The following is a 71,311-nucleotide window of genomic DNA, read 5'->3' as shown; positions in this document are numbered from 1 at the left end:
AGTTTGATTAGAGTCCTAGCCTGAAGATATCCTACATGCTCTCATATTTGGTTATAGTTATAGGTGCCACCTACTGACAACAGGAAGTAACATGTTTAAATACTTTTTATACTGCACTATTATTAGCAACACGTAAAATATGCCATTGTGTGCTAATCATGCTAGAAATATTCCTCAAACATGCTAGCAAAACTTACTTTGTTCTAAAAGGATGCTATTATTACTATGAAACAGGAAGTTATTGTAACTCTTGGTACAATGCCCAATCTGCCCCCAAACTTCACCACCGTTTTATAAAAAGAGTCCTGGCCTGAACTCATCTTTAGGCCAATATTTATTTATAGGCTGTAGTGCCACTGCCTGCTGGCAACATTCGCCTAACTTTTACTAGCAAACATGCAATGTATCTGATCTGCCCGAAACTTTGCATGTTTGGTAAAAATCCTGGTCTGAAGAACATTTACATGCAGATATTCAGTTATGATCCATGGCGCCACCTTTTGGCAGCAGGAAATGTGGCACAGATATTTGCCATTTAAACGCATATGGTCCAGCGTTGGCTGATCTCCTATATGGCCACGGGTGGTGTGGTGAGCCGAGATGCGAGGGCCCTTTCATGTCGCTGCTTGCAGCTTTTAATTAGAGCCCGAGCCAATGGTAGCAGAGGCCCTATTGATTCCCTAAGGTTATTAGGGCCGAGCTTCAATGGCCTTAGGGCCCTATTGATTCCCCCTAAGGATTATTATTATTATTTTTTTTTATTTTTTCTTTACCATTCCTTGGTCATTTTTGGGGGTATACTTGTCTCAAAAACTCTTGAAAATTGGCACATTGGAATCTACGGTCATTAGGGGGCGCGCAGAGACTAGGACGCCCAGTGGCACATGGGCTCTTCAAGCCCCCTGGAACACAGTCAAGAAGTCTTGCGAACCATAGCTCACACACATACTTGCATGTATTTATATAAAACTCAGTACACTTATAGATCTCGGTAGGCGAACAGCTTTGGCGCTCTATGTCATGAAGCTCCGCCCAACAGGAGTGACTATTCTAGGGCTGTTTCAAAAAAGCATGCTCTGGAATTTGATATATACTCACTCTGAGTTTTCCACAGTTCTCCGACTCTGTAGACATGATCTCAAGACATTGAGGATGAGAAAAAAATTGCCAGGGATTTTTGATATCTCGAGCAGTTTGTCATTAAGTAGTTGATAGGGTAAAAAATGAGAAACAAATGTCTAATAACATCCACATACATCGCCTGATTTAGATCAAACTTCTAGCCAGTTATTCAGAGTGCTGTGATGCGATAGCATCTATGTTACTAATGAGGAGTCAAAGTTATAGCGCCACCACCAGCGCTACAGCAGGGAAGTGTAATGTCAAAATGCTTTAATTCAGCATCTTATTTTCACTGTTGATTTTTCAAACTTCATCAGAATAATGACAAAACCTACGGCCGATGTAAATCTGTTGTGTGGGGATATTGATATCTAATATATATTTGCCATGCTTAGCGCTTTCAAAAACAGATATTCTATTCTGGTGATTTTTAGAGGGCAGATAAAAATGCTAAAATTACATAAGAAATTTCATAAACACATATCAGTATTAATGATACCTGGAGCAATGGAAAAAGCACATGAAAGAGGCGTGGAGGGAGGCACTCCTGCATGCGCCACCTTTTTATCAAAGAGTCGGGGGAGTTAGTTTTAGCTACAGACACTGCAAACTGGGGTACATATATTGTTCTTAGCAAGACGGACAACTTTCTAATTTACAGTCATCAGCTTATGACCAACTGAGGAAATTAGGCTATTTTGGTTTAAATGTGCCTTTTGCAGAAAAATATTGCTGTGAATTAATGCATACTCAGAGGAAAATTACATATACATAAACTTTGTCTACATGATGACAAAGTGAGGAACCTAAATTGCGAATGGTTTGGATAGCTTGAACGGTTTTGCCGTGGTGATTTTTGAAGTAGCAACAGTAAAAGGGAAACATTACTTGTCTTGTATTTTTTAAATTGCAACTTGCAAACACTTCAAAACCATTTTTCATACAGAGTAGAAGTCATTCTGGGGAAATATGCATAGTTTCACGACTTTACAACCCTGTATGGATAACAGAAAATTAAAAACTGTCTGACGTCTGATCTCACTCTGTGTGGCGAGGGGAAGGGAGGGAAAGGGAGGTGGGGGCGTTGGTGTTGAGGGCCTTGGTGAGAGAGAGAGAGACAGAGAGAGAGTTAACATTTCTTTAATCACCAGGAAAAAAAATCAGTAATTGTGTGTTGTTGTTGTTGTTTTTCATCATTAAAGCTCGAGAAATCTCTTAGGCCTTATCCTTTTCTCATGCAGTTTTAGGGACAAAAAACCTAGTACAATTTGTAGGGCACAGAACAACATGATTTTTAAATAATTAGGTTAAGAATTATGTTAATTTACAGCATAAAAAAGATATAAAAAACAAAACGACTTAGCTGTAATGCAGGCCAAAATAATATTTTGCAAATGCTTATAAATCAATAAAAAATCATTAAAATGCTTTTTAGTTGAGTGCATAATAATTAGTCACATTGTCTTCTTATATTTTTTCCAAGCACATTTTACCAATTCCAAATCATCAAATCTTAATAAATGCCATTTGGTATTTAATGTAAACTTTATGAGTGATATAGGCCATGTCCTTGAAGACTGGAAGTAGAAAAAACCTCCTTATATATTCAGGGCACTTGAATTAGCTTCAGGCATATCTTTCTTACGCTCATGTGTGCATTGGTCATAGTAGGCATCATTGTAGCGGTGCCTCGTGTTGAAATAGATTTTTTTACATTATACAGGTTCCCCACGGACTCCGGTCTGTAGTCATTATACAGATATGCCGTTATGCGGTGCAGAAACAGCCAGCAGGCGAGTGTATTATGCCGAGAAAGCCACATTAAAGAATAATAGTAATGCCTGTGTGAATCTATCCGATTCGCGCACAGATTTCCTTTTCTTTGTCACAAAAACGAGACCGCGTGCGTATGCATGCTGGCTCTCATTTCAGGAAGAAGCGCACATAAAAGCCAGCGTCTCATCTGCTCAAAATGCCATCACCAGAGAACTCTGCAGCTCTCTCTATGCTCATGGGCCAGATAAGTGTGTTCTTGCTTTAACCTTTCTATTTCTAGCCTTTTTTTGTTCAGCATCCTTTACCGTGTGCAGTGCAAGGCGCTCTGATCCATTAACATGCGGGCATGGGAAAAAATCACCGCGTAGCATTAATAACAGAAGTAGCGTCGTGACCTAGATTTGCGAAGGCATATGTTCTGTTCTCAGCGCTCCATTTGAGGCGCCCGCAGAACTTCCTGACTAGTTCTCGATAGCACACCAAACGGTGCAGTGTGTGTAATACCAATCATCGATACACCACTAGATGGCACACTATAGGATTGCTTTTTTAAATACTTGAGTGTTGAAGCGTGTATGTAGAGCATTTAAATAATTTATAAAAATCTTTCCAAGAAAAGTAAGTTAATATATATTTTTAAAAAGCTAATGATTTGGCTACTGCGCATAATATGGTTTTATATAATCATTTTCACAAATGGCTTTATAGGTCATTCAAAGGATTTTTAAAAATGGTTATAGATCATGCAAAGTGTTGGCAACATTTTTATAATAAATGCTCTTTGGTTTACATAGTTAATGCATTAACATGAACATGAACTAACAAATGAACAATCTATTTTTCAGATCATTTTATTAATCTTTTATGTTAGTTAATCCTATCAATTAAAAATATTAATGTTAAATGTTATTCACAGTACATAATACTATCTTTAAAAATAAAACCTATAAATAAAAAAAAGAAATGTATTAGCAAATAAATAATGTATTAAAATAATACTTTTAACTAAACTTTAATTAACTACATATGTGTGCTATTATATTAAAATGATATAGGTTAAATAATATAATAGCTCTTTCAACATTGTTATTTACAAGCTAAGTATTGGCAAGTCATATTTTTACCTAGCATTTGTTTGTGTGTAGTAAAAAAATCGAAAATATGTTAATTCATGGTACAGTAACTGCAATGTACATTAACTAATAAATGTTTTAATAATAATGTAGTATCCATTTTTTTAACATAATATTAACTAAGATTCCATTAGAATGATATATAAATGCTGTACATGTTAATGCTTATATAATGTTAAAAATACTAAATCACTATTGAAAGAGTGCTTAGAATAATTTTAGAATAATATATATATATATATTCTATATGTGTCTGTGCTAGTAGTTGTGTGTGTGTCGTGTGTGAGAGAGAGAGAGCAAGACAGTGATAGCAGCAGAGAACTACTATATAAATGCCATTACATTGTTGTTAGAGTAATTTTAATAATAAGTATCTAATAACTGAAAACCTTATTAGGAGTGTTACTACTACGATTTATATGGTTGCTGGTGTGTGTCTCATTGAATGAAGACGTTCGGATTATACCCTTTCAGGCTGTATGGCCTTAATTCAAACTGAGCTAATCACGTGGGAGTGTGACCCAATCTGTATCCTAGCTGATCGACCTGTCCTGAAAAGTCGCTCCAACGCGTACGTGCAGTCTCACACTCTATCTAATTTTCAAGCAATCCTGAGACATAATTAGTTGTCCAGGTGTGTTGAGTAGGCTAAACTTTACCGGACTAGTGATCGCCAATATACAGAGTTGGGACACCCCTGAGACTAGCACGTGATTACTGTGTATGCTGCCTGAAAACTGGGCACCAGCGTCAGACCTGGTGAATAATTTACGTCTCGATATAGGTCTTCAGAACGGGTGTTGGCAACATACTCGACAGTCAAGCTGAGGCCTACACCGTAAAAAAATCACAGGGCCCTCTGAGCTGTGTTTCAGCTACTGCACGAAATTGTCACACATATGTAAAGCAAAAAAACATAGATACCAGTACAAAAAAGACTCTTGGAGCGTGTGAGGACCCCTGTATCATGCTTGTTTATTATTATTAATTCTCATTTGTCGTTCGTACTTATTCTTCTTCTTCTCTCAATTGAAACGCATTTTTGAGGGCGCTAACACATGCTCGAAAAGTCCTGAACTAGTTGAGCACCGCGTCAGCCCTGAGATGCATTATAGTGAGACAATTGTAACAGTGGGTGCTGAATATAGGTTCAGGGAAGAGGCGGTTTATTGTGTCCCCCCCCAACAGATTGATATGCCCATATTCAGTTATAGTCATAGCGCCACCTACTGGCAACAAGGGAAGTGACATATTTTTACACTGTAACAAACTACCCGCGAAATTTTATGACATAAATTTTTTTTTCAGTCACTGTCACAAAGTTCGATGTCTCGCCATGGGAATAAAAGTTATTGTAACTCAGGCATAAAATGTCGATCTTGCCCAAACTTCGCATGTTCGATAGAGTCCTGGCCTGAACACATCTGAAGAGGCCAATATTCCATCGGGTGTGGCAAAATGCCTCGATAAGCGCACCTATATACATTTTCAGCAGTGCGCCTGAAGCTACGTTTCACGACGTGCCTTGTATTTACGAACTCCTCCTAGACAGAGTTTGTGTCAGATTCAACCACGCTAATAATTTGTGTACTGCTGTGTAATCTATATACGGCCTTGCCGCACGTCTACACTGGACCGAGGAGTCTTGAGTGTTCGTTGTGAAGGCTTTCTTTGCCTTGATTGTTAACATTGCGAAGGTTAGCGTCAGAGCCGACAGAAGTGATCGAGAGTGATTTCGCCATGAAATGAACTGAAGTTAGCGACGTAATCAACTCGCGACATACATCGATGTCCAATCGGCCACTAAATTCACACTGTTTGATACGATCTTCCTGCAACGGAGAACAGATTGATAATTGACCCTAGTTCATGTTATAGTTCATAGCGCCACCTTACTGGCAAACAGGAATTGGTGACATAGTTGTACACTGCTAACAAAGTACCCGAGGAAGAAATTTTATGAACATAAATGTTTTTTTTTCAGTCCCACTATTTCAAAGGCGCTGTGCGCAATGGTGTATTGAAAAATTGTGAAGATACTATGAGTTCCTTCGTTAAAGCCGAGTTGTCCATGGCTGCTGCACAAAAGTTCGATGCGTTCTACGCGCCCAAGGGAATAGAGAAGTTGTTGTCACTAAGGCATAAGCCAGGGCCCGATCTTCCCCAAACTTCACTATAGTTCCGAAGACGAGTATAGGCTAGGAACACAATCTGAAGGGCAAGATAGTCCACTATAATCATAGCGACACCTAGCGGACAACAGAAATGCGACTGTTTTACACTAACTTAAACCATAGCAAGGTCCAATCTGCACCAAACTTCCAAATATTTGATAAGGAAGTCATGGCCTGAAGATATCTAAAGGCCCATGTTCAGTATAATCATAGCGCCCACCTGTTAGGCAACTAGGGACCCAACATGCTTTATACTAACGCAAAAAGGGCCATAAGTCAATCTGCACTAAATTTCAATTGCTTGATTCAAAATTGCTGGACTGACGCAATCTACATGGACGAAATTCCAGTTATGAGACAAAGCAGGCCACCAGCTGGCAGCAGGAAGATTGGCACATATAAATGACTTTTGACCATATTCCTCTATATTGTACCATAAACACATTAAACGCATATTTCGCGCCGCTCCGTTCCGCTTTTTATAAAGCCACCCGGTGGTGTGGTGAGCCCGGGTGCGATGCCCGTTCATCGCTGCTTGCAGCTTTAATTAGGGCCCGAAGCACCGATGGTGTGCGGCCCCTCTTGTATCTGCTTCGTTTTATTCGTCTTCTTCTTCTTCTTCTTCCTTTCTTCTTCTTCTTCTTCTTCTTCTTCTCCAAAATGAATGCATTTTTGAGGGCCTAAGCATGCTCGAAAAGTCCTGAAACTTTGCAGCACGCGTCAGACCTGGTGAAAATTACGGATGATATCGGTTTCAAGAAGAGGTTGTGGCAAAATGGCTCGACAGCGACACCTATCGTAAAAAAAATCAAGCCCTCGAGCGTGTTTTCACGTACATGCACGAAAATTGGACCTATGTAAAGCATCAGTACCTACAAAAAAGACTCCTTCGGATCAATATCCGAACACCAACCCGAAGTCGTTGTTATTTTTAATGTTATGAGCAAATTTTTATGCATCATTTTTTGGTCATTTGCCATGCCTTGTATTTTAACGAACTCCTCCTAGAGACGTGTCTTCCGAGTACACACACCTAACTCTGTTTGCAGTGAGTGAGCGGCCCTAATCTCCGTCCCTCTGAGGCTTTGCGTATGTTAATTCCGAAGATCTTGAGTTTGTTTCCGTTACAGGGCGTATATTCCCGTGGCGGGCCCGACGAATTTTCGATGATTTGCCATGAACAATGAAGTTGCTATGAACTCAGACATACAATTCCCAATCTGCGTGGCCATACTTCACAGTGTTTGATGAGAGCTCCCTGACCTGAACAGATCTGTATGCCAATATTCGAAGATTCGCGAGGGTAGGCGCCACCTAAGCGGCAACGACGAGTAACATGATTTTTACGCTGTAACACAACTACCTCCGTAGAAATTGTATGACATTTTATATTTTTTTTTTTTTGGTCAATCTATTCTACAGCCAGTGCGATGTTTCATTGTGAACATCTTGAAGGTTTCATTAAAGGGTGTGTACCATCGCGCCGTCACAAAGTATTGCATTGTTAACTCCATGGGAATAACAGTTAATGTAATCTCAGGCATAAAAGTGTCCGAATCTTGCCCCAACGTGCACATGTTTCGAAGAGAGTCTTGCCTGAACACATCTGAAGGCCAATATTCCACTGGGTAATCGGCAAAAATGCCACCTTTCTGCGCAAACTGGAGAAATTTCAACGGGTACACCTCGGCTACGTTCCGTACGGTACACAACCAGGTACACCATTCCAATCGGCACCACACTTCAAATATATCAAAAAAGGACCTATTGGTACGAATTCGAGTCCCAACAGAGTCAGTTTTTGGAATTTTCTCTGCAAATTTGGTGTCTTTTTTGGCCAGTCCATGAAACTTTGCCACACACCTCAGAAACTGGCGTAACAATTTACGTCTCTATACGGGTTTCAGAAGTGGGTGTGGTTAAAATGCTCGACAGCTCCTGACCCTATACACTTTCAAAACGGAGTGCTTGCTCGAGCTAGCGTTTCACTTACATGTACAAAAATTGGTACACACATGTAACCCACCAATACCTACAAAAAAGTCTCTTGGTACGAAATTCGAATCCCAACAGGAAGTCGGTTATTTTGAATTTTCTCTGCAAATTTTGTGTTGTTTTTGCCATTTTCAGGGGTTGTACTTCAACAAACTCCTCCTAGAGATTTATTCAGATCAACACCAAACTTTGTCAGTGTAATCTAAAGGCCTTTGCGATGTTAAATTGCTTAGATCTTGAGTTTTTGTTAAAGGGTGCACTGCAGTGCGAGGACCCTATTGGAATTGCTCCGTTTATTCTTCTTCTTCTTCTTCTCTGCAATGAGTCGCATTTTTGAGGGCCTAAACATGCTCCAAAACTCACGAAACTTTGCACACGCATCAGAACTGGCGAAAATTTACATCTGATATAGGTTTCAGAAGTGGGTGTGGCAAAATGGCTCGATAGCGCCACCTATTAAATTTCAACGGAGTGCGCCTCGAGCTACGTTTCAAGTACATTCATGAAAATTGGTACACATATGTAGCACACCATTATCTACAAAAAAGTCTCTTGGTACAAAATCCAAAACCCAACAAGAAGTAAGTTATTTTGAATTTCCTGTAGGATTTTTGTGCAGTTTTAGCCGTATCCATGCCTCGTACTTTGATGAACTCCTCCTACAGTTTTAATCGGATTGTCTTCAAATTTGGTGAGGGTCATCATAAGACCTTTATGATGGTAAATTGCGAAGGTTTTGAGTTTTCGTCAAGGGGTGTGTCCCTGGCAGCCTGACAAAATTTGATGTTTCGCCGTGAAACAGGAAGTTGCTGTAACTCAGGCAAGCAAGGTCCGATCTGCCCCAAACTTCACATGTGTGATAGGTGTACTGTCCTGAACAAACACTCATGACCAAATTAAGTTATAGTCATAGCGCCACCTGCTGGCAACAGGAAGTGACATGGTTAAAACTGTTATGGACTCCTAGGAACATATTAAAAAGTGTCAACAAGTGTTAAATAGGCTGGAAACATGCTAGAAACATACTAAAACATGCTAGCAACACTTAGCTAAGTGCTCAAGCATGCTACTAATGCAGTGAAAAAAGAAGTTGCTGTAACTCAGGCCAGCAATGTCCGATCTGCCCCAAACTTCAAACGTTTGACAAGAGTCCTGTCCTGAACACATCAACATGCCCGTATTCGGTTATAGTCATGGTGCCACCTATTGGCAACAGGAAGTGTCTTGTTTAACACTGTTATGGACTACTTGCAAAATAATAAAAAGCATCAACATGTGTTAAATAGGCTGGCAAAATTCTAGAAGCATGCTTAAACATGCTAGCAACACTTAGCTCAGTGTTAAAGCATGCTATTAATGCAGTGAAATAGAACATTACTGTAACTCAAGCATACAATGTCCAATCTGCCACAAACTTCACAAGTTTGATTAGAGTCCTGACCTGAAGACATCTACATCTTCATATTTGGTTATAGCTATAGCGCCACCTACTGGCAACAGGAAGTGACATGTTTTTCACTGATATGCACTATTAGCAAACAAAAAAATATGCCATTGTGTGCTAAACATGCTAGAAATATTCCCAAACGTGCTAACAACATTAACTAAGTGCTAAAGCATGCTATAAATACTATGAAACAGGAAGTTGTTGTAACTCAGGCAAGCAATGTCCGATCTGCCCCAAACTTCATACCTTTGATAGGTGTTATGCCCTGAACAAACACCCATTCCCAAATTCAGTTATAGACATAGCGCTACCTGCTTGTAACAGGAAGTGACATGGTTAACACTGTAATGGACTCCTAGAAACATATTAAAAAGTGTCAACAAGTGTTAAATAGTCTGGCAACATGCTAGAAACATACTTATACATGCTAGTAGCACTTAGCTAAGTGCTAAAGCATGCTACTAATGCCGTAAAAAAGGAAATTGCTGTAACTCAGGCAAGCAATGTCCGATCTGCCCCAAACTTCGCATGTGTGATAGGTGTTCTGTCCTGAACAAGCATTCATGACCAAATTCAGTTATAGTCATAGCGCCAACTGCTGGCAACAGGAAGTGACATGTTTAAAACTGTTAATGTGTCATAGGTATTTATTAAAAAGTGTCAACAAGTGTTAAATAGGCTGGAAACATGCTAGAAACATACTAAAAACATGCTAGCAACAACACTTAGCTAAGTGCTAAGCATGCTACTAATGCAGTGAAAAGGGAAGTTGCTGTAACTCAGGCTAGCAATATCCGATCTGCCCCAAACTTCACACGTTTCACAAGAGTCCTGTCCTGAACACATCAACATGCCTGTATTTGATTATAGTCATAGCGCCACCTGATGGCAACAGGAAGTGGCATGTTTAACACTGTTATGGACAAAATAATAAAAAGCATCAACATGTGTTAAATAGGCTGGCAAAATTCTAGAAGCATGCTTAAACATGCTAGCAACACTTAGCTCAGTGTTAAAGCATGCTATTAATGCAGTGAAGTAGAACATTACTGTAACTTGTGCATACTATGTCCAATCTGCCTCAAGCTTCACAAGTTTGATTAGAGTCCTGGCCTGAAGATATCTACATGCTCATATTTGGTTATAGTTATTGTGCCACCTACTGACAATAGGAAGTGACATGTTTTAATACTTTTATGCACTATTAGCAACACCGTAAAATATGCCATTGTGTGCTAATCATGCTTGAAATATTCTCAAACATGCTAGCAACACTTACTATGTGCTAAAGGTTGCTATTAATACTATGAAAGAGGAAGTTGTTGTAACTCTTGCATACAATGCCCAATATGCCCCAAATTTCACACGTTTTATAAGAGTCCTGGCCTGAACACACCTAAAGGCCAATATTCAATTATAATTATAGCGCCACCTGCTGGCAACAGGAAATGACTTATTTTAAACTAACTTAAACATGCAATGTCTGATCTGCCCTAAACTTTGCATGTTTGGTAAGAGTCCTGGGCTGAAGACATTTACATGCCGATATTAAGTTATAATCATAGTGCCACCAGTTGGCAGCAGGAAATGTGGTATAAATATTTACCTTTTTATAAGCATATGGCCCAACGTTCGCTGTTCTCCTATGGCCACCGGTTGGTGGTGAGCCCGGGTGCGAGGGCCCTTTCATCGCTGCTTGCAGCTTTAATTATATACTGCAATTTTATTTATCCATTAGAATTATATATTTGTAATTATTGTTCTGTTCTGTTCTGATAAATTTAAAGGATTTGTTGTAAAGTGAAGAGAACTAAAAATATCCTGTTGGCACATTATAACATTATTAGGCCAGCCGTTATTATTTCTTAATGTAATAAAATGCAACTTATACATGACTTATATATTTTTTTCCTCTCACAAACTTAATTTATTTTTAGCCTGTTTAAAAAAAATAAAAAATAAAAATAAAATAACATGCAGCAAACGAAAATAGGCGATTAATCGGTTAAAATTTGTTACTGTGGGGTAATTATATATTATATACTTAGGAACAGAGTCTGGGCCTAATCTAGGCTATCCAGGGTTTTTTATGACAAAATGACTTTGTGCAGCACATTCACTTCGCACGCTCAACCTGCCTCGCGCGTTGCTCAGCTGTGGACAATTTAAAAATGTTTGCTATAAAGGTTGCTGTCCCATTTTATACAGGAATTGTTCATTAAAAAAAAATTGAATTATATTGTTAGTTCTAATTATATTGTTAACACAAGTTCATTTAGGCTATTTAACATGCACTGTGACATTTTTACCCTTTTTTAACTTATAAACTCCTTGAGATTTTAAAGTCAGTTTAATAGTATTGAAGTTCAAGTTTTTTAAAAAAGGTTTTTTAAATGCTTAAATTATTTCTATGAATTAATAATATGTTATCAGGTTTTAATTGCTTAAATTATTTATATGAATTAATAATATGTTATCATGTTTATTCTTGTAGAAAATAAGTGTTTATTCTTTAAGAAAATATGGGAAAAAATAAGGGACGATCCAAATATTATTCATATTTGGTTTTGCTTCACCTATTTATGTAAGCTACAATTATTCTAAAAAAAAACAAAAAAACAATGTAATTAAAAGTGCCATCGGCCTGAGTAAATTTTACCATTTTAGAATTGTGACTTTTTATAGGTTAGTGATTTAGGAGGTGAAAATACTGTGAAATTACAAATGGTATGGGATTTTAAAGCATAACAACTGAACGTCTATGAAACGTTAGCCAATAAGGCATTTTTTTTAAACAATGGCACTTAAAGTTTTGAACTAAAATATTATTTCAACCATATAGCCTGTGAATAAACAAAATGCATACTTTTCAATGAAAGAACACTGAGAGTTTGCTTCTGGTGTTTGGATTTGTACTTCAATATAATGAGCTCCAAGTTTAGGAATAGCCAACACGGTTTTTTTTTTATTTCTCTCTCTCTCTCTCTATCTCTCTCTCTCTCTCTCTCTCAATTTAACTCTCTATATAACAGCATTAACTTACAATGAAATACATCTTCCTTCAGGTAGACTGAATGTTTTTCTGTCTTGCTAAATGTTGGGCTCATGATCAGTAAGTTGTATTCGCTCAAACTGATTTAGTTAAATCAAAACTTGCGGACTTTGAAGCTGGGTGCAGTTAGCGGAGCCCCGCGCGCTGTGAAGCGGGAGCAGCTGATCGAGGACTCCGTTTGGTCTTAAAGCCTTCCGCAAACGCTACGTTCACAAATAACAATGATTTTCGTAAAATAATGATTAATTATCAATTGATAATTTGTTATTATTATGGTCTTGTGAAAACAATAATATGGGCTGCGGGAAAATAATGAATAAAAAGAGTAGGGCTGCTGTGAGTGCAGGCATGTTTCAACTCAGTAACATGAGAACACACCGTTCCTCAGCCCAAAAACAGACCGAATTCAGTTCAGCTGGAGGGGGTTGGGGTAGTTATGTATAGCTTGTGTGGGTCGAGATAAAGGTGTGAATCTCTTGGTCTTTCATATGGACAGTATGAGGGTATCAAACTTGCAGAACAGGTTTAGATAGGACTCGTCATTTTGGTTTTAGGGCAACTTTGAAGAAAGGTTTTGATCCACTTCAAATGTTGACTACTGTATAGCGCAATATAGTTTATAAGTTATTATAACTTCAGAGGAAGTTGCCTTAACTCAAAAAAAAATAAAATAAATTCGCAAACTGTTGCGTTAATTTTATTTTGTTTCGTCTAAACAATATTTTTTTTAGACTATGAAATATAAATTCTCACAGAATGTAGCCTTTTCATAACCATATATTGAACCATCTCTTTGTGTTTTTCTAAATCCCAAACAGAGTCCAGACATCAGTATGATCTGTCTATGATGTTTTATAGGCTTTTTTAGATTTGGGAATACACATGCGTTACAGACATGACAAAAAAAATAAAAAAAACATTTTGGAGTTTTTGGAGACATTATTATTATTATTATTAATTAATTAATTTATTTATTTTTTGTAGCCTATTTACAATGCACAAACCAGAAGCAACAATATCTGCAGAGAAGGGTTGGCCATTCTCAAAAAAAAAAAAAATCAATTTTATTTCAATTTTCGTTTTTGTTTTTGTTTCAGAGGAAAAATCAGTGTTAAGGTATCTCTCCATTACAGACCGTTCTGAAAGAAGAATTTATGCAAACGCTTATATAATGCTTTAAAAACTTTAACAGAGATGTCTAGAGGGTATTTAATAGGTCTGCCTCCCATGTAAGATTTTTCTAGTTACTAGTCGTTCATTTGTCATTATTCAATTAATCGCAGGTTTATATTACATTTACATCTATAATCCATAATGAGCCTTAATATATTCCTCGCTCAAGCACATGCATTAAGTTTGCCCCAAAGCACAGGCAGAAGTAGCCTAATAATTGTAAAAAAAGGAGACATTTTAATTATTTATTAATAAACAAATGTTTTCTTGTCGGCTGCAAGATGAAATTCACAGTGCTAACTCTCTCCACATGGACGCGCCTTTAAAGAGAAATACAATCTTCACAGATTACATAATGCTTTCGTTCTGAATTGATTCGTTTTAAAAGATATTTCAAGCTTTCTGTAGATATATTTCTCATGTATGTGAGACACCACAATTTTAAGTTAATTCATTATCAGGAAAAAATTCAAGTGATCTAGAGGGCGCCTCCCTGTCCTGCATGCGCATTAATAATTTTCGCACAAACACTTAAATATGAATAATTATTCACATTTTGCATATGCGTTACAATGTAAATTTTTTACATGCAATTATCCAAAATAAAACCAAACAATATTTGTAATGAAGATAAAACAAATGAGAATAAATGCTGCGCCTGAACTCAGCATCACTCGCGCCGCGCAAATCTTGCACGCAGACATTTTACACATATTGTGTTAAACTGCCGATCTTGTTGTTGTTGTAGTTTATGGTGTTTTCAGTTTATGTTGTATGCTGTCAAATCGCTCCAATCACCACATCTCTCCTATTAGATACGGGACATATATATACGTGGCACTACGGCTCGGTAAGTATGCTCAAAAACGGCTCCCAACATTGCGATACAGTTTAAACAGCATGAGAGTTAAGCTTATGTCATTCTTTTCACTTCTTACTTGCTGCTTCCTGGTCATGGATACTTCGGACATTTTGCTACAAATCCTTTTCGAAGAATCTCCTGACGAAATCCCAGATCATGGCACGGAAGACATCGATCCAACCCTGCTAGTAAGACGCAGCTCTAGGATTGCAGCGAGGAATCCTTTTTCCATCACCGAATGGCCCATAGAAAGGATTTTGTCCACCTTATACACTCTGAACGTTCAAGTGCCTCCGAATCTGGATCACGATCAGCTCTTGACTCTATTACAAGAAGTCAATCAAGACCCACAGCCCCCATCCACCAACGCAGCATCTTCTCTTCCCCGATCTACCGGCCGTAAAGCCACGGAGAAAAGGAAAAATATCTCCACCGATCAAGCAGGCCTAACTCCAAAGAAAGCAAAAACAGCAAGTGCCTCTTTAGCTCCAGTACAAGGAGAAGACAAGATTCTCTCAGCGCTGCTCTCAATTCAAGGAACCCTTTCCGCCATGGATAACAGGATCCAGGCGCTGGAGTCACAGCGCTCTTCTCATGCACCTCAGGTGGGGGTCGATGGACAGACTTCCAGCTCAACATCTAACCGCGCTATTACCCCCGACTTAGCGCTTCCTAGTAGATCTCTCGGATCAGCACTACCTGCCGCTTCCACTGGACCTGCCCTTTTTCCCTCCAGCAGCTGCTGTCTCTCCTCATCTGCGTGCGCTCAAATCCTGTCAGGTAACGACATTAACTTGGTTAAAATATTGCTATGTGCAGAAACTAACAAAAGAAGGATCGTGGATTGTGGAGATATATCTGTCATTCTAAAAGATAACGATCCAAGACTTACCAAAAGTTTAACCATGGCAGAATTTAATGTTGCTTTCGGAGTGTTCAGAGACATTATCTGTGAAGAGTATCCAGACAGGAGGCAGGAATTAGACACCTATTTAGCTATCATTTCGGATCTCGCTATGTCTTACGGAGGCACACTATTCTATGAATATCACAAATCTTTCTCATCCAAAGCAGCTATGTACATACACCGTTTCAATCAGAAACTGGACTGGTCCGTGGTCGATCTAGCACTCATTAGCAGACACTTTACAGGCCATCGAGCATTGTCATGCTCTCTCTGTAGTTCGTTTTCCCACTCAGCTTCTCTCCTGCCCTAAGACTGCGTCAACTTACGACACTAGCGCTTCGGCGCCAGAACAGGTGAAGCCTGGAAGACAAACCCCTATTTGTTATAATTTCAATGAGAATGTTTGTACTCGTTATAATTGCAAATTTTTTCATGCTTGCAACTATTGCGGGAACAGTCACCCAAGGTTTTCTTGTCCACGCCGCACAAAATTCCCAAAAAAGAAATAAACACTCCGGTGAACACTAAGGAGCTATCCAAAGCTCTGGGGAAGCATCCAAATCGCTGTTTCGTGTCTTACCTCATTTTTGGGCTCATGCACGGGTTTTTAGTCGGTCTTTCCAATATGCCAACCTTCTCATTTACCTGCAAAAATCTCCAGTCAGCTATCAAAGATCCCCAGGCTGTAGACGATAGTAGTGTAATCATATCCTAAGTGTCAGATTGGAGATTTATTACCCTGATTTATGGCTTGATTTGTGGAGGGTCCAGTCAGCGTTGATTGACAGGTTGTGATATGTCCAATGTGTACATGGTCAGATTTATGTGTTGATTTATTGCTATATGGCCTGTCTGTCACAGTGGTTGCCATGTCACTGGGTGCTGTCACCCTTGATTGACATGACAGAGGTGTGTGTAAAATCAAAAGATCAAAACAGATCTCAGATTTGACTTGTGTTGCATTTATTACTGGATATATGATGGTTGTATCTGTAACCAGAGCTGTGGGGGTTTCTGTGGACTTCCTTCCTGAGCAGTTACTCACTTCCAGTCAGGAGGAGGTGTTTGGGTTCTTCCTGGAATAAAATGGCTGAGCAAAAGTGAGTGTATGTACACCTTGACAGGATCAATGTTTGTTTGATCAATACGGTATATGTTAATACCTAGACACCTACAGACCGCATGCTCCCCGTCTACATCCACCTCTGAAAAGGAGGAGGATGTCTTGAGTCTTTCCAGGTGAGAATTTTATTTATATTTTTAGGAAATGCCAACATGAAAAAAAGGAAGTACCGACTTAACATCTTAGAAACATCAATGTTGTCTTTTATGTAGGACACTAGGTTTTATGACTTGTATGACAAGTCAAAGAGAGAGAGAGAGAGACAATTATTTAAATCAGCAACTAACCAAGCCAATGAAGAGATAAATAATTTAATGTTATCTGAAATTAATAAAATCAAACAGGCATTCATTAATGTTAAGAAAATACTATCCATAATATGTGATGTGTAAAAGGAGTTGAAATCTCATGTTAACTTTAAAACACACACACACACACACACACACACGTTGGGTTTCTATGTTTTATGGGACATCCCTTTTATACTGTATAAATTGTATTTTCAATCACCAAACACCAACCTTACACATAAACCTACCCCTTATACAAAACTTTCTTCATTTTAAGATTTTCAAAAATACTTCATTCTGTATGATTTATAAGCTTGTTTCTTCACGGGGACAAAAGAAAAAATCCACAAGGACAAGGATTTTGGATATTGCCATCATTGTCCATATAACGTAGGATATACCTGAACCACACACACACACACACACACACACACACACACACAGACACACACACCTCTGAGTATACTGAATTTAAAGTATGACCAAAATCATATTTGTTGTTTTTATTTGTTGTTGTTGTTTAAGAAATGTTTTCATTTTAATCTAATTGCTTAAACTCGGTAAAATAATTACACCTACAATTTTAAACATATTTAAAAGGTTAAACACATTGTGTGTCACTAAAGCAAGGCACACTGTCTATTGTCTATTTTTTTTTTTTTTTTTTTTTTTTTTTAAATAACCTGATGACCAGCATTGTTTCTTTAGAGTCATTTATGCACCCAAGTGCTTTTCTCACACGAGTAGAAAACTCTTTGGATGTGTTTTGTGAAACAAATAATTTTTACTTCAGAAAACTTTTTAAATGTATGACTGAACTTTTCTCATTCAACAGAACTAATTTTTTCAAATTATTTACCTGGCCTATAACACTTGGTGTAAATGTTCTTACCTAGAACAGAAAACACTATTTTGTAGGCATCATGTTATTTTTTAAATTATTCACTAAAAGATTTTTTTTTGGAGTATCTGTTATTTTCTAGATGAGAGAAATGTATTTTGTAGGGATGTTTCATCTATTATCATCATTTCCTTTTGACCCCGATAAACTGGTAATGAATTTTCTATGCAAGTGCCACGATATACAGTTCTCATACTATGTGTGTAAATAGCTGTGCTAAAACATTTATTATTGCATGCCAACAGATTGTCAAGGATGTATCACATCGAGTAGAAAACTCTTTGGCTGTGTTTGACAAACACATAATTTTTACATCAGAAAACTTTTTAAATGTATGACTGAACTTTTCTCATTTGACAGACCTACGTTTCAGATTATTTACCCGGGGTGTTTAACAGCCACAGGGAATACATGCTGTTTTCTAAAGTTTATGACGCCTTTATTGGTGTAAATTTCTCACCTAGAACACAAAAGTTGTACATTTTGACTATTTAACTATTTTGTAGGTATCATGTAATGTTAAATTATTCCATAAAAAATTAAAGCACTTGGTGTAAATGTTCTTACCTAGAACAGAAAACACTATTTTGTAGGCATCATGTTATTTTTTAAATTATTCACTAAAAGATTAAACACACTAGAATCTGTGATTGAATTTGCTAGAATTTACTAGAATTTGCTCGATTAAATTAAGTATTTAACACACACATTACCCAAAATTGTGTTAAATACTTAATTTAATCGAGCAAATTCAAGGAATACTGATGTATATGAACAAAGCGAAGCCGAGAACACAAAGAGCTCGCTAACATTATAGCAGTACTGTTTGCAAATAAATAAACAAACAAAAAAAAAAAAACAGACACTCACATAAAAAATTTTTTACAATCACACATGACAATACAATACGAACTGTATGGTAAAAATGAAACAGTGGTTCAGAACAACACAAGCAAATCATGGAAAGATAAAACACAATGATTTTCATACTGCTACAACTAAGGCTCAAGCTAATTTTTGTTTGGTCTGGTTTCAGAGTTACCTTCAGGCCTACTACAGTGAAAAAAATTTGTGATATATACTGTACGTGTCTTCACAATGGAGTAATGCGGTGTTAAACATGTGGAACAGTAACAAACACTATTCAACATAGGGTTAAAGGCCAGTGGCATCAGTGAATAGGTGTGCTTTAAGGTGTTTTTGAACATGCACAGACAGGGAGCACTATGTTTGTGTAGTGGGAGGTTATTCCATGGAGTGGGACCAGAAATACAAAAGGCTCTATCCCCAAAGGTCCGCAGTCTGGTACGATGGATGGCAAGCTGGTCATTTTCAGAGGATCACAGGGACCGTGACTGGATTTGGGGGTGATGGTGACCAGTAAGATACTGGGGTGCAAGTGTATGGAGGGATTTATAAGTGAGGATTTTTAAAGGTAATGTGGGATTGGCAGCCAGTGAAGTTGCATGACGATGGATGGGTGTGATATACAGCTAGGGTTTTGTGCATGTTAGGATCCTGGCAGTTAAATTCTGGACTGTCCAGGGCTTTGCTGGGCAGAGCAGATAGGACATCATTGCAATATAGGCCAGACAGGAGCTGATGAAAGAGTGGATGTGAATTTCAGTTTCAGAGTGCTCTTGAGAGGTTTTTTAGGTGGTAGAAGGCAGATTTGGGTGATGTTTTTGTTATGTGACTGGACCGATGACACCCAGTTATTCCAACTTCAGGGGACTTACTGCCTGGTTTTAGGTGCAAGTATCTTTTAAACAACATCCTGTTTTGTATTAACGCAGTTGTTTAGTTGTAATTATATTATTGGAATCATGAAATCCATGATGATAACATAAACCGGCAGCCTTTTGTAGCAGTCTTCCCTCCACTGGAATGTTGGTGTTTCAATTTGTAATTACAGCATAATTGAGTAGCCTTAACAATGCAAATAGAAACCGAATCAGTCTTCATTCAGAACATTGACCAATTACACTTCACAAACAGTTTATTATAACCAAAGAAGTATTGCCTTATTCTGGTGAGGTAAATTAAGTCCATTATTTGAGGAAATGCAGTATTACTTTATTTGGATTCATGCTCCGTACAGGTCGCTACAACCTTTCAATGCCAGTGGTGAGTTGCACAAGCTGTTGTGTCACATGGTCCCCCTCCATCAAGGACATCCAGCGTGATGGATACTGGCCAAGCAGTGGCACTGCAAACTTCTGCACGCTATAAGCCACTGATATCTTTCAGTAATTTTATGACTTGAAGATGGCAGCACCAGGGGTCTCTCTGAAGGCATACCTAAGAATGCTTGATGCAAGGACAGTGCGCTTCGGAAGAGTGAGTGTTCATTTTACAAAAAAACATAGTTACATGCATTCAATTTATCAACATTTATGTTGAGTTACAACACAACCTGCACAAATATTATATCCGTAATTTTGTTTGTGTTAAGACTGGCAAGATATCACCAGACACATTTTACAAAAGCTTCTCGGAATGGGTAGCTTTAAAATATGAAGTAAAAAAGCTGTGCATGAAGCAGTTCTTCAATTGCCCCGCCTGCAATCCAGAGATGCTTGCAGTATCAGTGGATGGTAATTACAAGCTTTATCGCTTCAAATCAAATTCACGGTACATTACATTGTGAATGACATGTCAGTTAACCAGTAGATTGTATGAACAGCACATGTAAAATAGAGAGATTATATAATGAAAACAAAATCATCTGTTTTTCAGCACTCCAGAGCCAGGACACTTTGATGTTTTTATCCAAAATGACGAGGAGGTAGCCAAGTTTGTTCAATACATCTACACACAAACAAAACATTTAAGTTCAAATATTAGTTTTTTGTCTCATTGCCGACGTTAATTGCTGGCACTACATTGTTCATTAATATTTGCTGTTAACTAACACTGTAACATCACTGGCAGTATTGTAGCCAGATGTAGCCTGTAAATTTTTTCCTTATTTGGCTAAGGTGGTTCAGCAGTGTCCTGAGCTCGGGAATCTGCTGTCCATGCACCCCTTTCTTTCAATTATGCATGCCAAGGCACACTCTAGGAAATGTGAGGTACATTTCAGTTTTACTGACTAATTTAGTACGTGTACAATAGTTCATTTATAAACAACTTCTAATGTATTAACTTATTAGATCAAATGGGGAGGCGCGTTCCAGGACAGTGCGGGTTCAACTATCGGAGAAGAGGTGGAACAGGTAAACAGTTTCCTGTCCAGGGCAGCCATCACCACTAAGTACATGTCTAAAGCAGGTATGTGGGAGTGGCTAGATATGTGTGTGTCTGTGTACTGTTCATAAGTACAATGGAATAGTTTCTTTTCAGAAAAAAAGCTGGAAAGATGATCTGTAATCTGCTTTTCTTGAAATCAGGACAAAAAAAGACATGCTTACCCTCTTAGCTTTAGGGTGGAATGAAAGGAAGTTGGAAAACCTGAGTCACACTTTAAGCCAGAGATACTTAAAGGTTAATTTTTCAACAATTTTATTATCATAATGAACTCAAACAACATTCATAGAAATGGGATTGATTGATTGTTTTTGTAGTAGTAGTAGTTGTTGTTGTTGTTGTTTTTACTAATATTAGACAGTAAGGATACTCAAAGAACATCAGGACAGCCTGAATGCTGCAAAAAAGGAGCTTGGCATTGATGATGACACTGTGCAGCTGTGGGTGGCTGATGTGCAGAAGTGGGCAGAGGGTAAGATTGCCTATTTAAAAACTTTCAAGTCAAGTCACCTTTATTTATGTAGCGCTTTAAACAAAAAGATTGCGTCAAAGCAACTGAACAACATTAATTAGGAAGACAGTGTGTCAATAATGCAAAATGACAGTTAAAGGCAGTTCATCATTGAATTCAATGATGTCAGATTGTGCAGAAGAATCATCTGTTTCCTGTGGTCTTGTCCCAGTGGTCGTCTGAGACAAGGTCTTTCCAGGGGATCGGTCTGTGGGGCTCTAGTTGTCCTGGTCTCCGCTGTCTTTCAAGGCTGTAGAGGTCCTTTCTAGGTGCTGATCCACCATCTGGGGTGGATACGTACTGGATCCGGGTGACTGCAGTGACCCTATGACTTGGATACAGACTGGATCTAGTGGCTATGGTGACCTCGGAATAAGAGAGAAACAGACTAATATTAGCGTAGGTGGCATTCTTCTAATTATGTAGAAAGTACATCGGGTGTTATGGGAAGTGTTCCCGGTTCCGGTTTACCTAATTAATGCAGCCTAAAAACCCTTTCACGGATTTGGATATTAGAAGTGTATTAGTGTGCTATGTGTAAGCCAGGTTAAAGAGATGGGCCTTTAATCTAGATTTAAACTGCAAGAGTGTGTCTGCCTCCCGAACCATTTTAGGTAGGTTATTCCAGAGTTTGGGCGCTAAATAGGAAAAGGAACTGCCGCCCACGGTTGACTTTTGTATCCTAGGTATTATCAAATTGCCAGAGTTTTGAGAACGGAGCAGACGTGAAGGACTATAATGTAACAAGAGCTCATCCAAATACTGAGATGCTAAACCATTCAGGGCTTTATAAGTAATAAGCAAGATTTTAAAATCTATACGATGTTTGATAGGTAGCCAGTGCAGTGTTGACAGAACCCGGGCTAATATGGTCATACTTCCTGGTTCTAGTAAGAATTCTAGCTGCTGCATTTTGGACTAACTGGAGTTTGTTTACTAAGTGTGCAGAACAACCACCCAATAAAGCATTACAATAATCTAACCTTGAGGTCATAAACACATGGATTAACATTTCTGCATTTGACATTGAGAGTATAGGCCGTAATTTAGATGTATTTTTGAGATGGAAAAATGCAGTTTTACAAATGCTAGAAACGTGGCTTTCTAAGGAAAGGTTGCTATCAAATAGCAGACCGAGGTTCCTAACTGATGACGAAGAATTGACAGAGCAACCATCAAGTCTTAGTGTTCTAGGTTATTACATGCAGAGCTTTTAGGTCCTATAATTAACACCTCTGTTTTTTCAGAATTTAGCAGTAAGAAATTACTCGTAATCCGGTTTTTTATATCAACTATGCATTCCGTTAGTTTTTCAAATTATTCGGTAGTTTTTCCGTTAGTTTATACAAGTTATTCCAAGATGGCGGCGTATCCACACGCAGCGCTTCTCTCTGTCCCGACAGAACGTTGTTTTCGTGTTTTTTGTCTTGTGAGTCGCAGTGTTTTTGTACGTCGTCATCGCGTCTACCTGTCTTTAAGCGCGCATACAGTCGTGAGTTTCTGCTGGATGTCGGCAGAACCACATTTTTAGAGTTAAACTCCGCGCACGCAGAACAGCTGCGAGATCTCTGACTGCTCCGGAGGCCTACATCATCACCGACCTCCACTGGCTAACGTACGCTCTTTGGACAATAAACTGGACTTCATCCGATTACTACATTCAACTCAAAGGACTGTAAGAGACTGTTGTGTCTTTGTGTTCATGGAAACATGGCTTAGCAACAGCATTCCGGACTGCGCCATTCAGCTCGACCAGCTGACGTGCTATTGAGCGGACAGAGCTCTCGTCGCGGGAGGAAAAAACCGCGGCGGCGGGCTTTGTGTTTACATCAGTGATGCATGGTGCTGCAACGCTGTTGTGATTTGCAAACACTGCTCACCCCTGGTGGAGTTTATGATTATTAAGTGCCGGCCATTCTATCTGCCGAGGGAATATACTGCCATACTGCTCGATTCGGTTTACATTACCCCGAACAACAGCAACAGGAACGATGCACTAAATGAACTGCACCAGCACATCAGTGAGCAGCAGACAGCACACCCTGATGCTTTTCTTATCATAGCTGGGGATTTCAACCATGCTGACTTAAAGAGTGTGTTTCCAAAAATACACCAACACATTAATTTTCCAACAAGAGGTGAAAACATTTTAGACTTTGTTTATACCACACAGAGAGGAGCTTACAAAGCCATCCCCCTCCCCCACCTTGGTGCCTCAGACCACATCACTGTCATGCTAATGCCTGCATACAGACCGCTCATTAAAGTCGCCAAACCAGTTTAGAAACAGATTCAAGTGTGGCCGGAAGGGTCGTCAGACGCTCTTCAAGACTGCTTTGATACAACTGACTGGAATATGTTTAACCCTCTGGAGTCTAAGGGTATTTTTGGGGCCTGGAGAAATTTTGTCATGCCCTGACATTTGTGCTTTTTTCAGTTTCTTATAAATATCTAAATGGCTAAAGTCTAATCTCACTGTAATCAGCACAAACTGGGCTATAATAATATGTGAGCAGCATGTATGTACATGATTGTGTTTTTGAGAAAAAAAAATGTTATGCGTGGTTAGTGAAAAACTAAAAATGTTAAATCACTTGTATAAGGCACTAAAACACATACAGAACATTGGTTCCTGGGACTTTTGAGAACTGGAGCTTGTAGCCTAGAATTTTTCTTTCTAAATTATGTGAAAATCATCTTGTTTACTCACTTACAGAAAACAATATATTGATTTAAATTTTCTAATACACTTTTTGTTGGTAAAAGTCATATGCGAGTAGGCTCAACTATCATGAATTCACACCTGAGAAGACAAAGGCCTGCATAGTGAGCTGCATAATGAGCCATTCAGTCAGCTGTGTCACTGAGAGGGATGAGTTACAAGAAAGAATGTGAGGACAAAATAAATGTATATAATTTTGTTTGTAGTTTATTTACAATATATTTAATTATCCCACAACATAATTTAATATTCACTTGTGATTGCAATTAAACAGTTTATTAGGAACAATCAAAGCTGACTTTCAAACTGAATTTTTTGCATCATTACTCCAGTCAAACAATCCTTCAGAGATCATTTTAACAATCTTATTTTCTACAAAAAAAAATTATTGTTATTATTATCATCATCATTATTATTATTATTATTATTATTATTAATGTTGAAAAGAGCTGAGAATATTTTTTTCAGGTTTTTTAGGGGGGATAAATTGAAAGATTCAGCATTGTTTGTTACATTTGTTACAGTTACATTTATTGGTACATTTATATTATTTACATCAAGCTTTTGAATGGTATAGTAGTATATATTGTTATTGAAACTTCATAATATTTCACTTGATTATACATTTAGTCAGGAATTATAGTTTGGAAAAAGTCTTTGGACTAGTCAAATGTTTACACGTTATGTGAAAACTAGTACAAGTATATAAATAAATAAAAAGAGACTTACTCATGTTTATGATCTCTGCTGAATAAAGTGCTTCATTCTTTTTTTTTCTGAGGAAATCCAAATCTCAAATCCTCAACCACATCACATCTTTTTGGGGTGAGTTATGTCTTATTCCTCTCATCGCGAAGCAAACAGTAAAATAAAAAAATCTTGAAGAACAATCTCGCTGCGTTGTCTTCTGTTGTGTGGGCGTATTCAAGCCGCGCGCTTCGGTGAAACATTATCATCTCAAAAGCGCATTCAGCGCGGGGGCGTGGTCGCATTAGAAGATAATGAAGGGAGACGTGAAAAACGGACATTGCGTTGTTTTCATTTGGATTACTTTATCACAGAATATTTGTTTTCGGCAGCACTTGTTTAGTTTAAAAGTAGACATGTCAGGCTTTCTATAGATATATCTCTCATGTCTCTTCGTTGAGTATTCACTGAGTTACAGTTCATTTTAATGACGCGTTTGTAAATGAAGATAAGCGCAGACAAAGGCTGCAGACAGCAATCCTTGTTTGTTATCTTTATTTTATAAGTGCACAAAGTTTTGTTGTTATTATGTCTGTACTGTATACAAAAAAAGTAGACCCTTTACAGATTCAATTGATGCATTGCTCTTATCTGTACGATCAAAACTGAAAGTGTAATTTGAGTTCTTTTCGTGGTTATCAGGAGAAAATACCCCAAAATGCGTATACGTGTTAATCGACTTCAGAGGGTTAAGCAGGCTGCCACTTACAGTAACACCACTGACCTCCAGGAGTACTGAGAGACTGTCACTGCCTACATCAACAAGTGCATTGAGGATGTAACAGTCACAAAAACCATCACTGTCCGGGCCAACCAGAAGCTGTGGATGACAGGTTCATGGTTCATGTTTATAACAGTAATCTTGGGGTGCAGACTCATTAAAAATAATGTAATCATCAGGTTTTAGCCAGATTTCTGTCAAACAGAGTGCATCTAGATTATGATCAGTGATCATATTATTTACAAAATGTGCTTTCGTAGAAGGGGACCTGATATTCAATAAGCCAAGCGTTATCATTTGTTTATACGTATTGCATCTGTTTTTTATTTATTGAACCTCAATTAAATTGTTGCTCTTAAATTGGTTTGGACGTTTTTTGTATTTTCTAGCCTGGGGAACAGACACAGTCTCTATAGTGTGATATCTAGGTGAAAGAGTCGCTATGTGCTGAGAATTAACTGACTTCTGTGACATGAGGCGGCTAGCAGATGGTCGGTTTAGCCAGTCTGTCTGCTTCCTGACCTGGGACCCAGTTAGTCAAGTACAAACTCTAAAACTATGTCACCCAGTTGCCCTGCCGCAGAGGCGCTGTTACCTGAACCGAACAATGTACAGGACTCCCTGAGCTAGATGCATCCAAAGCTGTATCTAGAGCCCTCACATTCTTACTGTCCTCAATTAAAGTTTGGATGCGTGTCTCTAATTCTGAAATCTTCTCTGTCAGCCTAACTATTTCCCTGCATTTATCACATGTGGAATTGAACTGCTGGTTTAGTCTGGTCAGAGGAGAACTGGCCCCCCAACTGAGCCTGGTTTCTCCCAAGGTTTTTTTCTCCATTCTGTCACTGATGGAGTTTTGGTTCCTTGCCGCTGTCGCCTCTGGCTTGCTTAGTTGGGGACACTTCATTTACAGCGATATCGTTGACTTGATTGCAAAATTATTGCACAGATACTATTTAAACTGAACTGAGCTGCATGATGACATCACTGAATTCAATGATGAACTGCCTTTAACTGTCATTTTGCATTATTGACACTGTTTTCCTAATTATTGTTGTTCAGTTGCTTTGACGCAATCTTTTTTGTTTAAAGCGCTATATAAATAAAGATGACTTGACTTGACTTGACTTGACATGTGAATCCCTCCTCACCGACAGAGATAGATAAACTATACATGTGGCAAGCAGTGCAAATAACAATAGCAGGAGAAGCCATTACTCACCGTGCTTGATGAAATCATGAAATCTTTCATCATAGAACCCTGCACATTGACAACTAATTATGCTAAATTTCAGCATTGTAGCACACACTGTATATCAATGTGCTTATCAACATTCCTGGAGTTGCATTGCTGAACCAACTGCAACAATGTGTTTGTTGTATTATTTCATTGATTATTGCTCACCTTCTAAAGTGGGCAATGTGTGTTGAAAATTACTTGCTTAGTTAAATTACTTGCTACTTGATAAATTGAAGGAGAAATATGGCCGATTCTTACATGGATCTTGATCGCTAGATGTCCCTGAGTACTGTCAATAGGGGAAGAAAAAAAACTACCAAAATCGATGCTGCCGAACTGGAATAGCTGCAGCTAATGGCCAGTACCATTGGAACCATGGGCCAGTACCAGTGAGCTACAATGCTAGGTCTGGGGGCATCACCTAAACATGCCTTTTTGCTTCTTAACAGACTCGAAATGTCATTAAAACGTCTGTGCAACATGAATAGGGCCCTTACGTAACAAAACAGTGTGTTTTTAACACATTAATTGTGGAGTCTGTTAAGAGGCAAAAAGGCACGTTTAGATGATTCCCCCAGTCCTAGCATTGTAGCTTACTGGGAGCACTGGCCATTAGCTACAGCTTCTCAAGTTCAATAGCACCGATTTTGGTCGTGTATTTCCTATCAACAGATGGTGACATCTAGCGATCAAAGATCCATGTAGAAATCGGCCAGATTTCTCCTTTAAATTACTTGCTAATTGTATTTGAGTGATTGGAATTTCATGCATATACTGAGTAATATAATTCTAATTTAGAAACTGATCAAAGTGATGGTGTCACGCTGTCTAGTCTCTGTTTCCCTGGGTGTCCACTAGTGGGATCACTTCCCCTTAGACACTTCACCGTAGGCACTAGAATTCCTCTAGTCTGGTCCTGTCTTCACAGTAATTGCACTCCTGTTAATTGCACCAGGTGCAGGCAATTTATTGTCATTAGCCTCCCTATATATTCCTGTCTTTTCCTGTTGTTTATGGAGTCCTTACCTTTCGTGTATGCAGCATTCTCGTCATCCGGGATTCCCCTTCGTCTTCTCGTATTCTGAGTTTCTCCTTAATCTTCTCGTCCTCCGAGTTCCCGTTCCTTTCTTTTCCAGTTCCCTCCTTTTTTTCCTTTGTTTGTTTTTTTTTGGACTGATTATTTGGTTTTGACCCTGGCTTGTTTGATAACGATTTTGGATTACCCTTATTGGAATAAATACCTGCAACTGAATCTCTCGCTCTCCCTGTGCCTCTCTGGTACACGAATAGTCACAGAAGGACTCCAACTAAACAGAGATCCAGCGGTATGTCCATTCATATTTCCTCCCCAGTCACCGAGCGGGTGAGGAATGGGTTCGAGGGTACTCGCCTGGTCGTGTTTCGTGGGACCAGGGGAGGTCGCTCAGGAGTGAGTGGTCGAGAGGAGGTCCGGCATCACTCTCCAATATGGCCCCCCGTTGACCTTGAGTTCGGAGGGGAGCTGCCGTCTCTCCATTGTGGACGGAGAGGGGAAAGGAGGCGCAAGTCTGCCGAGCCAGCGCCGCTGCACAAGATGGCCGCTAGTCCAGTGCCGCTGCACTAGATGGCCGCCAGCCCAGCGCCGCTGCGCAGAATGACTGCCGACCCAGCACCATTGCACAGGATGGCCGCCAATCCAGCACCACGAGGCAAGATGGAAGCCAGCCCAACACCACAGCACAAGATGGCCGCCAGCTCAGCGCCACGAGGCAAGATGGACGCCAGGTCAGCGCCTCAGCACAAGATGGCCGCCAGCCCAGAGCCACTGCGCAGAATGGCCGCCGGCCCAGCACCACTGCCCATGATGGCCGCAGGTCCAGCGCCACTGCACAAGATGGCCGTCAGCCCAGCGCCACTGCACAAGATGGCGTTGGGGACGGTGGAGTTGTGGGAGTTGGTGGTCTGCCTGGAGTTTCAGCACAAGGTGGTCACCGGCCCAGCGCCACGGTGCAAGATGACTGCCAGCTCAGCGCCAACGCCCAAGATGGGCGCTGAGGCGTTTTTGGATTATTTCTCCATGCTGTCTAAGATCCTAGAGATTCCCAGGAGTGTTCACGTCATGTCTGCTGAGCCAGCACCACAGTACAAGATGGCCACCAACCCAGCGCCACTGCACAAGGTGGCCGCCAGCCCGGAGCCACTGCAGAGGATGGCAGCTACAGTGGGCTTTCCTGAGTTGAGTCAGGTGCCCGTTGACCCTCCAGAGTCGAGTCAGGTGCCCGTTGACCCTCCAGAGTCGAGTCAGGTGCCCGTGGACCCTCCAGAGTCGAGTCAGGTGCCCGTTGACCCTCCAGAGTCGAGTCAGGTGCCCGTGGACCCTCCGGAGTCAGGGTTAGTCACCGTCGACCTTCCGGAGTCAGGGTTAGTCACCATCGACCTTCCGGAGTCAGGGTTAGTCACCATCGACCTTTCAGAGTCAAGTCAAGTCACTGGTGATCTTCGAGGACCGAGTCAAGTCACCGGTGATCTTCAAGGACAGAGTCAAGTCACCGGGGTTCTTTATGGGAGAATTCAAGTCACCAGTGATCTTCATGAACAAAGGCAAGTCAACAGTGATCTTCATGAACAAAGGCAAGTCACAAGTGATCTTCATGAACAAAGGCAAGTCACCACTGATCTTCATGAACAAAGGCAAGTCACCACTGATCTTCATGAACAAAGGCAAGTCACCACTGATCTTCATGAACAAAGGCAAGTCACCACTGATCTTCATGAACAAATGCAAGTCACCAATGATCTTCATGAGCAGAGACAAGTCAGCATCGATCTTCTGGAATCCAGTATAAACACCATGGGATTACCAGAGTCTCGTCACTCCTCTGTGGAACTACCAGAGCCTCTCCACGTCTCTGATGAACTACCAGAACCGTTCCACGTCTCTGCTGAACTACCAGAGTCTCTCCTCGCCTCTGCGGAACTTCAAGAGACTCGTCATGTCTCAGTAGATCTCTCTGAGCACCCGACTGTTCCTGTTGTGGCCACGGAGACTACCCTTAACATGTTCATGTTCTATGTTTCAGACTTGTCCAACCAGACTTGTCCTCCTGTTGGTCCGGCCGCACGGATGTGGTGGTCTTCTGCTCCGCCCTGGGGGCTTTCTGCCTCGACCACAAGGGAGTGGTGGTCGTCTGCTCCGCCCTGGGGGGCGTCTGTTTCGACCACATGGACGTGGTGGTCTTCTGTTCCGCCCTGGGGGGCTTCCGCCCTGACCACACGGTTGTAGTGGTCTTCTGCTCCGCCCTGGGGGGCGTCCATCCTGACCAGACGGTTGTGGTGGTCTTCTGCTCTGCCATGGGGGGCGTCTGGTTCGGCCGCACAGTTGTGGTGGTCTTCTGCTCCGCCCTGGGGGTCTTCTGTTTCGACCACACGGACGTGGTGGTCTTCTGCTCCGCCCTGGGGGGGGTTTCCGCCCTGACCACATGGTTGTGGTGGTCTTCTGCTCCGCCCTGGGGGGCGTCACGTGATGTCCTTCTTGGACTTGTGTTTTTGTGTTTATTTTTTGTTGTTTTTTTTTGGTCTGTGTCTTTCTTTCTGTTTCCTCCTATGGACCTGGCCCTCCGTCCCTCCCCCTGATCCTCCTGCCGGTCCACCTCCCTCCTGGGTTTCTTGTCTGTGTCTTTCGTTCCGTTTCCCTCTAAGGACCTGGCCCTCCGTCCCTCCCCCTGATCATCCGCCGGTCCACCACCCTCCTGGACTCCTTGTTTTGTGTTGCACTTCTCTTGTCTCTGTTTCCCCATTTTACCTGGTTGTCTTGTCTCTGTTTCCCCATTCTACCTGATCCTCTTGTCTCTGTTTTACCATTTTATCTGTTTCCCTGGGTGTCCACTAGTGGGATCACTTCCCCTTAGACACTTCACCGTAGGCACTAGAATTCCTCTAGTCTGGTCCTGTCTTCACAGTAATTGCACTCCTGTTAATTGCACCAGGTGCAGGCAATTTATTGTCATTAGCCTCCCTATATATTCCTGTCTTTTCCTGTTGTTTGTATGGAGTCCTTACCCTTCGTGTATGCAGCATTCTCGTCATCGGAGATTCCCCTTCGTCTTCTCGTATTCTGAGTTTCTCCTTAATCTTCTCGTCCTCCGCGTTCCCGTTCCTTTCTTTTCCAGTTCCCTCCTTTGTTTCCTTTGTTTGTTTTGTTTCGGACTGATTATTTGGTTTTGACCCTGGCTTGTTTGATAACGATTTTGGATTACCCTTATTGGAATAAATACCTGCAATTGGATCTCTCGCTCTCCCTGTGTCTCTCTGGTACACGAATCGTCACAGATGGTAGCCTTGGTGCAATACAGGCACGGATAGAGGAGCTGGCTGTCCTCGTCAAAGTACGCAGCCTAAACCTTTACAAACAAACAGGTATTTCAGAGTTACATACACCTATATTTAGGTTCTTATTAATTCTACTCAATTCCAATGTTTCAGTTCTTAACCATACACACTGTGACCCTTTAGAAAATGTCCATTGTACCTATGCAGCTAATGGAGCCTTGTCCCGACAGTTTATCTATAGCAATAAGCATGAAATCTGAATCAACTATAAGAAATTAATACTCTGTGACATTTTTTTTTTCAGATAGCAACAAGAGGCGACATAAGATACGAAGAGTCATTTTAAATGACAAACGCCTGGCAGCAGGTGTTGCCGAGTGCAATCATCTGGCTGAACCGTCTGGACAAATTGTGTCACGTGGCCTTGGCAAAATGAAAGTAAGTTCTTTTTTTTTTCTCTCTTTTTTTTAATAGAAAAACATTAACGTTCTGTCTCATTATGCAATATTGGTTTCTATCAGGGTTTCCATGCTCATGTAAACTTTATACCTATGTCGCAGAAATGTCAAAATCCAATCTTGATATTGTCTATCTAGACATCAATCACATTGCACAGGGATCCCTTGAATAGTAGATGTAATATCTCAATGGGACTCTCCTGGAAAAATTAATGATAAATAAAAACATGTTCTATACATAAAAACTCCACTTTCACCTTTTGCAGACCTTCACACCAAAAGGATGGTGCAACGCCTGAAGGAGGAAGAAGTAATCCTCTGTAAGGAAATGCTGCAACACTGGACAGCACTAAAGACACAATACTTGACACTGGGAGCCCTTTCTTCAAACTGTAAGCACATCTATGTCTGTGTCACTGTTTATTTGGTTAGAAGTGTCTGCAATATTTTACTACACTTTCACCTTAAATACAGTTTTGCTGGAGTGAGTATGTTTGGTGTAGATCCCCATTTCCGTGATTACAGCAATTAGCCTTTCGCCGGCCCCTCCCCAAAAATGGCCATTGTCCAATCACACATCATAGTAACCGTTACTATGTGAGCAGGTCCAACAAACATTGACTCCAAGCAAGATGGTGAAGCGGTGCGCCCACGGCGTATGTAAATCGGACACTAGATACCCCGAGAGATTGTCTGGAGGAGTTGTGTTCTTTCCATTCCCAAAGCCGAAAACACAACGTGAGCGGTGCCTACAATGGATAAAACAGTGTGGACGGCCCCACTCCCAGTTAAATGCGTTGAACATTACGAAGCATAAATACGTCTGCTCAAAGGTAAGGCTAACAGCTAACTAGTTACCGTGTTGTCTAGATCTACTAACTAGAGGCAAGAACACAAATTGGACAAAAGTTATGATTACCATGGATATCATTGCCAGAATGTTAACATACTCTCTAAGATAAGTTTAACGAGCCCTTTAGCTTTAGCCAACATTAGTTAACATGTTAGCTAATGCTAGCTACATTAGCTGCTGTTGTGTTGGGTCTTTGAGCTCCCCAACTTTATTTTTCGTCAGTTTACAACAAAGTCGAACATAGCGCCCCAACAAGCAACTTTAAATAATTTTGTTTTTATCTTTCATGTAGCATTTTATGAACAGAAAACATTCCCCTGAGTTCCCCAATCCCGTAAATGCTGTGCAAGGGCCTAACCCAGCTAAGGAGAAGCTTGGAGGCTGACGAAAGTCGCCCAAAAAATGGTAGGCCAATTTATAAATATGTATGTTGATTAGCACTAATAGTAGTAGTGCTTATCAACATGTTACATTTATATGTTACTGTAAATAAGTTAAAGGGTGATGATGCTCATGTACAAAACGTGTGTGCAGACGCAGAATCTGTGTGCAGGATGCCTCCTCCGGTTCCATCTCCACTACTGATGCAGGAGAGAGTCAACAACATGCTGTTGAAAGTGGTGAGTGGAATGCATTTTTCACATTACTGCTGGCGTAAATGTATTTACTGTATTGTTTTCCATTCTCAGTTTAACTTTTGCCAAAAGTAACTCAGTAGTGTAACTCAGTAAAAAAAATGAACAGTAATATGTAATCCAAATATAAATAAGTGAAAGTGAAAGAGAAATGAGTGAAATGAGTAATATAGAAGTGAAATGAGTAATATAGAATATATTACAATGTTAAAGTAACTTGCTCAACACTGCGAACCAAACTAAAGAACAAAATAAGAATCATTGGCACATAATATAGTAGTTAAAGAAGAATGCATCAAGCTTGCACTTCATTTGTTCCCATTTTGCAACATCAAAGTGTATTCTCTCTAGGTGGTAGTCGTCTTCACATTTAACAAAGAAATCACACCAGGACATACCTGAGAGACCAAGCTGCCCCATTATTTGATAATGATGGGCATAACACTCTTTTATAGCTGCCATCAGCCTGCTTGCAAAGGTAGGGACACTCTGTGAAGCTATTCTTGGAAGGACACTTTATTTCTAAAAGCCCATAGTTTGAGCTTTCACTCCCTCTCTCGATCACCTTACGGTCAGGTGACGTGCCAAGGTGTGGGGCATTGGGATTTACAACAAAACCACATGGATACACTAGATGACCTGTGATCTTGGTGTAATGTATCGCTGCTATAGGCTCTTGTTCTGTGCCTCTTTTCATGGCCTTAGTTTGAACTACCTTAGTTTGAACTATCACCTTGGTCAAAACACCGCTCTTCTGTTCCGATCAAAACATTAAACAGGTTCTCCCCACTCAGTGAAGCACCCACTGAGAAACCTGATCAAAGTGCTCTAGTTATTGGCGATTCTATTGTACGGAACGTGAAAATAGAGACACCAGCCACCATAGTCCAATGTTTACCGGGAGTCAGAGCGCCTGACATCTTAGCAAATTTAAAAGTGCTGGCTAATGCTAAACTTAAATACAGTAAGATTGTTATTCACGCCAGTGCTAATGATGTTCGACTTCGCCAGTCGGAGATCACTAAAAATAACATTAAAGAGGTGTGTGAACTTGCAAGCATGACCTGACCTGTTGAAAAGAGATGGTCTTCATCCCTCCTGGGGTGGTGCCGCTCTTCTCTCTAGAAATATGGCACATAGTCTTAGAGTTTGTACTTGACTAACTGGGGCCCAGTTCAGGAAGCAGACAGACTGGCTAAACCGACCATCTGCTAGCCGCCTCACGTCACAGAAGTCAGTTAATTCTCAGCACATAGAGACTTTTTCACCTAGATATCACACTATAGATACTGTGTCTGTTCCCCGAACTAGAAAATACAAAAAAACATCCAAACCAATTTAAGAGCAACAATTTAATTGAGGTTCAACAAATAAAATTATTTTTTTTATTATTTTTGTAAATAATATGATCACTGATCATAATCTAGATGCACTCTGTTTGAAAGAAACCTGGCTAAAACCTGATAGTTACATTATTTTAAATGAGTCTACACCCCAAGATTACGGTTATAAACATGAGCCACATCCAAAAGGTAAAGGGGAGGTGTTGCTTCAATTTATAACAATGTTTTCAGGATTTCTCAGAGGGCAGCCTTCAAGTATAACTCGTTTGAAGTATTGGTGCTTCATATAACATTATCCAGAGAAACAAATGTTAATGATAAATCCTCTGTGATGTTTGTACTGGCTACTGTATACAGGCCACCAGGGCACCATACAGACTTTATTAAAGAGTTTGCTGATTTTACATCCGAGTTAGTGCTGGCTGCAGATAAAGGTTTAATTGTTGGTGATTTTAATATCCATGTTGATAATGAAAAAGATGCATTGGGATCAGCATTTATAGACATTCTGAACTCTATTGGGGTTAGACAACACATCTCAGGACCTACTCATTATCGAAATCATACTCTAGATTTAATAATGTCACATGGAATTGACGTTGATGGTGTTGAAATTAGACAGCCAAGCGATGATATCCCAGATCATTATTTAGTTTTGTGCAAACTTCTTATAGCTAAAACTGTAAATTCTACTTCTTGTTACAAGTATGGTAGAACCATCACTTCTACCACAAAAGACTGCTTTGTAAGTAATCTTCCTGATGTATCCCAATTCCTCAGCATATCCAAAACCTCAGAACAACTTGATGTTGTAACATAAACTATGGACTCTCTCTTTTCTAGCATTTTAAATAGAGTTGCTCCTTTACGCTTAAGGAAGGTTAAGGAAAACAGTCTGACACCGTGGTATAATGAGCACACTCACACCCTAAAGAGAGCAGCCCGGAAAATGGAGCGCAGCTGGAGGAAAACAAAATTAGAGGTATTTCATATTGCTTGGAGGGAAAGTAACCTTTCCTACAGAAAAGCATTAAAAACTGCTAGATCTGATTACTTTTCTTCTCTTTTAGAAGAAAACAAACATAACCCCAGGTATTTATTCAATACAGTGGCTAAATTAACGAAAAATAAAGCATCAACAAGTGTTGACATTTCCCAACATCACAGCAGTAATGACTTTATGAACTATTTTACTTCTAAAATCAATACTATTAGAGATAAAATTGTAACCATGCAGCCGTCAGCTACAGTATCATATCAGACAGTGCACTATAGATCCCCTGAGGAACAGTTCCATTCATTCTCTACTATAGGAGAGTAAGAATTGTATAAAATTGTTAAATCATCTAAACCAACAACATGTATGTTAGACCCTATTCCATCTAAGCTCCTAAAAGAGGTGCTTCCAGAAGTCTTATATCCTCTTCTGACTATTATTAATTCCTAATTGTTATTAGGATATGTCACCAAAACCTTCAAACTGGCTGTTATTAAGCCTCTCATCAAAAAAAACACAACTTGACCCCAAATAACTAGTTAATTATAGTAAGATCTCGAATCTCCCTTTTCTGTCCAAGATACTAGAAAAGGTAGTATCCTCACAATTATATTCCTTCTTAGAGAAAAAATGGCATCTGTGAGGATTTCCAGTCAGGATTTAGACCGTATCATAGTACTGAGACTGCTCTCCTTAGAGTTACAAATGACCTGCTCTTATCATCTGATCGTGGTTGTATCTCTCTATTAGTGCTATTGGATCTTAGTGCTGCGTTCGACACTATTGACCACACCATTCTTTTGCATAGACTAGAACACTTTGTTGGCATTAATGGAAGTGCATTAGCATGGTTAATTCATCAATTCGTAGCAGTGAATGAAGAGGTATCATATTGATCACAAGTGCAGTATGGAGTACCTCAAGGCTCAATACTAGGGCTGTTACTCTTCAAGCTTTACATGTTACCCTTGGGAAATATCATCAGGAAACACGGTGTTATCTTTCACTGTTATGCTGATGATATTCAACTCTATATTTCTTCGCAGCCTGGCGAAACATACCAATTTGAAAAACTAACGGAATGCATAGTCGATATAAAAAAACTGGATGACGAGTAATTTCTTACTGCTAAATTCTGAAAAAAACAGAGGTGTTAATTATAGGACCTAAAAGCTCTGCATGTAATAACCTAGAACGCTGTCTAAGACTTGATGGCTGCTCTTTCAATTCTTCGTCATCAGTTAGGAACCTAGGTGTGCTATTTGATAGCAATCTTTCCTAAGAAAGCCACGTTTCTAGCATTTGTAAAATTGCATTTTTCCATCTCAAAAATATATCTAAATTACGGCCTATGCTCTCAATGTCAAATGCAGAAATGTTAATCCATGCGTTTATGACCTCAAGGTTAGACTATTGTAATGCTTTATTGGGTGGTTGTTCTGCATGCTTAGTAAACAAACTCCAGTTAGCACAAAATGCAGCAGCTAGAGTTCTTACTAGAACCAGGAAGTATGATCATATTAGCCCGGTTCTGTCATCACTGCACTGGCTCCCTATCAAACATTGTATAGATTTTAAAATCTTGCTTATTACTTATAAAGCCCTGAATGGTTAAGCACCTCAGTATTTGAACAAGCTCTTGTTACATTATAGTCCTCCACATCCGCTCCGTTTTCAAAACTCTGGCAATTTGATAATACCTAGAATATCAAAGTCAACTGCGGAGGGCAGATCCTTTTCCTATTTAGCACCCAAACTCTGGAATAACCTACCTAACATTGTTCGGGAGGCAGACACACTCTTGCAGTTTAAATCTAGATTAAAGACCCATCTCTTTAACCTGGCTTACACATAGCACACTAATATGGTTCTAATATCCAAATCCATTAAAGGATTTTTAGGCTGCATTAATTAGGTAAACCGAAACCGGGAACACTTCCCATAACACCCAATGTACTTGCTACATCATTAGAAGTATGGCATCTACGCTAATATTAGCTAATAAGAACTCTAATAAGAACTCTAGCTGCTGCATTTTGGACTAACTGGAGTTTGTTTACTAAGCGTGCAGAACAACCACCCAACAGAGCATTACAAGGTTAGACTATTGTAATGCTCTATTGGGTGGTTGTTCTGCACGCTTAGTAAACAAACTCCAGTTAGTCCAAAATGCAGCAGCTGGAGTTCTTACTAGAACCAGGAAGTATGATCATATTAGCCCGGTCCTGTCAACACTGCACTGGCTCCCTATCAAACATCGTATAGATTTTAAAATCTTGCTTATTACTTATAAAGCCCTGAATGGTTTAGCACCTCAGTATTTGAACGAGCTCTTGTTACATTATAGTCCTCCACGTCCGCTCCGTTCTCAAAAACTCCTGAAATTTGATAATACCTAGAATATCAAAGTCAACTGCGGGCGGCAGATCCTTTTCCTATTTAGCGCCCAAACTCTGGAATAACCTACCTAACATTGTTCGGGAGGCAGACACACTCTTGCAGTTTAAATCTAGATTAAAGACCCATCTCTTTAACCTGGCTTACACATAACATACTAATACACTTCTAATATCCAAATCCGTTAAAGGATTTTTAGGCTGCATTAATTGGGTAAACCGGAACCGGGAACACTTCCCATAACACCCGATGTACTTGCTACATTGTTAGAAGAATGGCATCTAAGCTCATATTAGTCTGTTTCTCTCTTATTCCGAGGTCACCGTGGCCACCAGATCCAGTCTGTATCCAAGTCAGATGGTCACTGCAGTCACCCGGATCCAGGACATATCCAGCCCAGATGGTGGATCCGCACCTAGAAAGGACCTCTACAGCCCTGAAAGACAGCGGAGACCAGGACTAGAGCCCCAGAGACAGATCCCCTGTAAAGACCTTGTCTCAGACGACCACCGGGACAAGACCACAGGAACAGATGATTCTTCTGCACAACCTGACTTTGCTGCAGCCTGGAATTGAACTGCTGGTTTCGTCTGGTCAGAGGAGAACTGGCCCCCCAACTGAGCCTGGTTTCTCCCAAGGTTTTTTTCTCCATTCTCTCACTGATGGAGTTTTGGTTCCTTGCCGCTGTCGCCTCTGGCTTGCTTAGTTGGGGACACTTCATTTACAGCGATATCGTTGACTTGATTGCAAATTATTGCACAGATACCATTTAAACTGAACTGAGCTGCATGATGACATCACTGAATTCAATGATGAACTGCCTTTAACTGTCATTTTGTATTATTGACACACCGTTTTCCTAATTAATGTTGTTCAGTTGCTTTGACGCAATCTTTTTTGTTTAAAGCGCTATATAAATAAAGATGACTTGACTTGACTTGACTTGACTTTCTCTCTTATTCCGAGGTCACCATAGCCACCAGATCCAGTCTGTATCCAAGTCAGAGGGTCACTGCAGTCACCCGGATCCAGTACGTATCCAGCCCAGATGGTGGATCAGCAACTAGAAAGGACCTCTACAGCCCTGAAAGACAGCGGATACCAGGACAACTAGAGCCCCAGAGACCGATCCCCTGTAAAGACCTTGTCTCAGACGACCACTGGGACAAGACCACAGGAAACAGATGATTCTTCTGCACAATCTGACTTTGCTGCAGCCTGGAATTAAACTGCTGGTTTCGTCTGGTCAGAGGAGAACTGGCCCCCTGACTGAGCCTGGTTTCTCCCAAGGTTTTTTCTCCATTCTGTCATCGATGGAGTTTTGGTTGCTTGCCGCTGTTGCCTCTGGCTTGCTTAGTTGGGGACACTTCATTTCCAGCAATATAGTTGACTAGATTGCAAATTATTGCACAGATACGATTTAAACTGAACTGAGCTGCATGAAGAGATCACTGAATTCAATGATGAACTGCCTTTTACTGTCATTTTGCATTATTGACACACTGTTTTCCTAATGTTGTTCAGTTGCTTTGACGCATTCTTTTTTGTTTAAAGCGCTATATAAATACAGGTGACTTGACTTGAACTGATCCTGCACTCTTTAAACTTTTAGCTAGTTTTTCATGGTCAGCTATCCTAGAGCAGATTCTTTGTGATTCGGCCAGACCTTGCGTTAAACCATAAGTTGTTTGTGCTCTGTTCTCTGGTCTCCTGTTCCAGAGCTATAGAATCAGGCAAAGAAATGCTCAGTTCTGTGTAACGATGCATGGCACTTTCATTCAGCACTGTGCAGAAGCCGGTAGGTTGGGATGGCAGGGGAAAGTTGGGCAGGTATTCTGGTTGTCTAACTGTATCTGCTCCAGGGTCAACACAAGGCTCTCCAATTTGACTAACCAGTGGCAGCTGTATAAGGTGAGAACAATAAATTATAATCATTAATGTGCAAACATATTTTTCTTTACAGAGAGTCCTGAGCACCCTCCACTTCCTGGATGCCAGCTGGAAAGGGAGTGTGAGGAGGAGCAGTCCTGTCAGAGCACTGAGAAGGAGAAGGAATTGGAAGCAGAAAACAACAACATTAAATTGCAATTGTCTTTACAAGAAACTGAATTAAAAAACCTTAAAGCACAAATTGGCCCATTTAAAAAGAACACTCTAACACCTGAATTTCTTCAAAGCAGTGAAATCCACAAGATGTTGGAATACAGTACAGGGTTTACATATGAACGATTCAGTCGACTGTGCACAATATTTGACATTCCAAATGATCCACACACCACTCAAATAAATGTACCCCTAAACTACAAGCACAATGATTGGCAAATAGCAGAGATGCCCCTCCATACCCAGTTGCTGTTTGTTTTAATGAAACTCTGCAAAAACAAAGACTTAAAAAACCTTGCCTTCAGATTTAATATAAACATGCAAGCAGCAAGTAATATTTTCAATTCTTGGATTCATTATATGTTTGATGTATTAGGTGAATTACCAATTTGGCCTCACAGAGACATCATAACACAAAACATGCCAGAAACTTACAAAGTAGACTACCTGACCACATATGCAATATTAGACTGCACAGAGCTAAAAATGGAAAGGCCAACATCACTGGTGCTGCAAAGCCAGAGCTATTCAAACTACAAAAGTACAAACGCTAAAATCACTAGTTGCCTGTGACCCCTGTGGTGCTGTGATTTTTTCATCTGCCCTGTTTACAGGAGCAATGTCAGACAAGGAGCTAGTCAGGCAGTTTGGCATCCTTCCGCTACTAGAGAAACTTATAGACAGTGGCTATTTGCATAGAGGGGATGGCATTATGGCTGATAAGGGCTTTTTAATCGAGGAAGAGATGCAGGCACTTGGACTGAAGTTAAACCTGCCACCGTTTTCAAGGTCTAAGAGGCAAATGCCAGCTGGTGATGTGCTGGTGACAAAGTGTCAGGCAAAATTCCTAATACACGGTTAGGGATTATAAATCACATCTAGTATGTGGTGAGCATGCTTTCAAACTTCCAGCCACACATACTAAAGTAAGAGTCAGTCAGGGACAATAGTAGCAAAGCATGAAAACAAAGTATTGCTACATCATATATCTTAAACTGTTTTAACTGTTATTTTTACTGCTTTTTGTAAGCCTGCAATAGTAAAGTCCTATAAACAGATTTCTGGATACTATGTAGTTCAATCCTTGTTTAATGTGTTTTTGTGTCTGTGTATAATATGTCAGGCCAATGATTTTTTTTTTTTTTTACATTGTAAAACCATTTAATATTGTAACTGCATGATTTTACTGAAATCCCAATAAACCTGTGATGGAAAATCTTTTCTACAACAGTAAGTAATGCTACTATTGATTCTGACTGGTTTGTTTACATCTTTGATTGTTCATCTTACCTGGTGGCTTAGACCGCACCCCAATGCATATTTCCTGCCTTCAATTTCTACCTCTGGTGCAATTTCATCAGCTATGTAGCTTATGGGTGCATCAGTCATCTCCCTCAGTAGACCATGTACTGCTGTCCCTAACACCATGCTGGTGAGTATTGTCATGTGACAGTACATAGAAATATATTCAGAACAGTGTGATGGTACATAATAGTGTTGATGTAAAATACATGGAAAGTTGGGGGGGGCGTACTTATTATGAACGTAACTGGACATGATGGGTTTCCGCTTGCGGTTGACTTTGGCCTTAGCTGCCACCACACTACTCACAGGTTGTCCAGTAATATTTTTACCCCTGGCTTTGTGCCACTGCTGGGGCTGGCTTCTGGAGGAGATGTCATCACTTCTGGCACGGCACAGGTCCAGTGTGTGCATCAGGTCCATAATATGAGAGCAAAACCCTGGTGAACTAAATTAAGAAGAATTACACAAAGTTTTATATCCATTGTTGAACATAATTCACAACCAGGAAATACCTTTGGCTTAGTTAAAGGTGCATAACAGATAATATAACAAAATAAAATGGATATCTGAATGCCTTATATTTTGTTTTATTTCATTTTATCATTTTATCTGTTATGCACCTTTTAAGCCAAAGCAATTTTCTATTTGTGAATTCTGTTCATTAACAATGGAAATAAAACATTCTGATTCCGATTCTCAAAACGACTATTCTCAAAACAACAGAGAAATGTTAGTTAGCTTTGAATGGCTTTGACGCACATGTAGGTTTAGCTAGCTAACATACCCTTGTATTTGAACAAAATAGCTAGACAATCCTCGATCTGGAGGATATCGCGGAGGTATTGCTCCAAAAAAGGTCACTGACACGCATGGGTATACCTCTTCCTGTCATGGCAATCTGTCACGCTGGTCTTGTTTGACCATTTGTTTGTCGGACATAGCAACAGTAACTAAGGGGGGCGGGGCTCGGCGAAAGGCTAATTAACTAGGCAGTCTGGAATGCATGTGCACACTAACAAATGTTATTGACTTCATTATTGATTTATCGTTATGTTTTTGCATCCTCTCTTGTTGACTTCTCTGAGGATGCACAAAAAGGACTGCAGTGTCTGGTTCATCAGAGGCTCAGCAAACTGAAAGCAGAAATGCTTTTAGTTAACAGCCATTACAAAACTATCCTGAATGATAACTCACACCTGGAGATGGAGTTGGAAGAAGAAGACATAGAACTTGATGCTATAGACTCTGATTTCAGCTGTTCTGATGAGGACTCTGACTGAATGTCATCTGCCATCAAACATGCTTCAATTACTGTGTTGTTGTTGTGGTGGCGGGTGTTGTGGTTGTTGACGTGTTGATGGATGTGGTTGCTGTAGTTGAGATTGTTGTTGTATTATGGTGCTTGTGCCCTTGGGTTCTGCAACTTTGCATGGGGTTTTGTTGTGTACAATATTGAAAGGGTTTCTATGGCTTTGGATCGAGGTGTCATAGAAAATCAATAATCAATGTGTGTTAATGTGTTAAATAATCGAGATGTCAAACCTCAAACATAGCTAATTCCTCATCTGTCCATAAAAGATTGTGTCCATAATACAGACAGTCAAATGTTGTGTGTAAGTTATGTATTTACAAGTTGCATGATATGGGTGTCAGACAGCTTCATATGTTTCCAGTCTTATCTTAGGTGTGTTTATTTTTTTATTATTATTATTTTTTATTTGACATTGCCCTCCACCTCCCACTTACAGGTATGTCCCCCCTCACACACACACACCCCCACCTCCCACATACAGGTATGTCCCCCCCCCCAACACACTCACACACATGTAATTTAGCAATTAGTACTACTTTGTAATTGTTGTACCACATTGATGGTGTCGATGAAGACACATTGTGGCCTGTAACCTGATTATCTACTCTTTTAATTTATTTTCAGACTTTGTATTTATATATTTGTTATGTATTATCATACATGTCATATGTCATTGTGATCCTTCCTTCTGATCCTTTTTGTAACATTCAAGATCTTCTGGAATGACAATAAAGCATTTTTTTTTCTTTTCGTCTTCTGTTTATTGAGTATCATACAGGGAGGGAGGGAGGGAGGGAGGGAGCGAGGGGCAAGCAATAAAGCATCTTTGATCTTTGATCTCACTGATTTCTTTATAAGCAGATAATTACTTGACGATAGACAAGTGTCATTAACCTTTGTTGGTCTTTATGTTCTCCACATTAACTAACTGAATCCATTTATCCCATATGTAGGCCTCTGTGCTGATGGTCTGAAATAACTGACATGGCCCCTATAAGTCTTTTGTCACCTATTAACCAAAGCTTAGCAAATTTTGAAATCAAATTAAAATTAAAAAAGAACTCATTGACGGTCTTAGTCTGCATGTACATCTGTTTCTAGGGTAGGACCTACCATTTTGCACAAGATGCCCATTTCAGCTTGACTTCCTCTTTTTCCTGAAAATATATGAAACAAGGAAAATATTACTTTAAACATAATTGCAAGAGTACAACATGCATAACATGCAAGTGGGCAGAATTAAGCAACTTTCTCTCAGTGAGAGAGAAGCTTTGCAGCTTATGTGGGCTTGCTTTCTCTTCATTTGCCCAGAAGCACTAACTCAGCATTAGTGTTCACCCAAGATGTACACAGACAAGGCTGTTCACTGAAGCTTTTTGATAGGTTTGATTTGAAAGTTATTCTAACACTCTTTCTGCATTGCAAATAACATTTCATTTTATAAGTCAGAAACATCTTTCATGTTGGCAAATTTTGCTCTTAACACTGAATTAAGCAACTTTCTCTAACTGAGAGAGAAGCTTTGCTGCATATGTGGACTTTCTTTTCATTTGCCCAGAAGCATTAACTCAGTGTTCATAATAAGTGTCCACAGAAGCTGTAAACTGACAAGGCTGATCATTGACACTCTAACAAATCTTTCTCTGTATAGAACACTATTTAAGTTTTAATGTGTTTTTATGGATTTAAAATTACATTTTTTTTCATTGGTGTGATAAATTGTTTTTTTTTGCATGTTTTGTATTTAAGAATACCCTTAGCAACTTTCTCTCACTGACAGAGGAACTTTGCAGTATATGTCGACTTGCTTTCTTTTCATTTGCCCAGAAGTATTAACTCAGTATTATTGATTACAGAATCTGTAAACTGACAAGGCTGTTCATTGACACTCTAACAAAATTTCTGTGTATAGAACTTCTAACACATTTAAAACTGTCTTTCTGCATTGCAAAATACATTTCATTTCATGAGTCAGAAACATCTTTAATGTTGGCAAGTTTTACTCTTAACACTGAATGTACCAACTTTCTCTCACTGAGACAGAAGCTTTGCAGCTTATGTGGGCTTGCGTTCTATTCATTTGCCCTGAAGCACCAACTCAGCTTAAGTGTTCACAGAAGTTGTAAACTGACAAGGCAGTTCACTGAAGCTCTAATATAAGTTTCAATGCAAAGAACTTCTAAATCATTAAAAACTGTCTTTCTGCACTGAAAATAATATTTAATTTCATGAGTCAGAAACATCTTTCATGTTGGCAAGTTTTACTGTTAACACTGAATATAGCGACTTTCTCTCACTGAGACAGAAGCTTTGCAGCTTATGTGGGCCTGCGTTGTCTTAATTTGCCCAGAAGCACTAACTCAGCATAAGTGTTCAAAGAAGATGCAAACTGACAAGGCAGTTCACTGAAGCTCTAACAAAACTTTCAATGCAGAGAACTTCTAACACATTAAAAACGGTCTTGCTGCATTACAAATAACATTTTATTTAATGAGTCAGAAACATATTTCATGTAGGCAAGTTTGGCTCTTAACATTGAATTAAGCAACTTTCTCTCACTGAGAGAGAATCATTGCAGCATAGGTGGACTTGATTTCTTTTCATATGGCCAGAAGCACTAAATCAGCATAAGTGTTCACAGAAGATGCAAACAGACAAGGCAGTTCACAGAAGCTCTAACATAAGTTTCAATGCAAAGAACTTCTAACACATTAAAAACTGTCTTTTGCATTGCAAATAACATTTCATTTCATGAGTCAGAAACATCTTTCATGTTGGCAAGTTTTGCTCTTAAAACCGAATTTAGCAGTTTTCTCTCACTGACAGAGAAGCTTTGCAGCATATGTCGACTTGCTTACTTTTCATTTGCCCACAAGCATTAACTCAGTATTAGTGATCACAGACGCTGCAAACTGACAAGGATGATCATTGACACTGTATCAAAAGTTTCTCTGTATAGAACTTCTAAAACATTAAAAACTGTCTTTCTGCATTGAAAATAACATTTCATTTCATGAGTCAGAAACATCTTTTATGTTGGCAAGTTTTACTCTTAACATTGAATGTAGCAACTTTCTCTCAATGAGGGAGAATCATTGCAGCACAGGTGGACTTGAATTCTTTTCATTTGCCCAGAAGCACTAACTCAGCATAAATGTTCACAGAAGCTGCAAATTGACAAGGCAGTTCACTGAAGCTCTAACATAAGTTTCAATGCAAAGAACTTCTAACACATTAAAAAACTGTCTTTCTGCATTGCAAATAACATTTCATTTCATGAGTCATAAAGATCTTTCATGTTGTCAAGTTTTGCTCTTAACGTTGAATTAAGATACTTTCTCTCACTGAGAGAGAACTTTTGCAGCTTATGTGGGCCTGCGTTCTCTTCATTTGGCCAGAAGCACTAAATCAGCAGAAGTTATCACAGAAGATGCAAACTGGCAGGGCAGTTCACTGAAGCTCTAACATAAGTTTCTTTGCGTAGAACTTCTAACACATTAAAAACTGTCTTTCTGCATTGCAAATAACATTTCATTTCATGAGTCATAAAGATCTTTTATGTTGACAAGTTTTACTGCTAACATTGAATGTAGCAACTTCCTCTCACTGAGACAAGCTTTGCAGCATAGGTGGACTTGATTTCTTTTCATTTGCCCAGAAGCACTAACTCAGCATCAGTGTACACAGAAGCTGCAAACTGGCAAGGCAGTTCACTGAAGCTCTAATAAAAGTTTCTTTGCATAGAACTTCTAACACATTAAAAACTGTCTTTCTGCATTGCAAATAACATTTTATTTAATGAGTCAGAAGCATCTTTCATGTTGGCAAGTTTTGCTCTTAACATTGAGTTAAGCAACTTTCTCTCACTGAGAGAGAATAATTGCAGCATAGGTGGACTTGATTACTTTTCATTTGCCCAGAAGCACTAACTCAGCATCAGTGTTCACAGAAGATGCAAACGGACAAGGCAGTTCACTGAAGCTCTAACATAAGTTTCAATGCAAAGAACTTCTAACACATTAAAAACTGTCTTTCTGCATTGCAAATAACATTTTATTTAATTAGTCAGAAACATCTTTCATGTTGGCAAGTTTTGCTCTTAACATTGAATTAAGCAACTTTCTCTCACTGAGAGAGAACATTTGCAGCTTATGTGGGCCTGCGTTCTCTTCATTTGCCCAGAAGCACTAACTCAGCAGAAGTTATCACAGAAAATGCAAACTGGCAGGGCAGTTCACTGAAGCTCTAACATAAGTTTCAATGCAAAGAAATTCTAAACACATTAAAAACTGTCTTTTTGCATTGCAAATAACATTTTATTTAATGAGTCAGAAGCATCTTTCATGTTGGCAAGTTTTGCTCTTAACATTGAATTAAGCAACTTTCTCTCACTGAGAGAGAATAATTGCAGCATAGGTGGACTTGATTTCTTTTCATATGGCCAGAAGCACTAAATCAGCATAAGTGTTCACAGAAGATGCAAACGGACAAGGCAGTTCACAGAAGCTCTAACATAAGTTTCAATGCAAAGAACTTCTAACACATTAAAAACTGTCTTTCTGCATTGCAAATAACATTTCATTTCATGAGTCATAAACATCTTTCATATTGGCAAGTTTGGCTCTTAACATTGAATTAAGCAACTTTCTCTCACTGAGAGAAAACCTTTGCAGCTTATGTGGGCCTGCGTTATCTTCATTTGCCCAGAAGCACTAACTCAGCATAAATGTTCACAGAAGATGCAAACGGACAAGGCAGTTCACTGAAGCTCTAACATAAGTTTCAATGCAAAGAACTTCTAACACATTAAAAACTGTCTTTCTGCATTGCAAATAACATTTTATTTCATGAGTCATAAACATCTTTCATGTTGGCAAGTTTTGCTCTTAACATTGAATTAAGCAACTTTCTATCACTGAGAGATAATCTTTGCAGTATAGGTGGACTTGATTTCTTTTCATATGGCCAGAAACACTGAATCAGCATCAGTGTTCACAGAAGATGCAAACGGACAAGGGAGTTCACTGAAGCTCTAACATAAGTTTCAATGCAAAGAACTTCTAACACATTAAAAACTGTCTTTCTGCATTGCAAATAACATTTTATTTAATGAGTCAGAAACATCTTTCATGTTGGCAAGTTTTGCTCTTAACATTGAATTAAGCAACTTTCTCTCACTGAGAGAGAATCATTGCAGCATACGTGGACTTGATTTCTTTTCATATGGCCAGAAGCACTAAATCAGCATAAGTGTTCACAGAAGATGCAAACGGACAAGGCAGTTCACAGAAGCTCTAACATAAGTTTCAATGCAAAGAACTTCTAACACATTAAAAACTGTCTTTCTTCATTGCAAATAACATTTCATTTCATGAGTCATAAACATCTTTCATGTTGGCAAGTTTTACTCTTAACGTTGAATTAAGCAACTTTCTCTCACTGAGAGAGAATCATTGCAGCTTATGTGGGCCTGCGTTCTCTTCATTTGCCCAGAAGCACTAACTCAGCATCAGTGTTCACAGAAGATGCAAACTGGCACGGCAGTTCACTGAAGCTCTAACATAAGTTTCAATGCAAAGAACTTCTAACACATTAAAAACTGTCTTTCTGCATTGTAAATAACATTTCATTTCATGAGTCATAAACATCTTTCATGTTGGCAAGTTTTACTCTTAACGTTGAATTAAGCAACTTTCTCTCACTGAGAGAGAAAATTTTGCAGCTTATGTGGACTTGATTTCTTTTCATTTGCCCAGAAGCACTAACTCAGCATAAATGTTCACAGAAGATGCAAACTACCAAGGCAGTTCACTGAAGCTCTAACATAAGTTTCAATTCAAAGAACTTCTAACACATTAAAAAACTGTCTTTTGCATTGCAAATAACATTTTATTTAATGAGTCAGAAACATCTTTCATGTTGGCAAGTTTTACTCTTAACATTGAATTAAGCAACTTTCTCTCACTGAGAGAGAATCATTGCAGCATACGTGGACTTGATTTCTTTTCATATGGCCAGAAGCACTAAATCAGCATAAGTGTTCACAGAAGATGCAAAAGGACAAGGCAGTTCACTGAAGCTCTAACATAATTTTCAATGCAAAGAGCTTCTAACACATTAAAAACTGTCTTTCTGCATTGCAAATAACATTTCATTTCATGGGTCATAAACATCTTTCATGTTGGCAAGTTTTACTCTTAACGTTGAATTAAGCAACTTTCTCTCACTGAGAGAGAACATTGGCAGCTTATGTGGGCCTGAGTTCTCTTCATTTGCCCAGAAGCACCTAACTCAGCAGAAGTTATCACAGAAGATGCAAACTGGCAGGGCAGTTCACTGAAGCTCTAACATAAGTTTCAATGCAAAGAACTTCTAACACATTAAAAACTGTCTTTCTGCATTGCAAATAACATTTCATTTCATGAGTCATAAACATCTTTCATGTTGGCAAGTTTTACTCTTAACGTTGAATTAAGCAACTTTCTCTCACTGAGAGAAAACTTTTGCAGCTTATGTGGGCCCGCGTTCTCTTCATTTGCCCAGAAGCACTAACTCAGCAGAAGTTATCACAGAAGATGCAAACTGGCACGGCAGTTCACTGAAGCTCTAACATAAGTTTCAATGCAAAGAATTTCTAACACATTAAAAACTGTCTTTCTCTATTGCAAATAACATTTCATTTAATGAGTCAGAAACATCTTTCATGTTGGCAAGTTTTGCTCTTAACATTGAATTAAGCAACTTTCTCTCACTGAGAGAGAATCATTGCAGCATAGGTGGACTTGATTTCTTTTCATTTGCCCAGAAGCACTGACTCAGCATAAGTGTTCACAGAAGATGCAAACGGACAAGGGAGTTCACTGAAGCTCTAACATAAGTTTCAATGCAAAGAATTTCTAACACATTAAAAACTGTCTTTCTGCATTGCAAATAACATTTCATTTAATGAGTCAGAAACATCTTTCATGTTGGCAAGTTTTGCTCTTAACATTGAATTAAGCAACTTTCTCTCACTGAGAGAGAATCATTGCAGCATAGGTGGACTTGATTTCTTTTCATATGCCCAGAAGCACTAAATCAGCATAAGTGTTCACAGAAGATGCAAACGGACAAGGCAGTTCACTGAAGCTCTAACATAAGTTTCAATGCAAAGAACTTCTAACACATTAAAAACTGTCTTTCTGCATTGCAAATAACATTTTCATTTAATGAGTCAGAAGCATCTTTCATGTTGGCAAGTTTTGCTCTTAACATTGAATTAAGCAACTTTCTCTCACTGAGAGAGAATCATTGCAGCATACGTGGACTTGATTTCTTTTCATATGGCCAGAAGCACTAAATCAGCATAAGTGTTCACAGAAGATGCAAACCGACAAGGCAGTTCACTGAAGCTCTAACATAAGTTTCAATGCAAAGAACTTCTAACACATTAAAAAACTGTCTTTCTGCATTGCAAATAACATTTCATTTAATGAGTCAGAAGCATCTTTCATGTTGGCAAGTTTTGCTCTTAACATTGAATTAAGCAACTTTCTCTCACTGAGAGAGAATCATTGCAGCATAGGTGGACTTGATTTCTTTTCATATGGCCAGAAGCACTGAATCAGCATAAGTGTTCACAGAAGATGCAAACGGACAAGGCAGTTCACTGAAGCTCTAACATAAGTTTCAATGCAAAGAATTTCTAACACATTAAAAACTGTCTTTCTGCATTGCAAATAACATTTCATTTAATGAGTCAGAAACATCTTTCATGTTGGCAAGTTTTGCTCTTAACATTGAATTAAGCAACTTTCTCTCACTGAGAGAGAGAATCATTGCAGCATAGGTGGACTTGATTTCTTTTCATTTGCCCAGAAGCACTAAATCAGCATAAGTGTTCACAGAAGATGCAAACGGACAAGGCAGTTCACTGAGGTTCTAACATAGGTTTCAATGCAAAGAACTTCTAACACATTAAAAACTGTCTTTCTGCATTGCAAATAACATTTCATTTCATGAGTCGGAAACATCTTTCATGTTGGCAAGTTTTGCTCTTAACATTGAATTAAGCAACTTTCTCTCACTGAGAGAGAATCATTGCAGCATACGTGGACTTGATTTCTTTTCATATGGCCAGAAGCACTAAATCAGCATAAGTGTTCACAGAAGATGCAAACGGACAAGGCAGTTCACTGAAGCTCTAACATAAGTTTCAATGCAAAGAACTTCTAACACATTAAAAACTGTCTTTCTGCATTGCAAATAACATTTCATTTCATGAGTCAGAAACATCTTTCATGTTGGCAAGTTTTGCTCTTAACATTGAATTAAGCAACTTTCTCTCACTGAGAGAGAATAATTGCAGCATAGGTGGACTTGATTTCTTTTCATTTGCCCAGAAGCACTAACTCAGCATAAGTGTTCACAGAAGATGCAAACCGACAAGGCAGTTCACAGAAGCTCTAACATAAGTTTCAATGCAAAGAACTTCTAACACATTAAAAACTGTGTCTTTCTGCATTGCAAATAACATTTCATTTCATGAGTCAGAAACATCTTTCATGTTGGCAAGTTTTGCTCTTAACATTGAATTAAGCAACTTTCTCTCACTGAGAGAGAATCATTGCAGCATACGTGGACTTGATTTCTTTTCATATGGCCAGAAGCACTAAATCAGCATAAGTGTTCACAGAAGATGCAAACGGACAAGGCAGTTCACTGAAGCTCTAACATAAGTTTCAATGCAAAGAACTTCTAACACATTAAAAACTGTCTTTCTGCATTGCAAATAACATTTCATTTAATTAGTCGGAAACATCTTTCATGTTGGCAAGTTTTGCTCTTAACATTGAATTAAGCAACTTTCTCTCACTGAGAGAGAATCATTGCAGCATAGGTGGACTTGATTTCTTTTCATTTGCCCAGAAGCACTAACTCAGCATCAGTGTTCACAGAAGATGCAAACCGACAAGGCAGTTCACTGAAGCTCTAACATAAGTTTCAATGCAAGGAACTTCTAACACATTAAAAACTGTCTTTCTGCATTGCAAATAACATTTCATTTCATGAGTCTGAAGCATCTTTCATGTTGGCAAGTTTTGCTCTTAACATTGAATTAAGCAACTTTCTCTCACTGAGAGAGAATCATTGCAGCATACGTGGACTTGATTTCTTTTCATATGGCCAGAAGCACTAAATCAGCATAAGTGTTCACATAAGATGCAACACGGACAAGGCATTTAACAGAAGCTCTAACATAAGTTTCAATGCAAAGAACTTCTAACACATTAAAAACTGTCTTTCTGCATTGCAAATAACATTTCATTTCATGAGTCAGAAACATCTTTCATGTTGGCAAGTTTTGCTCTTAACATTGAATTAAGCAACTTTCTCTCACTTAGAGAGAATCATTGCAGCATAGGTGGACTTGATTTCTTTTCATTTGCCCAGAAGCACTAACTCAGCATAAGTGTTCACAGAAGATGCAAACGGACAAGGCAGTTCACAGAAGCTCTAACATAATTTTCAATGCAAAGAACTTCTAACACATTAAAAACTGTCTTTCTGCATTGCAAATAACATTTCATTTAATGAGTCAGAAACATCTTTCATGTTGGCAAGTTTTGCTCTTAACATTGAATTAAGCAACTTTCTCTCACTGAGAGAGAATCATTGCAGCATAGGTGGACTTGATTTCTTTTCATATTGGCCAGAAGCACTAAATCAGCATAAGTGTTCACAGAAGATGCAAACCGACAAGGCAGTTCACTGAAGCTCTAACATAAGTTTCAATGCAAAGAACTTCTAACACATTAAAAACTGTCTTTCTGCATTGCAAATAACATTTCATTTCATGAGTCAGAAACATCTTTCATGTTGGCAAGTTTTGCTCTTAACATTGAATTAAGCAACTTTCTCTCACTGAGAGAGAATCATTGCAGCATAGGTGGACTTGATTTCTTTTCATATGGCCAGAAGCACTAAATCTGCATAAGTGTTCACAGAAGATGCAAACGGACAAGGCAGTTCACTGAAGCTCTAACATAAGTTTCAATGCAAAGAACTTCTAACACATTAAAAACTGTCTTTCTGCATTGCAAATAACATTTTATTTAATGAGTCAGAAATATCTTTCATGTTGGCAAGTTTTGCTCTTAACATTGAATTAAGCAACTTTCTCTCACTGAGAGAGAATAATTGCAGCATAGGTGGACTTGATTTCTTTTCATTTGCCCAGAAGCACTAACTCAGCATCAGTGTTCACAGAAGATGCAAACGGACAAGGCAGTTCACTGAAGCTCTAACATAACTTTCTGGGCATAGAACTTCTGACACATTAAAAACTGTCTTTCTGCATTGCAAATAGCATTTCTTTTCATGAGTCATAATCAATTTTCATCGTGGCAAGCTTTGCTCCTAACATTGTAAAAAGCAACTTTCTCTCACTGAGAGAGAATCATTGCAGCATACGTGGACTTGATTTCTTTTCATATGGCCAGAAGCACTAAATAAGCATAAGTGTTCACAGATGTAAACACACAAGGCTGTTCATTGAAGCTTTAACAAAAGTTTCAGTGCATAGTACTTCCAACACACTGAAACGGTCTCTCTGCATTACAAATAAAATTTCAATTCATGAGTCAGAAACATCATTCATGTTGGTAAGTTTTGCTCTTAACATTAAAATAAGCAACTTTCTCTCACTGACAGAGAAGCTTTGCACCATATGTGGTCTTGATTTCTTTTCATATGGCCAGAAGCACTAAATCAGCATAAGTGTTCACAGAAGATGCAAACGGACAAGGCAGTTCACTGAAGCTCTAACATAAGTTTCAATGCAAAGAACTTCTAAAACATTAAAAACTGTCTTTCTGCATTGCAAATAACATTTTCATTTCATGAGTCAGAAACATCTTTCATGTTGGCAAGTTTTGCTCTTAACATTGAATTAAGCAACTTTCTCTCACTGAGAGAGAATAATTGCAGCATAGGTGGACTTGATTTCTTTTCATATGGCCAGAAGCACTGAATCAGCATCAGTGTTCAAAGAAGATGCAAACGGACAAGGCAGTTCACTGAAGCTCTAACATAAGTTTCAATGCAAAGAACTTCTAACACATTTAAAAAGAACTGTCTTTCTGCATTGCAAATAACATTTCATTTCATGAGTCAGAAACATCTTTCATGTTGGCCAGTTTTGCTCTTAACATTGAATTAAGCAACTTTCTCTCACTGAGAGAGAATCATTGCAGCATACGTGGACTTGATTTCTTTTCATATGGCCAGAAGCACTAACTCAGCATTAGTGTTCACAGAAGATGTAAACAGACAAGGCTGTTCATTGAAGCTTTAACAAATGTTTCAGTGCTTAGTACTTCCAACACATTGAAAACTGTCTTTTTGCATTACAAATAACATTTCATTTCATGAATCAGAAACATATTTCATTTTGGCAAGTTTTGCTCTTAACGTTGAAAGAAGCAACTTTCTCTCACTGAGAGAGAATCATTGCAGCATAGGTGGACTTGATTTCTTTTCATATGGCCAGAAGCACTGAATCAGCATAAGTGTTCACAGAAGATGCAAACGGACAAGGCAGTTCACTGAAGCTCTAACATAAGTTTCAATGCAAAGAACTTCTAACACATTAAAAACTGTCTTTCTGCATTGCAAATAACATTTCATTTCATGAGTCAGAAACATCTTTCATGTTGGAAAGTTTTGCTCTTAACATTGAATTAAGCAACTTTCTCTCACTGAGAGAGAATCATTGCAGCATAGGTGGACTTGATTTCTTTTCATATGGCCAGAAGCCACTAAATCAGCATAAGTGTTCACAGAAGATGCAAACGGACAAGGCAGTTCACTGAAGCTCTAACATAAGTTTCAATGCAAAGAACTTCTAACACATTAAAAACTGTCTTTCTGCATTGCAAATAACATTTCATTTAATGAGTCAGAAACATCTTTCATGTTGGCAAGTTTTGCTCTTAACATTGAATTAAGCAACTTTCTCTCACTGAGAGAGAATCATTGCAGCATACGTGGTCTTGATTTCTTTTCATATGGCCCAGAAGCACTAAATCAGCATAAGTGTTCACAGAAGATGCAAACGGACAAGGCAGTTCACTGAAGCTCTAACATAAGTTTCAATGCAAAGAACTTCTAACACATTAAAAACTGTCTTTCTGCATTGCAAATAACATTTCATTTCATGAGTCAGAAACATCTTTCATGTTGGCAAGTTTTGCTCTTAACATTGAATTAAGCAACTTTCTCTCACTGAGAGAGAATCATTGCAGCATAGGTGGACTTGATTTCTTTTCATATTGCCAGAAGCACTGAATCAGCATAAGTGTTCACAGAAGATGCAAACCGACAAGGCAGTTCACTGAAGCTCTAACATAAGTTTCAATGCAAAGAACTTCTAACACATTAAAAACTGTCTTTCTGCATTGCAAATAACATTTCATTTCATGAGTCAGAAACATCTTTCATGTTGGCAAGTTTTGCTCTTAACATTGAATTAAGCAACTTTCTCTCACTGAGAGAGAATCATTGCAGCATAGGTGGACTTGATTTCTTTTCATTTGCCCAGAAGCACTAACTCAGCATACAGTGTTCACAGAAGATGCAAACGGACAAGGCAGTTCACTGAAAGCTCTAACATAAGTTTCAATGCAAAGAAATTCTAACACATTAAAAACTGTCTTTCTGCATTGCAAATAACATTTCATTTCATGAGTCAGAAACATCTTTCATGTTGGCAAGTTTTGCTCTTAACATTGAATTAAGCAACTTTTCTCTCACTGAGAGAGAATCATTGCAGCATACGTGGACTTGATTTCTTTTCATATGGCCAGAAGCCTTAAATCAGCATAAGTGTTCACAGAAGATGCAAACGGACAAGGCAGTTCACTGAAGCTCTAACATAAGTGTCAATGCAAAGAACTTCTAACACATTAAAAACTGTCTTTCTGCATTGCAAATAACATTTCATTTCATGAGTCAGAAACATCTTTCATGTTGGCAAGTTTTGCTCTTAACATTGAATTAAGCAACTTTCTCTCACTGAGAGAGAATCATTGCAGCATAGGTGGACTTGATTTCTTTTCATTTGGCCAGAAGCACTAAATCAGCATAAGTGTTCAAAGAAGATGCAAACGGACAAGGCAGTTCACTGAAGCTCTAACATAAGTTTCAATGCAAAGAACTTCTAACACATTAAAAACTGTCTTTCTGCATTGCAAATAACATTTCATTTCATGAGTCAGAAACATCTTTCATGTTGGCAAGTTTTGCTCTTAACATTGAATTAAGCAACTTTCTCTCACTTAGAGAGAATCATTGCAGCATACGTGGACTTGATTTCTTTTCATATGGCCCAGAAGCACTAAATCAGCATAAGTGTTCACAGAAGATGCAAACGGACAAGGCAGTTCACTGAAGCTCTAACATAAGTTTCAATGCAAAGAACTTCTAACACATTAAAAAAACTGTCTTTCTGCATTGCAAATAACATTTCATTTAATGAGTCAGAAACATCTTTCATGTTGGCAAGTTTTGCTCTTAACATTGAATTAAGCAACTTTCTCTCACTGAGAGAGAATCATTGCAGCATAGGTGGACTTGATTTCTTTTCATTTGGCCAGAAGCACTAAATCAGCATAAGTGTTCACAGAAGATGCAAACGGACAAGGCAGTTCACTGAAGCTCTAACATAAGTTTCAATGCAAAGAACTTCTAACACATTAAAAAAACTGTCTTTCTGCATTGCAAATAACATTTCATTTAATGAGTCAGAAACATCTTTCATGTTGGCAAGTTTTGCTCTTAACATTGAATTATGCAACTTTCTCTCACTGAGAGAGAGAATCATTGCAGCATACGTGGACTTGATTTCTTTTCATATGGCTAGAAGCACTAACTCAGCATCAGTGTACACAGAAGCTGCAAACTGGCAAGGCAGTTCACTGAAGCTCTAACATAAGTTTCAATGCAAAGAACTTCTAACACATTAAAAACTGTCTTTCTGCATTGCAAATAACATTTCATTTCATGAGTCAGAAGCATCTTTCATGTTGGCAAGTTTTGCTCTTAACATTGAATTAAGCAACTTTCTCTCACTGAGAGAGAATAATTGCAGCATAGGTGGACTTGATTTCTTTTCATATGGCCAGAAGCACTGAATCAGCATAAGTGTTCACAGAAGATGCAAACGGACAAGGCAGTTCACTGAAGCTCTAACATAAGTTTCAATGCAAAGAACTTCTAACACATTAAAAACTGTCTTTCTGCATTGCAAATAACCATTTCATTTCATGAGTCAGAAACATCTTTCATGTTGGCAAGTTTTGCTCTTAACATTGAATTAAGCAACTTTCTCTCACTTAGAGAGAATCATTGCAGCATACGTGGACTTGATTTCTTTTCATATGGCCAGAAGCACTAAATCAGCATAAGTGTTCACAGAAGATGCAAACGGACAAGGCAGTTCACTGAAGCTCTAACATAAGTTTCAATGCAAAGAACTTCTAACACATTAAAAACTGTCTTTTTGCATTGCAAATAACATTTCATTTCATGAGTCAGAAACATCTTTCATGTTGGCAAGTTTTGCTCTTAACATTGAATTAAGCAACTTTCTCTCACTGAGAGAGAATCATTGCAGCATAGGTGGACTTGATTTCTTTTCATTTGCCCAGAAGCACTAAATCAGCATAAGTGTTCACAGAAGATGCAAACGGACAAGGCAGTTCACTGAAGCTCTAACATAAGTTTCAATGCAAAGAACTACTAACACATTGAAAAGTGTTTTTCTGCATTGCAAATAACATTTCAGTTCATGAGTCAGAAAAATCTTTCATGTTGTCAAGTTTTGCTCTTAACATTGAATTAAGCAACTTTCTCTCACTGAGAGAGAATCATTGCAGCATACGTGGACTTGATTTCTTTTCATATGGCCAGAAGCACTAAATCAGCATAAGTGTTCACAGAAGATGCAAACGGACAAGGCAGTTCACTGAAGCTCTAACATAAGTTTCAATGCAAAGAACTTCTAACACATTAAAAACTGTCTTTCTGCATTGCAAATAACATTTCATTTCATGAGTCAGAAACATCTTTCATGTTGGCAAGTTTTGCTCTTAACATTGAATTAAGCAACTTTCTCTCACTGAGAGAGAATCATTGCAGCATAGGTGGACTTGATTTCTTTTCATTGGCCAGAAGCACTAATCAGCATAAGTGTTCACAGAAGATGCAAACGGACAAGGCAGTTCACTGAAGCTCTAACATAAGTTTCAATGCAAAGAACTTCTAACATTAAAAAAAACTGTCTTTCTGCATTGCAAATAACATTTCATTTCATGAGTCAGAAACATCTTTCATGTTGGCAAGTTTTGCTCTTAACATTGAATTAAGCAACTTTCTCTCACTGAGAGAGAATCATTGCAGCATACGTGGACTTGATTTCTTTTCATATGGCCAAGAAGCACTAAATCAGCATAAGTGTTCACAGAAGATGCAAACGGACAAGGCAGTTCACTGAAGCTCTAACATAAGTTTCAATGCAAAGAACTTCTAACACATTAAAAACTGTCTTTCTGCATTGCAAATAACATTTCATTTCATGAGTCAGAAACATCTTTCATGTTGGCAAGTTTTGCTCTTAACATTGAATTAAGCAACTTTCTCTCACTTAGAGAGAATCATTGCAGCATACGTGGACTTGATTTCTTTTCATATGGCCAGAAGCACTAAATCAGCATAAGTGTTCACAGAAGATGCAAACGGACAAGGCAGTTCACTGAAGCCTCTAACATAAGTTTCAATGCAAAGAACTTCTAACACATTAAAAACTGTCTTTCTGCATTGCAAATAACATTTCATTTCATGAGTCAGAAACATCTTTCATGTTGGCAAGTTTTTCTCTTAACATTGAATTAAGCAACTTTCTCTCACTGAGAGAGAATCATTGCAGCATAGGTGGACTTGATTTCTTTTCATATGCCCAGAAGCACTAAATCAGCATAAGTGTTCACAGAAGATGCAAACGGACAAGGCAGTTCACTGAAGCTCTAACATAAGTTTCAATGCAAAGAACTTCTAACACATTAAAAACTGTCTTTCTGCATTGCAAATAACATTTCATTTCATGAGTCAGAAACATCTTTCATGTTGGCAAGTTTTGCTCTTAACATTGAATTAAGCAACTTTCTCTCACTGAGAGAGAATCATTGCAGCATAGGTGGACTTGATTTCTTTTCATATGGCCCAGAAGCACTAAATCAGCATAAGTGTTCACAGAAGATGCAAACGGACAAGGCAGTTCACTGAAGCTCTAACATAAGTTTCAATGCAAAGAACTTCTAACACATTAAAAACTGTCTTTCTGCATTGCAAATAACATTTCATTTCATGAGTCAGAAACATCTTTCATGTTGGCAAGTTTTGCTCTTAACATTGTATTAAGCAACTTTCTCTCACTGAGAGAGAATCATTGCAGCATAGGTGGACTTGATTTCTTTTCATTTGCCCAGAAGCACTGAATCAGCATAAGTGTTCACAGAAGATGCAAACGGACAAGGCAGTTCACAGAAGCTCTAACATAAGTTTCAATGCAAAGAACTTCTAACACATTAAAAACTGTCTTTCTGCATTGCAAATAACATTTCATTTCATGAGTCGGAAACATCTTTCATGTTGGCAAGTTTTGCTCTTAACATTGAATTAAGCAACTTTCTCTCACTGAGAGAGAATCATTGCAGCATACGTGGACTTGATTTCTTTTCATATGGCCAGAAGCACTAAATCAGCATAAGTGTTCAAAGAAGATGCAAACGGACAAGGCAGTTCACTGAAGCTCTAACATAAGTTTCAATGCAAAGAACTTCTAACACATTAAAAACTGTCTTTCTGCATTGCAAATAACATTTCATTTCATGAGTCAGAAACATCTTTCATGTTGGCAAGTTTTGCTCTTAACATTGAATTAAGCAACTTTCTCTCACTGAGAGAGAATCATTGCAGCATAGGTGGACTTGATTTCTTTTCATATGGCCAGAAGAACTAAATCAGCATAAGTGTTCACAGAAGATGCAAACGGACAAGGCAGTTCACTGAAGCTCTAACATAAGTTTCAATGCAAAGAACTTCTAACACATTAAAAACTGTCTTTCTGTATTGCAAATAACATTTCATTTAATGAGTCAGAAACATCTTTCATGTTGGCAAGTTTTGCTCTTAACATTGAATTAAGCAACTTTCTCTCACTTAGAGAGAATCATTGCAGCATACGTGGACTTGATTTCTTTTTCATATGGCCAGAAGCACTAAATCAGCATAAGTGTTCAAAGAAGATGCAAACGGACAAGGCAGTTCACTGAAGCTCTAACATAAGTTTCAATGCAAAGAACTTCTAACACATTAAAAACTGTCTTTCTGCATTGCAAATAACATTTTATTTAATGAGTCAGAAGCATCTTTCATGTTGGCAAGTTTTGCTCTTAACATTGAATTAAGCAACTTTCTCTCACTGAGAGAGAATCATTGCAGCATAGGTGGACTTGATTTCTTTTCATATGTCCAGAAGCACTAAATCAGCATAAGTGTTCACAGAAGATGCAAACGGACAAGGCAGTTCACTGAAGCTCTAACATAAGTTTCAATGCAAAGAACTTCTAACACATTAAAAACTGTCTTTCTGCATTGCAAATAACATTTCATTTCATGAGTCAGAAACATCTTTCATGTTGGCAAGTTTTGCTCTTAACATTGAATTAAGCAACTTTCTCTCACTGAGAGAGAATCATTGCAGCATACGTGGACTTGATTTCTTTTCATATGGCCAGAAGCACTAAATCAGCATAAGTGTTCACAGAAGATGCAAAAGGACAAGGCAGTTCACTGAAGCTCTAACATAAGTTTCAATGCAAAGAACTTCTAACGCATTAAAAACTGTCTTTCTGCATTGCAAATAACATTTCATTTCATGAGTCAGAAACATCTTTCATGTTGGCAAGTTTTGCTCTTAACATTGAATTAAGCAACTTTCTCTCACTGAGAGAGAATAATTGCAGCATAGGTGGACTTGATTTCTTTTCATTTGCCCAGAAGGCACTAACTCAGCATAAGTGTTCACAGAAGATGCAAACGGACAAGGCAGTTCACTGAAGCTCTAACATAAGTTTCAATGCAAAGAACTTCTAACACATTAAAAACTGTCTTTCTGCATTGCAAATAACATTTCATTTCATGAGTCAGGAAACATCTTTCATGTTGGCAAGTTTTGCTCTTAACATTGAATTAAGCAACTTTCTCTCAGTGAGAGAGAATCATTGCAGCATACGTGGACTTGATTTCTTTTCATATGGCCAGAAGCACTAAATCAGCATAAGTGTTCACAGAAGATGCAAACGGACAAGGCAGTTCACTGAAGCTCTAACATAAGTTTCAATGCAAAGAACTTCTAACACATTAAAAACTGTCTTTTTGCATTGCAAATAACATTTCATTTCATGAGTCAGAAACATCTTTCATGTTGGCAAGTTTTGCTCTTAACATTGAATTAAGCAACTTTCTCTCACTGAGAGAGAATCATTGCAGCATACGTGGACTTGATTTCTTTTCATATGGCCAGAAGCACTAAATCAGCATAGGTGTTCACAGAAGATGCAAACCGACAAGGCAGTTCACTGAAGCTCTAACATAAGTTTCAATGCAAAGAACTTCTAACACATTAAAAACTGTCTTTCTGCATTGCAAATAACATTTCATTTCATGAGTCAGGAAACATCTTTCATGTTGGCAAGTTTTGCTCTTAAACATTGAATTGAATTAAGCAACTTTCTCTCACTGAGAGAGAATCATTGCAGCATAGGTGGACTTGATTTCTTTTCATATGGCCAGAAGCACTAAATCAGCATAAGTGTTCACAGAAGATGCAAACGGACAAGGCAGTTCACTGAAGCTCTAACATAAGTTTCAATGCAAAGAACTTCTAACACATTAAAAACTGTCTTTCTGCATTGCAAATAACATTTCATTTCATGAGTCAGAAACATCTTTCATGTTGGCAAGTTTTGCTCTTAACATTGAATTAAGCAACTTTCTCTCACTGAGAGAGAATAATTGCAGCATAGGTGGACTTGATTTCTTTTCATTTGCCCAGAAGCACTAAATCAGCATAAGTGTTCACAGAAGATGCAAACGGACAAGGCAGTTCACTGAAGCTCTAACATAAGTTTCAATGCAAAGAACTTCTAACACATTAAAAACTGTCTTTCTGCATTGCAAATAACATTTCATTTCATGAGTCAGAAACATCTTTCATGTTGGCAAGTTTTGCTCTTAACATTGAATTAAGCAACTTTCTCTCACTGAGAGAGAATCATTGCAGCATAGGTGGACTTGATTTCTTTTCATATGGCCAGAAGCACTAAATCAGCATAAGTGTTCACAGAAGATGCAAATGGACAAGGGAGTTCACTGAAGCTCTAACATAAGTTTCAATGCAAAGAACTTCTAAACACATTAAAAACTGTCTTTCTGCATTGCAAATAACATTTCATTTCATGAGTCAGAAACATCTTTCATGTTGGCAAGTTTTGCTCTTAACATTGAATTAAGCAACTTTCTCTCACTGAGAGAGAATCATTGCAGCATACGTGGACTTGATTTCTTTTCATATGGCCAGAAGCACTAAATCAGCATAAGTGTTCACAGAAGATGCAAACGGACAAGGCAGTTCACTGAAGCTCTAACATAAGTTTCAATGCAAAGAACTTCTAACACATTAAAAACTGTCTTTCTGCATTGCAAATAACAATTTCATTTAATGAGTCAGAAGCATCTTTCATGTTGGCAAGTTTTGCTCTTAACATTGAATTAAGCAACTTTCTCTCACTGAGAGAGAATAATTGCAGCATAGGTGGACTTGATTTCTTTTCATTTGCCCAGAAGCACTAACTCAGCATCAGTGTTCACAGAAGATGCAAACGGACAAGGCAGTTCACTGAAGCTCTAACATAAGTTTCAATGCAAAGAACTTCTAACACATTAAAAACTGTCTTTCTGCATTGCAAATAACATTTCATTTCATGAGTCAGAATCATCTTTCATGTTGGCAAGTTTTGCTCTTTAACATTGAATTAAGCAACTTTCTCTCACTGAGAGAGAATCATTGCAGCATACGTGGACTTGATTTCTTTTCATATGGCCAGAAGCACTAAATCAGCATAAGTGTTCACAGAAGATGCAAACGGACAAGGCAGTTCACAGAAGCTCTAACATAATTTTCAATGCAAAGAACTTCTAACACATTTAAAAAAACTGTCTTTCTGCATTGCAAATAACATTTCATTTCATGAGTCACAAACATCTTCCATGTTGGCAAGTTTTGCTCTTAACATTGAATTAAGCAACTTTCTCTCACTTAGAGAGAATCATTGCAGCATACGTGGACTTGATTTCTTTTCATATGGCCAGAAGCAATGAATCAGCATAAGTGTTCACAGAAGATGCAAACGGACAAGGGAGTTCACTGAAGCTCTAACATAAGTTTCAATGCAAAGAATTTCTAACACATTAAAAACTGTCTTTCTGCATTGCAAATAACATTTCATTTAATGAGTCAGATACATCTTTCATGTTGGCAAGTTTTGCTCTTAACATTGAATTAAGCAACTTTCTCTCACTGAGAGAGAATCATTGCAGCATAGGTGGACTTGATTTCTTTTCAATTTGGCCAGAAGCACTGAATCAGCATAAGTGTTCACAGAAGATGCAAACGGACAAGGCAGTTCACTGAAGCTCTAACATAAGTTTCAATTCAAAGAACTTCTAACACATTAAAAACTGTCTTTCTGCATTGCAAATAACATTTCATTTCATGAGTCAGAAAGATCTTTCATGTTGGCAAGTTTTGCTCTTAACATTGAATTAAGCAACTTTCTCTCACTGAGAGAGAATCATTGCAGCATATGTGGACTTGATTTCTTTTCATATGGCCAGAAGCACTAAATCAGCATAAGTGTTCACAGAAGATGCAAACGGACAAGGCAGTTCACAGAAGCTCTAACATAAGTTTCAATGCAAAGAATTTCTAACACATTAAAAACTGTGTTTCTGCATTGCAAATAACATTTCATTTAATGAGTCAGAAGCATCTTTCATGTTGGCAAGTTTTGCTCTTAACATTGAATTAAGCAACTTTCTCTCACTGAGAGAGAATCATTGCAGCATAGGTGGACTTGATTTCTTTTCATTTGCCCAGAAGCACTAACTCAGCATCAGTGTTCACAGAAGATGCAAACGGACAAGGCAGTTCACTGAAGCTCTAACATAAGTTTCAATGCAAAGAACTTCTAACACATTAAAAACTGTCTTTCTGCATTGCAAATAACATTTCATTTCATGAGTCAGAAACATCTTTCATGTTGGCAAGTTTTGCTCTTAACATTGAATTAAGCAACTTTCTCTCACTGAGAGAGAATCATTGCAGCATAGGTGGACTTGATTTCTTTTCATATGGCCAGAAGCACTAAATCAGCATAAGTGTTCACAGAAGATGCAAACGGACAAGGCAGTTCACAGAAGCTCTAACATAAGTTTCAATGCAAAGAACTTCTAACACATTAAAAACTGTCTTTCTGCATTGCAAATAACATTTCATTTCATGAGTCAGAAACATCTTTCATGTTGGCAAGTTTTGCTCTTAACGTTGAATTAAGCAACTTTCTCTCACTGAGAGAGAATCATTGCAGCATAGGTGGACTTGATTTCTTTTCATTTGCCCAGAAGCACTAACTCAGCATCAGTGTTCACAGTAGATGCAAACGGACAAGGCAGTTCACTGAAGCTCTAACATAAGTTTCAATGCAAAGAACTTCTAACACATTAAAAACTGTCTTTTTGCATTGCAAATAACATTTCATTTCATGAGTCAGAAACATATTTCATTTTGGCAAGTTTTGCTCTTAACATTGAATTAAGCAACTTTCTCTCACTGAGAGAGAATAATTGCAGCATAGGTGGACTTGATTTCTTTTCATTTGGCCCAGAAGCACTAAATCAGCATAAGTGTTCAAAGAAGATGCAAACGGACAAGGCAGTTCACTGAAGCTCTAACATAAGTTTCAATGCAAAGAACTTCTAACACATTAAAAACTGTCTTTCTGCATTGCAAATAACATTTTATTTCATGAGTCAGAAACATCTTTCATGTTGGCAAGTTTTGCTCTTAACATTGAATTAAGCAACTTTCTCTCACTGAGAGAGAATCATTGCAGCATAGGTGGACTTGATTTCTTTTCATATGGCCAGAAGCACTAACTCAGCATCAGTGTTCACAGAAGATGCAAACGGACAAGGCAGTTCACAGAAGCTCTAACATAAGTTTCAATGCAAAGAACTTCTAACACATTAAAAACTGTCTTTCTGCATTGCAAATAACATTTCATTTCATGAGTCAGAAACATCTTTCATGTTGGCAAGTTTTGCTCTTAACATTGAATTAAGCAACTTTCTCTCACTTAGAGAGAATCATTGCAGCATACGTGGACTTGATTTCTTTTCATATGGCCAGAAGCACTGAATCAGCATAAGTGTTCACAGAAGATGCAAACCGACAAGGCAGTTCACTGAAGCTCTAACATAAGTTTCAATGCAAAGAACTTCTAACACATTAAAAACTGTCTTTCTGCATTGCAAATAACATTTCATTTCATGAGTCAGAAACATCTTTCATGTTGGCAAGTTTTGCTCTTAACATTGAATTAAGCAACTTTCTCTCACTTAGAGAGAATCATTGCAGCATACGTGGACTTGATTTCTTTTCATATGGCCAGAAGCACTGAATCAGCATAAGTGTTCACAGAAGATGCAAACGGACAAGGCAGTTCACTGAAGCTCTAACATAAGTTTCAATGCAAAGAATTTCTAACACATTAAAAACTGTCTTTCTGCATTGCAAATAACATTTCATTTAATGAGTCAGAAATATCTTTCATGTTGGCAAGTTTTGCTCTTAACATTGAATTAAGCAACTTTCTCTCACTGAGAGAGAATCATTGCAGCATAGGTGGACTTGATTTCTTTTCATTTGCCCAGAAGCACTAACTCAGCATCAGTGTTCACAGAAGATGCAAACTGATAAGGCAGTTCACTGAAGCTCTAACATAAGTTTCAATGCAAAGAACTTCTAACACATTAAAAACTGTCTTTCTGCATTGCAAATAACATTTCATTTCATGAGTCAGAAACATCTTTCATGTTGGCAAGTTTTGCTCTTAACATTGAATTAAGCAACTTTCTCTCACTGAGAGAGAGAATCATTGCAGCATACGTGGACTTGATTTCTTTTCATATGGCCAGAAGCACTAAATCAGCATAAGTGTTCACAGAAGATGCAAACGGACAAGGCAGTTCACTGAAGCTCTAACATAAGTTTCAATGCAAAGAACTTCTAACACATTAAAAACTGTCTTTCTGCATTGCAAATAACATTTCATTTCATGAGTCGGAAACATCTTTCATGTTGGCAAGTTTTGCTCTTAACATTGAATTAAGCAACTTTCTCTCACTGAGAGAGAATCATTGCAGCATACGTGGACTTGATTTCTTTTCATTTGCCCAGAAGCACTAATCAGCATAAGTGTTCACAGAAGATGCAAACGGACAAGGCAGTTCACTGAAGCTCTAACATAAGTTTCAATGCAAAGAACTTCTAACACATTAAAAACTGTCTTTCTGCATTGCAAATAACATTTCATTTAATGAGTCAGAAACATCTTTCATGTTGGCAAGTTTTGCTCTTACACTTGAATTAAGCAACTTTCTCTCACTGAGAGAGAATCATTGCAGCATAGGTGGACTTGATTTCTTTTCATATGGCCAGAAGCACTAAATCAGCATAAGTGTTCAAAGAAGATGCAAACGGAGAAGGCAGTTCACTGAAGCTCTAACAATAAGTTTCAATGCAAAGAACTTCTAACACATTAAAAACTGTCTTTCTGCATTGCAAATAACATTTCATTTCATGAGTCAGAAACATCTTTCATGTTGGCAAGTTTTGCTCTTAACATTGAATTAAGCAACTTTCTCTCACTGAGAGAGAATAATTGCAGCATACGTGGACTTGATTTCTTTTCATATGGCCAGAAAGCACTAAATCAGCATAAGTGTTCACAGAAGATGCAAACGGACAAGGCAGTTCACTGAAGCTCTAACATAAGTTTCAATGCAAAAGAACTTCTAACACATTAAAAACTGTCTTTCTCTATTGCAAATAACATTTCATTTAATGAGTCAGAAACATCTTTCATGTTTGGCAAGTTTTGCTCTTAACATTGAATTAAGCAACTTTCTCTCACTGAGAGAGAATCATTGCAGCATAGGTGGACTTGATTTCTTTTCATTTGCCCAGAAGCACTAACTCAGCATCAGTGTTCACAGAAGATGCAAACGGACAAGGCAGTTCACTGAAGCTCTAACATAAGTTTCAATGCAAAGAACTTCTAACACATTAAAAACTGTCTTTCTGCATTGCAAATAACATTTCATTTCATGAGTCAGAATCATCTTTCATGTTGGCAAGTTTTGCTCTTAACATTGAATTAAGCAACTTTCTCTCACTGAGAGAGAATCATTGCAGCATACGTGGACTTGATTTCTTTTCATATGGCCAGAAGCACTGAATCAGCATAAGTGTTCACAGAAGATGCAAACGGACAAGGCAGTTCACAGAAGCTCTAACATAATTTTCAATGCAAAGAACTTCTAACACATTAAAAACTGTCTTTCTGCATTGCAAATAACATTTCATTTAATGAGTCAGAAACATCTTTCATGTTGGCAAGTTTTGCTCTTAACATTGAATTAAGCAACTTTCTCTCACTGAGAGAGAATCATTGCAGCATAGGTGGACTTGATTTCTTTTCATTTGCCCAGAAGCACTAACTCAGCATCAGTGTTCACAGAAGATGCAAACCGACAAGGCAGTTCACAGAAGCTCTAACATAAGTTTCAATGCAAAGAACTTCTAACACATTAAAAACTGTCTTTTTGTGCATTGCAAATAACATTTCATTTCATGAGTCAGAAACATCTTTCATGTTGGCAAGTTTTGCTCTTAACATTGAATTAAGCAACTTTCTCTCACTGAGAGAGAATCATTGCAGCATAGGTGGACTTGATTTTTTTTTCATATGGCCAGAAGCACTAAATCAGCATAAGTGTTCACAGAAGATGCAAACGGACAAGGCAGTTCACAGAAGCTCTAACATAAGTTTCAATGCAAAGAATTTCTAACACATTAAAAACTGTCATTTTTCTGCATTGCAAATAACATTTCATTTCATGAGTCAGAAAACATCTTTCATGTTGGCAAGTTTTGCTCTTAACATTGAATTAAGCAACTTTCTCTCACTGAGAGAGAATCATTGCAGCATAGGTGGACTTGATTTCTTTTCATTTGCCCAGAAGCACTAACTCAGCATCAGTGTTCACACAGAAGATGCAAACGGACAAGGCAGTTCACTGAAGCTCTAACATAAGTTTCAATGCAAAGAACTTCTAACACATTAAAAACTGTCTTTCTGCATTGCAAATAACATTTCATTTCATGAGTCAGAAACATCTTTCATGTTGGCAAGTTTTGCTCTTAACATTGAATTAAGCAACTTTCTCTCACTGAGAGAGAATCATTGCAGCATATGTGGACTTGATTTCTTTTCATATGGCCAGAAGCACTAAATCAGCATAAGTGTTCACAGAAGATGCAAACGGACAAGGCAGTTCACTGAAGCTCTAACATAAGTTTCAATGCAAAGAACTTCTAACAACATTAAAAACTGTCTTTCTGCATTGCAAATAACATTTCATTTCATGAGTCAGAAACATCTTTCATGTTGGCAAGTTTTGCTCTTAACATTGAATTAAGCAACTTTCTCTCACTGAGAGAGAATCATTGCAGCATAGGTGGACTTGATTTCTTTTCATTTGGCCAGAAGCACTAACTCAGCATAAGTGTTCACAGAAGATGCAAACGGACAAGGCAGTTCACTGAAGCTCTAACATAAGTTTCAATGCAAAGAACTTCTAACACATTAAAAACTGTCTTTCTGCATTGCAAATAACATTTCATTTCATGAGTCAGAAACATCTTTCATGTTGGCAAGTTTTGCTCTTAACATTGAATTAAGCAACTTTCTCTCACTGAGAGAGAATCATTGCAGCATAGGTGGACTTGATTTCTTTTCATATTGGCCAGAAGCACTAAATCAGCATAAGTGTTCACAGAAGATGCAAACGGACAAGGCAGTTCACTGAAGCTCTAACATAAGTTTCAATGCAAAGAAATTCTAACACATTAAAAACTGTCTTTCTGCATTGCAAATAACATTTCATTTCATGAGTCGGAATCATCTTTCATGTTGGCAAGTTTTGCTCTTAACATTGAATTAAGCAACTTTCTCTCACTGAGAGAGAATCATTGCAGCATACGTGGACTTGATTTCTTTTCATAAGGCCAGAAGCACTGAATCAGCATAAGTGTTCACAGAAGATGCAAACCGACAAGGCAGTTCACTGAAGCTCTAACATAAGTTTCAATGCAAAGAACTTCTAACACATTAAAAACTGTCTTTCTGCATTGCAAATAACATTTCATTTAATGAGTCAGAAACATCTTTCATGTTGGCAAGTTTTGCTCTTAACATTGAATTAAGCAACTTTCTCTCACTGAGAGAGAATCATTGCAGCATAGGTGGACTTGATTTCTTTTTCATTTGCCCAGAAGCACTAACTCAGCATCAGTGTTCACAGAAGATTGCAAACGGACAAGGCAGTTCACTGAAGCTCTAACATAAGTTTCAATGCAAGTAGAACTTCTAACACATTAAAAAAACTGTCTTTTGCATTGCAAATAACATATTTTCATGAGTCAGAAACATCTTTCAGGTTGGCAAGTTTTGCTCTTAACATTGAATTAAGCAACTTTCTCTCACTGAGAGAGAATCATTGCAGCATAGGTGGACTTGATTTCTTTTCATATGGCCAGAAGCACTAACTCAGCATCAGTGTTCAAAGAAGATGCAAACGGACAAGGCAGTTCACAGAAGCTCTAACATAAGTTTCAATGCAAAGAACTTCTAACACATTAAAAACTGTCTTTCTGCATTGCAAATAACATTTCATTTCATGAGTCAGAAACATCTTTCATGTTGGCAAGTTTTGCTCTTAACATTGAATTAAGCAACTTTCTCTCACTGAGAGAGAATCATTGCAGCATACGTGGACTTGATTTCTTTTCATATGGCCAGAAGCACTAAATCAGCATAAGTGTTCACAGAAGATGCAAACGGACAAGGCAGTTCACTGAAGCTCTAACATAAGTTTCAATGCAAGGAACTTCTAACACATTAAAAACTGTCTTTCTGCATTGCAAATAACATTTCATTTAATGAGTCAGAAACATCTTTCATGTTGGCAAGTTTTGCTCTTAACATTGAATTAAGCAACTTTCTCTCACTGAGAGAGAATCATTGCAGCATAGGTGGACTTGATTTCTATTCATATGGCCAGAAACACTAAATCAGCATCAGTGTTCACAGAAGATGCAAACGGACAAGGCAGTTCACTGAAGCTCTAACATAAGTTTCAATGCAAAGAACTTCTAACACATAAAAAAAACTGTCTTTCTGCATTGCAAATAACATTTCATTTCATGAGTCAGAAACATCTTTCATGTTGGCAAGTTTTGCTCTTAACATTGAATTAAGCAACTTTCTCTCACTGAGAGAGAATCATTGCAGCATACGTGGACTTGATTTCTTTTCATATGGCCAGAAGCACTGAATCAGCATAAGTGTTCACAGAAGATGCAAACGGACAAGGCAGTTCACAGAAGCTCTAACATAATTTTCAATGCAAAGAACTTCTAACACATTAAAAACTGTCTTTCTGCATTGCAAAATAACATTTCATTTAATGAGTCATAAACATCTTTCATGTTGGCAAGTTTTGCTCTTAACATTGAATTAAGCAACTTTCTCTCACTGAGAGAGAATCATTGCAGCATAGGTGGACTTGATTTCTTTTCATTTGCCCAGAAGCACTAACTCAGCATCAGTGTTCACAGAAGATGCAAACTGGCACGGCAGTTCACTGAAGCTCTAACATAAGTTTCAATGCAAAGAACTTCTAACACATTAAAAACTGTCTTTCTGCATTGCAAATAACATTTCATTTCATGAGTCAGAAACATCTTTCATGTTGGCAAGTTTTGCTCTTAACATTGAATTAAGCAACTTTCTCTCACTGAGAGAGAATCATTGCAGCATACGTGGACTTGATTTCTTTTCATATGGCCAGAAGCACTAAATCAGCATAAGTGTTCACAGAAGATGCAAACGGACAAGGCAGTTCACTGAAGCTCTAACATAAGTTTCAATGCAAAGAACTTCTAACACATTA

At 38.4% G+C, this 71,311-nt stretch overlaps 1 protein-coding gene across 1 annotated transcript; it reads left to right on the top strand.

Moving 5' to 3' along the window:
- The first annotated feature begins 29,105 nt into the window (after positions 1-29,105).
- On the top strand, positions 29,106-33,813 carry LOC109068430 (SWI/SNF chromatin-remodeling complex subunit SNF5-like). Its single transcript, XM_042731931.1, has 6 exons — positions 29,106-31,540; positions 31,758-31,891; positions 32,178-32,303; positions 32,517-32,744; positions 33,057-33,169; positions 33,299-33,813. The coding sequence occupies exon 1, from the start codon at positions 29,139-29,141 to the stop codon at positions 30,405-30,407; it is 1,269 nt and encodes a 422-aa protein (XP_042587865.1). The 5' UTR covers positions 29,106-29,138; the 3' UTR covers positions 30,408-31,540; positions 31,758-31,891; positions 32,178-32,303; positions 32,517-32,744; positions 33,057-33,169; positions 33,299-33,813.
- The last annotated feature ends 37,498 nt before the right edge of the window (positions 33,814-71,311 follow it).

The sequence above is a fragment of the Cyprinus carpio genome, chromosome A3, assembly GCF_018340385.1.
Source record: "Cyprinus carpio isolate SPL01 chromosome A3, ASM1834038v1, whole genome shotgun sequence".
Taxonomy (NCBI): Eukaryota; Metazoa; Chordata; class Actinopteri; order Cypriniformes; family Cyprinidae; genus Cyprinus; species Cyprinus carpio.
The sequence above is the reverse complement of the archived record's forward strand: the minus strand, read 5'-3'. Positions and strand labels throughout refer to the sequence as shown.

Coding starts and splice junctions, on each gene's coding strand:
- LOC109068430 (XM_042731931.1), top strand. CDS start 29,139: ATGACTGCCAGCTCAGCGCCAACGCCCAAGATGGGCGCTGAGGCGTTT.